The sequence below is a fragment of the Aegilops tauschii genome, chromosome 2 (genome assembly GCF_002575655.3).
Source record: "Aegilops tauschii subsp. strangulata cultivar AL8/78 chromosome 2, Aet v6.0, whole genome shotgun sequence".
In the NCBI taxonomy this organism is placed as follows: Eukaryota; Viridiplantae; Streptophyta; class Magnoliopsida; order Poales; family Poaceae; genus Aegilops; species Aegilops tauschii.
In genome coordinates, this window is record NC_053036.3 from 509919590 (window position 1) to 509991678 (window position 72089).

Consider the following 72089-nt stretch of genomic DNA (forward strand, 5'->3'; position numbering starts at 1 on the left):
GTGGGGATTCGAACCTCGCAATATCTCAAATAAATGGAGACTTCAACGCCAAGGATCCAAAAATGGCGGCTTATCGCAACGCCGTCCTCAAAATGTCAGCTCGGTTCGAGGGGCTTGAATTCCACCATGTGGCCCGGGAAAACAATCAGGCGGCGGATATCCTCGCCCGCATTAGCGCTAAGCGCGACCCGGTCCCACCTAATATCTTCTTGGAAAGGCTATTTAAGCCATCCGTGGTATGGGAAGGGGAGACCGATACCAATAGTCCGGACCCGGCCACAACAACAGATACCGAACACTCTGACATAATCGGAGGCTCTGCCACCGAAATAACACCTTCCGCCCACGTAATAATGTCTGTCATCGCCCCGTGGACAAAACCATTGCTGGCCTACCTAACTAGGCAGGAACTACCAGAGGACCCAAACGAGGTGCGCTGCATTGTGCGGCGGTGTAAAGCCTACAAGGTCCACGAGGGAGAGCTTTATAAGAAAAGCGCTACCGGTGTCCTTCAAAGGTGCATCTCCGAAGAGGAAGGGCGGCAACTTTTGGTAGAAATTCATGTGGACTTGGCGGCCACCACGCTGCAGCTCGGGCCCTTGTAAGCAAGGCCTTTCGTACAGGTTTCTACTGGCCGGCGGCCCGAGCAGACGCACATGACCTCGTTCAACGTTGCGTCGGTTGCCAGCTTTTTGCAAACCAAAGCCATATGCGCCTACCGCTCTCCAAACAATCCCCATTACTTGGCCCTTTGTGGTCTGGGGGCTTGATATGGTTGGACCCCTCAAAGGGGGAAGCCATAAGAAAAAATACTTATTGGTCATGGTGGATAAATTCACCAAATGGATAGAAGCCAAACCAGTTAAAACGGCCGAATCCGGACCAGTGATAGACTTCATATCCGGGATTGTACACCGTTATGGCGTCCCCCACAGCATCATCACTGATAACGGCTCGAACTTTACAACCAGCGAGGTAAAACTTTGGTGCAGCAACATGGGCATCAAGCTCGATTATGCTTCTGTCTATCACCCACAAACTAACGGTCAAGTCGAACGAGCAAACGGTCTTATCATGAGCGGCATTAAACCTAGATTAGTGCGATCCTTGAAGGAATCCGATACGCACTGGGTAGAGGAGCTCGACTCCGTACTATGGGGGATGTGGACCACGCCGAATCGCACTACCGGATACACACTGTTTTTTATGGTGTACGGCGCAGAGGCGGTACTGCCCTGCGACATAATTCATGACTCACCTCGAGTGCGCATGTATGAAGAGAAAGAAGCCGAGCTTGATCGGCAGGACAGTTTGGACGCCCTGGAGGAGGAGCGTGACGTGGCAAAAGCCCGTTCCGCATTCTATCAGCAACAGGCTCGAAGGTATCAAAGCAGAGAAGTACGGGCCAAAACTTATAACGTTGGCGAACTCGTTCTATGCCTATCGGAGAAGAAAAAGAACAAGCTCAAGCCCAAATGGGAAGGTCCCTTCGTTATCGACCAAGTTCTGACCGGTGGAGCGTACCATCTGCGGGATGCATCGGACAATCGACTCGAGCCAAACCCATGGACTGCAGCCAGACTCCGAAGGTTCTACGCCTAGTGCTGGACTCGGTGTTCGTCTCCTTACCTCTGTCAATTTTTTTTATATGCGTTATCTATCTTTTATTTCTTTCTTTCTTCCCCTTTTTTCTTCAAGGCCTTAAAAGGCTAAAATGTGTCTTGACTACACAATCTTGACGCGCTGGCTGCGCTCATGATACCTGGGGGCTTCTTATACAGAAGCTTAATATTGCTACGCTCCGGGCTCTAGGCCCCAAACATGTGTTACTTTTCACATATACCTTTTTTCGCCACTATATGCATCGATATGACTTAAGTTTTGGCCAAGCTGGGTTGCCTGGCTCTTGTGTTTATGCCCTACGTTCCCGTTAATTCGGCTAGGGCATAAGGGGAGCACCTCTGCGATTGTTACTGTCGGGTCAGCCGGATGTGTACCTCAGACTGGGTGAAGCCGAAAGCTAGCATTCTTAAGGGAATATTCGGTCGGTGAACAAAAGACGATTTCTATTTATTGTACTACATGCCCCCAGAAGTTTATATCCTGCGTCTCTTTTCGCAGTCCGGACATGCACATTAATGCATGCGTACCCAGGGAAAGGAACCCTTAACAGAACTATTCTCCCTGGAAGATGTACTATCCATGTAATATAACATAGCTAGTTGGGTACTTGTCTGTTCACGCACTTATGACCCCTACGCCTGGTTTCCACGCATATCCCGGTTTTTACATAACTGAGCGGGTATTCGGATACACTCCGGACTGTCGGGTCCGGAGGTTGAAGCGAAAGGGTCCGCCATGACAAATGATTTACAATCCGGCTAGGGACAATATATGTCACTTGAAGTACACAGCCACTTAGACTGACTAAATTCTTCTTCTATACCATCCAATAGGCTGCCTAGCCTACAGTCCTGTTGAGAATATTTTGCGGCTAATTCTACCTGGTCATAAACCAAACTGACGGGGATCTCTTTCCCGTCAGGCCCCACAGGTCTGACCACGGCCATGTGGTTCGGGTCAGCCTTGGTATATCGTGTCTTCACCATGGCCCAGGCCTCTCTTGCACCTTGTCGGCAGGCCGATATCTTCCATAATCGGAAGCGCCGCCGCGCTCCCTTGAGCTTTTCTACAAGCTCTCTCATGCCTCCTGGCAGGGAGGCGGACGGCCACAAGGCTTGCGCAACGCCCTGCATCACCTGTCGCACTTGTTCATGCAGTTGTGAGAGCTCTGGCAGAAGATCGCCCGTAGACCCAGGCATCTCCTCCGCGGGACGACCCGTCAGCATACCTACAGATATAACTCTGTCAGCCGGTTTCTTCGTCGAACTCTACAAAAGTTCGTTCAAGCACTTACTGAAAATGCCACGTCGAAGCTTCTTATTCTCCTTTACGGAGTCAGCAAGCTAGGCCCGAACATCTTTCAGTTCAACGCTCAGCCGGGTATTGGCGTCTTGGAGATCTTTTTCTCCCGCCTAACTTGCGTAAGCACGCGCTTGCCAGCCTTTAGCTGTCGTTGAGCATGTTGCTCATCCAGATTCACTCCGGGACCATCTGCATAATCTATTGTTAGATTTGCACGCATGCCGCATACTACCTGGTACATGACATTCTTTGCCATGTAAACAAGTGTTACCAGATGGGGCCTTCTCGGACTCCTTCACCACGGCAACGGCAGCCTGAAGCTGGGCTTTGCACTCCTCCAGCTCTAGAGACAACTCGGTATTCTTCTCCGTAAGAACCTATGCAAACAATGATCCTTAAATCAGCTGTGCCAACTATTTCAAGTCTCAGGGGCTACTGATATACATAATTATTAGATTTCCTTACCCGTCTATCTTTTACATACTGGTCCGTGGCTCTGGCAAGACCATTTTGAGCAGCTCAGATGTACGCGTCTCCTGAGTTGAAGGCATCGAACGCCTCTTGGGAGAAACAAGCGTCACGGAGTACAGCCCGGCGACGCCTGTGATTCATGGCGCTCTCCACTTCGGAATTTGTAGCGGATAGCCTATCCGCATCCTCTGTAGGAGGAACATCCGGCGTTGGCCCCATGTTAGTGTCCGCCTCTATGTCCGGCTCTGGAGCCCAACTGGTGGAGGCGTGACCGACAACCTCTCCGGATACAGTCCGGCGAGCGTTTTTCCTACTAGGAAACATGGGCGTTATTATATTTTAAAAGACGACCACCACGGAGCGGGGTTCTCTTTCGTACCTCTGCGACGGCGTCTCAGTCCTGACCACCTTCCTTTTAAGCCTACCCGGGTTCGGTGCCCCTTGTTGGCGAGTCACTGCGGGTTCGGCATGGCGTCCCGAGGGCCTTCCCTATAAAACACCATATGTGTGCGGTAGGTGAAGTGTAGAAAAAGGGATCCTTCTTGGAAGTTAGGGCTCCGATTTTACTTACATGCGATGCATGGAGCAGTCCAGGATAATCGTCTATGATGGCCACCAAGGTACCGTCACAGCTCAACTGATAGAACGCTTTGTCGATGAGCTCCACAAATGTGTCCGGATCTTCTTCGAGTCCGGGGTCGAGGGCCCGGTCAGGGTCCTCTGGTTGTGGAGACGGGCTGTGGACCTCCCTCACAGCTTTTCGTAGTTCGTGCTATGAAATAGCAAGGTAAATACTTATGACAAAGAATGCGGAAAGGACTGGAGTGGAAAGTGGCAGCTCACCCAGCTTGGGGGGTTGTACATGGAGAACCCATCCCGTGGCTTAATACGGACGAACTCCTCTTCTTCTCCTTTATACAAATCGGATAGTATCTTCGCTAGGGCAGTGACGGAGTCCGGACCTTTACGACCGCAGCGGGTGGCATCGTCTTCTCCGTTGAAGTGCCACATGGGTTGTCCCCGATATTGAAGTGGTTGCACCCCCCGCATTATACATATGGACATAACCTCGGTTATTGTCAATCCTGATTTGGCCAGCATCTCTATCCGGCCCATCAGGTAAAGGACTTCTCCGTTATCTTCCTCCTGGGGGCTCCGAGGGCGCCAGCTGCAGCGTTTCTTCAAAGGGGCGTTGTCGAACTCAGGAAGGCCCATCCGAATAGGATCTGGAAGGGGGACGTCCTCCATATAAAACCACTCCGAAGGCCAGTCTTCGGACGTCTTCTTCGGGGTACCGGACAGGTATCCGGTCCCGGCGATGCGCCATATTTCGGCTCCGCCCACTTGATATATTGACCCCTTCTGTGTACGGGGCACGAGGCAGAATAGCCTCTGCCATAGCTCGAAATGAGCTTCGCAGCCCAGAAACAGCTCGCAAAGGGCGACGTAGCCAGCGATGTGTAATATGGAAGCGGGGGTAAAGTTATGCAACTGGAGGCCGTAGAACTCCAGGAGCCCGCGGAGGTACGGATGGATTGGAAATCCAAGTCCCCTTAATAAGTAAGGGACAAGGCATACCCGCTCCCCTGGATGGGTTGGGGAAGCTCTCCGCTTGCTCCCCGCCATTGTAGGTAGCGAGCCCGGCTCGAACGGGGACCATATAGGCTGGAGGGAGAAATCCCTGGGTCTGTAACTCTACTAATTGGCTGTGAGGGATGGAACACTTCTTCCAATCATCGGGCTTAGGGCTACGGGAGCAAGAGGAGGAGCTGCGATGGTCGGCCATGTTGGAATGGATTTTTCTAGGCGCGCTCCGATGGATACTCGCTGTGGGAGGATGGTGTGATCTGGATCTAAGAATCCTCGTCTCTTTAATAGACGGTTTACTCACATGGCTAGGGTGGCAAATGTAAAAATGCCCTGACTTATCGCATTCGCTCGACACGTGGAAGATAGCCATTATTAGGTGCGGAAGCCAAGGAGTGCAACATTTATGGGCAGCCGGACACTACTCAACCGGTACTCAAAATTTGGAGAAGAACCCGCCTTGCAATGCCAAAGACAATCTGCGTGTCGGACTCATCGTCATTGAAGCCTAGTTTGGGGGCTACTGAGGGAGTCCTGGATTAGGGGGTCCTCGGACAGCCGGACTGTTGGACTATGAAGATACAAGATTGAAGACTTCGTCCCGTGTCCGGATGGGACTCTCCTTGGCATGGAAGGCAAGCTTGGCAATACGGATATGTAGATCTCCTCCCTTGTAACCGACTCTGTAACCCTAGCCCCCTCCGGTGTCTATATAAACCAGAGGGTTTAGTCCGTAGGACAACAACAATCATACCATAGGCTAGCTTCTAGGGTTTAGCCTCTACGATCCCGTGGTAGATCGACTCTTGTAATACTCATATCATCAAGATCAATCAAGCAGGAAGTAGGGTATTACCTCCATCGAGAGGGCCCGAACCTGGGTAAACATCGTGTCCCCCGCCTCCTGTTACCATCCGCCTTAGACGCAGAGTTCGGGACCCCCTACCCGAGATCCGCCGGTTTTGACACCGACACCAGGGCCTATATAAGTAGAGCTAGCCACCACAGTAGGGAGGAGAAGTCGCGCTCTCACCGCACAAGTTCACCAAGCACAAGAACACCTCAACCTCAGGAGTTTCTTCTTCCCCTTGTACTGTTCATCATCAGCCCAAGAGGCAATCCACCACCACACACTGGAGTAGGGTATTACACCACAACGGTGGCCCGAACCAGTATAAACCTCGTGTCTCTCTGTGTTGTGAGTTCGTCGAGTTCGTCTGTGAGATCTTAGCGAGCTAGGGCGTGGATCGGTAGGAGGGAAAGAACTTCGCGCGCACCCAAGAGTTCGAACCTTAAGGGTTTTGCCGGAACCCGAGATCCAACATTTGGCGCGCCAGGTAGGGGTGCGCTGGAGCTTCTTCCTCAGCAATCGACTTACCGACGCTCCACGGCCAAGATGTCCGGCGACCCAAGAGCTGACTCCGACCACTGGGCAGCCTGGCGGGCCCGAGCGACGACGCCTGCCCATGAAGACCTCGACCCCATGCTCCAGGCGGCGCGAGCGCCGTCCAACACTAGGGGCGCGGGCGGTGCGGCCAGGCGTCGTCCACCCTCACTCCACGACAAGTACGAGCCGCTGCAAGGGCAGCAAGCCACGCCGCGGTGACGGCACCGCACTCGCGGCGGGAGCAGGCAAACATGCGGGCAGCACTCACAATGGCAAGAGAGCTGTTGTGGTGCCGGCTGATGGAGAGCGGCCGGGATGCGCTGCTGGAGCACGTCGCCGAGCTGCTGGACGCGGCGGTGTCGGGAGCACCGCCCTTCTGCTATCGGCTCCCTTCTCAGGCCATTGCGGGGCCACATGGCGGGCCTCGCCGCAACCACGTGCCATCAGGAGTGCCTGGGGGCTTCGTCAACACCAGCGCGGCCGGCAGCGCCGGGGGCACCTCCGCCCCCATGTCGCCCGCAATAAGCACGGGCACAAGCATCACCCCCCATGGTCCCAGCGCGATGCCGCGCTACTGTCCTCGGGACGCCACGCTGGGCCGAGCAACATGGAGTGTGGGGCACTACGGCGAAGTGTTCGGGGTAACGGCCCCGGAAGCCTACATGCCCCGCATGATGGACCAAGAGGACGCACCGGAGGATGACCCCGGCTCGTTTGTTGGAGAAGATTGGGAAGAAGGGGCGCTAGGATTCGAAGCCTTCCAGGAACCAACGGAGAACCATGACGATCGCGCCATCAACGGCAACTACAAGGTACCACTAATCTCTCAGGAGCAGGCTTACGCTAACCATGGGCTGCAAGTGAATCAGGTTGCAGCGTCGATCGACGACCCTGGCACAGCAGTATCCCTTCCAACAAGGGAAGCACGCTGGGGGCCACCAGGAGGGAGCCAAGAGCAAGGCCCCTCCCCACGTCGCGCGAAGCCGGGCGACACCCGGAGGTAGGCCCTCTGCCGGGGAGGCCTCGATGACCCTTCCCCCGGCAGAAGACCCGTGGTCGCCGAGGGCACCGCTGGCATCCTCTTTCCCCCCCTTTGTGTCGTCCAGGTTGCCGGTCAACTCAAAGGTGGTCGAGGGTGGCGCAAGGCGGGGCCCTCGTCTGGCGATATGAAGCAAGGCCGGTACCTGTGAAGAAGGCCCAGTGCCTGTGAAGCTCGCCGCCCGTGACACTCTCACGTAATAATGAGTTGGGGTTGTGCACGCCCCGGAGTCTCAGGGGTGCCGGCCCCAGGCCCTGGGGCTCCCTCCCACACCTAGTGGCAGCACTTAGCTCCATGTTGGTGAGAAGACTTGAAGACCAGAAGACTAGAATAGGCGCCGCACGCGGCCTTTCGTTTTGGATCTCTTTTTCTATAGCCTTGCTTTCCGGATCTGGATTTAAGTTGAAGTCGAGTTTTTATCGGTGCGCGCGGGGGTGCCTTTTCTCGTTCAAGCAATTTCTTGCTTTCTGGATTTCGTTCTGCCTGGGACTCATGTCCGTCGCCTTCCCCTCACGAGCCCCTCGCGAGTGGGACTGCACGAAGCACACGCGTGCCGAGCGCGCGCTAACGCTGCAACTGGTGCTTGCCTCTTGCGGGGCCCCTCCCGACGGGTCGACAAGCTCTGCAGGATTCTCAGAAACTCGTCGCCTCATGACCCAGCTCGAGGCTTGCACTAACTAAGGTAACCCATGACGGGAAACTCACCCCTGGACTTACGAGTTCGCGAGGGCACATACTCAATACCACGTAGAAAAGTAAAGGGTGCAACTTGCTTACATGAGGGGCTCCCCCTCTCAAAATGCTCTTACAAGTTTTCCAAGGGTCGCGCCCGAGTTTTTGTGTGCAGGATGCAACGACAGGAGGACATGGGATCAGCCAGATATGTCACTTGTTGCGTCGCCCTCGGACGCGTCACTCGCATCATCTTCGTCTTCGCCGGCACCATCGCCGCCTTCGGCGATGCCTTCATCACCATTGTCAACCACATCGCCTTCGTCTGCGACGACCACCACTGCGTCGTCGTCAGAAGCGAAGGTTCTGACTAGCGCATCCACGTTGTCCTCCACCCACCGCGCCAGGTCACCCCGGACGGCCTGCGGCATGGGGGCAATGGCGGCGTCGAAGTCGAAGTCAGGAAAGGTGTTCCTGAGGTGGCTAAAGACGCGAGAGAACGCGGGCCCGAGCAGGCCCCGGCTTCTCTCCTCCACGAGCCGGTGAGCCCTGTCAGACCGGGCTTCCAGGCGCGTCACCACATCGGTGAAGAAGTTCAGGTGGCTGGCGTAGTCATTTGAGTGAGGAGGCGGTGCATTCTCATCGCAGCTGTAGCCCAAGGCGGTATTAGCCCTGTTCCGGAGATCCTGAAGCATGGGGGTGTGCTCGCGCTCCAACGTCCGCCGTTGGAGCACTTCCTCCCTGTTTTGCCGCGCAGCGGCCTCGGCGTCATCAACCCGTTTCCGAAGAGAAAGCAGCTCGGTGCGGGCGGAGGCCAAGTCCGCCTGCGCGGTGACTAGGGCGGCAGCCGTGGCCTCCCCACGCCTCTCCGCCTCGTCCAACCTGGGCCTGAGGGCAGCGGCCCTGCCCGCATCCTTCGTTCCTGCGAGCTTCAACTTCAAGTCATACCTACCCTCCAGGTCTGCGCGAACCTCGGCCACCCGGCGGTCGACTTCCTCTTGGACCCTGGCCTCGCGAGCCCCGACGGCATCTTCCGCCTGAGCAACTTGACGCTCCCTCATCTCCAGTTGCTCGAGCTCAAGACTGTGCTCCACGGCTTCCAGAGCCAGCGCTTCCTCACGCCTCCGGACCTCCTCTTCATCAGTGGGCGTCCCCCTCAGTGACGCAAGGGCGGCTCTGCGCGCGTTCACCTGCTGCTCGAGGGACGCACTCCAGGCCTGGAGCTCCCACGCGCATTTCTCCGCAGCCCCGCGACGGCGGTCAGCCTCGCAAGCCTCCTCCAAGGCTCAAAAGCAAGCTTCGCGGGAGACCTTGAGGGACGCCTCGGCCTTCGCATTGTCAAGATCACGCTGATAGCGGCCAAGGTTGATGGCCACCCGCAGCTTACACCGTTCCTCCACCAGCCGCAGACCTTCAGCCTCAAGGCACGAGTCGACGCCCGCAAGTTCTTCACCGGGTCAGCTCATCGCGCCCATCGCCTCTTGGAAGAGCTCATGGCGAATGACGCTTCGCCCGCGCTCGGACTCGAAAGCATGGCCCACCTCGTCCTCCACCTCGGGGGCTGCAGGCGGGACATCAAGTGGCGCACCGCCTCTCGGCAGGGGGCTGGGGGCTGGTGTTGCACCAGGCGCCGGCCCGACCTCGCGAGAAGCTCCGGCCGGATGCAGCCCGCTGCTTGAGGAGGAGCCGAAGGACGAAGTCAACCAGTTGATGTCCATCACCAGAGGAGAAGATCGGGGAACACCTGCCAGGTTCCAAGCCAGACCGTGCAGGAAGGGCAGCGAGGCCACAGATTCAAGGCTCCCTGAAGGCGAGCGCACCCCCTTTGCCGACCCAGTTCCGGGCGCGGCGTACAGGCTCGGGGTGCACAAGGCCAGCAGGGGTGCCGCGGAAGGCGAGGATTGCCTCATGAGGGACCCAATGGCCCTGGCAGAAGGGGTCCTGAAGAACTAACGTCAGGAAGGAAATCGGCAATCAAGAAATCAAAAGGTGCAGTACTTACTCGTCGATAACCCAGTACTTTCGCCGCTTCAACGCCCGAAGATGTTGTTGCTGCTCGGGGATCCTTTCCTCTTGCGGAGCTCCTCGAAGTCCATGCAAAGCCGACCGAAGTGCTAGACGTGACAGCCGGTGCGAGGCGGGGCCGAAGAAGAGCTTGGAGACACAACTCCAGGGGTGCCTGGCTGCGGCGAACAGTCAGGCGCCGTCTCGCTACGACCTCCCGAGGCTTCAGGGGCTTTCACCTCGGGAACTGCATGCTGCGTTGCCTCAGTGACCGATGCCCCAGGGGAGGGATCGCGAGCCCCCGAGGACGACGCTCCCGGATCTCCGCGCGACATGTGCTCTTCAGCGCTGGGGCCGCCGGCCTCCGTCGACAAGATTCTCGCGGGGCCCCACCAGGCCGATCGGGCGCAGGCCCCACTCATCAAAGGAGGGCATGCTCGCAGAAAACTCATCTTGTTTCTCGCAACGGTACAGCAAACAACTTTTCCTGGGCATGTCGTCTGGCAGAGGGGTTCCCGTCAGGACCATAAGCACTGTCTCCCGCGTCTTAAGAGGAAGCCCTTCCTCTTGAAACCTCATGTGGTCCTGACTGCTGAGCAAGGCCCACATCGGGCGGGAATGGCGCTGAAGCGGAGCGACTCGGCGCTTGATGAACTCCTTCACCACCATAGGCGCAGTCACACCGCGGTCCTTCAACCTCCTCAGCCTGGCCCAGACGGGAGCGAGGCGGGGGCTCGTGAGCTTCTGATGGCCCCCAACCGGAGTTCGGAACAGCAGGCCCCGCCGGGTAATGGAGCAGAGGGCTGAGCACACCGGCGTCGACGAACACCCATCGTCTCCGGTACTCGCTCGTGGATGGAGGAAGATCAAATTCAATCCCCGCACCTGCCGTCGCGGCCACGGCCTGGAAGCTCACGCACCCCGAGCACTGCTGAGGGTCAGCCAGGTGCAGTGAGAAGAAATGGCGGAGGAGGGCCACCGAAGGAGCGATACCCAACATGGCTTCGCACACAAAGGCGAAGACAGCAAGAAGAGTCACCGATTGAGGGTCAAGATGCAGCATGTGGATCTGATAATGCTCGAGAACTGCGTTAAAGAAGGTGGAGAAGGGAGGAATCAGGCCAGCCCAGAGAGCATCTATGAAGATTGGGACTTCAGTGGCTACCCGAGCCATGCGAGTGCGAGACGTGGGCCAAGCCACCGTCTCTCCCCACTCGTTGAAGCTGGAAGCAAGCATTGGACGCACCTTGTCCATGGCCTCGTCGTTGAGCACCCGGGATCGGCCCAGCGCCGGCTCAACGGCCGGAGGCGCGCTTGGCGGAGACAGGGGCTTCTTCCCCTTGTCTGCTTGCTCCGGCGCCATGGCAGCGAAGCGGGCAGAGGGCAGGTCAGATTGGAGAAGAGAAACAGAGTCTCGAGGAAGCAGAGAGATTGGGGAAGCAAGGCGCAGATGACGGAGGAATAACTGTGTAGGTCGGGGGGCCACACAGCCAGGGGGATTCTAAGGCAGCATGGGGAAGCGGAGACGCCCACGTCCAATCAACCGCCACGCGTCAACCGAGGCCGCAGGCTTTTGGGGCCCGCAGCGCTCCGTACTTGGCCCTTGGCTTCGCCTCGCAGCCAATCCTGAGCGCGCCTTGGGCCCGGGGGCTACTGTCGGCATTCTGGGAACGGGGGTCCCCAGACTTGCCTGCCTGCGGCCCACGGCGTGGCTAAGCTAGCGGGCCATACGTCCCATCTTCATCAACAAAGCATTCAAGACCCTCACGAGGGGCCAAGCCTCACGAGGCGGACGACGCAATACCTCCTCAGGAGCGGCCTCTCCGGGCTACCTCGCGAGGAGCGGAGATATCAAGGCGGGGCAAACCTCATGAGGCTCTCGTGACGTGAGCCATGACGATCGACACCAGGCGGGCGCCAGCGCGTGCAGCGTCCTTGTTTCCTCTTTGGTGCTAAGGAGGCAGGCGCAGGCGCGGAGTACCGAGGCGTCAAGCAAAGGTTTCCATACTGGTGCAACGAGACCAAGACTAGCAGGACGGCAAGACGGTGGTCACCATGGAGCCCAAGACGGCGTCATCACCAGAGCCTTTTGCAGGCGAAGAGCGCTTTTGTCAGGATAGCTTGTACTAGTTGTCCCCTTTCAAATTTGCCCGCCATTGTTGGCTCCCTTCCGGCTCAATATTTGGGGAGAGGACCATGGCCTATATAAGTAGAGCTAGCCACCACAGTAGGGAGGAGAAGTCGCGCTCTCACCGCACAAGTTCACCAAGCACAAGAACACCTCAACCTCAGGAGGTTCTTCTTCCCCTTGTACTGTTCATCATCAGCCCAAGAGGCAATCCACCACCACACACTGGAGTAGGGTATTACACCACAACGGTGGCCCGAACCAGTATAAACCTCGTGTCTCTCTGTGTTGTGAGTTCGTCGAGTTCGTCCGTGAGATCTTAGCGAGCTAGGGCGTGGATCGGTAGGGGGAAAGAACTTCGCGCGCACCCCAGAGTTCGAACCTTAAGGGTTTTTCTGGAACCCGAGATCCGACAGGTATGAACTCGACTTGTTCTGTTTTTGTAAATATGTTTAACCTAGTATCCATGATTCAGCCTATTATGATCAAACATGTTTGCAATGACAATTAGAGATTGTAGTTTCTCATGCCATGCTTAAGTAGCTAGGAGTGGATAATGATTTATCTTGGATGTCAACATTGCATTAAAATGATTGTAATGTAGTATGATGATATGGTATCCTCCTCTGAATGTTTGGGTGGCTTGACTTGGCACATGTTCATGCATGTTGTTGAATCAAAACCAACATAGCCTCTATGATATTTATGTTCATGGTCTTCATATCCTACTCATGCTAGTATCCAATGTTACTTATGCATAATGCATGTTCATGACCATTTTTGCTCTCTAGCTATCCCCTTCTCAATCTACTTGCTAGCATGCGCCTGTACTAAGTGGGAATCCTGCTTGTGCATCAAAAACCTGAAACCCAAGTTATTCCAGATGAGTCCACCATACATACCTATATACGGTATTACCCTGCCATCCTAAGTAAATTTGCACGTGCCACCTCTAAAAACTTCAAATAAATATCCTTTTTGTGTGCCTGGATTGTTCATAGAGCGTCAGGAGGTAGTCAGTACCTTCCATGCTAAGCGGGTTATTCTCATGATGAGTGTTTATTCACTCGTCCTTGCATGAGAGGGGCGGTAATAAGGATTCCCAGTCCCAAACTCAAAGTGCAAATAATTAAACAAAAATCCCCCGGGATTGTTGTTGGTATGGACGGCACCCGTTGTTTCGGACAAGCCGTGGAGTGTGATTGTTGGTGGAGGGGGGCTAAACCTTTACTTTTATTGCTTGGGAACCACCGCTGATGTGTTTAGCATGGAAGATACCGATAACTAATGGTCGCGGAGTAAACAAGAAGGGTGCATTTCTCAAAATTTCATTTACCTCTGTTTTAAAAACTTGAGCTCTGGCACCGCTGCAAATCACTGCTTCCCTCTGCGAAGGGACTATCTATTTACTTTTATGTTGTGGCATCACCTTCTAAAATAAGCGCCAGAACCTAAGAGCACTGTTGTCATTGATACGTCTCCAACGTATCTATAATTTGTGATTGTTCCATGCTGTTATATTATCATTCTTGATGTTTTACAATCATTTTATATCATTTTTTGGTACCAACCTATTGACATAGTGCCAAGTGCCAGTTGTTGTTTTCTGCATATTTTTTACATCGCAGGAAATCAATACCAAACGGAGTCCAAACGCAGCGAAACTTTTTGTGGATTTTTTTGGACCAGAAGACATCCAGTGGGCCGAGAAGCACCTGGGGGTGCTCCGAGGGGAGCACAACCCACCAGGGCGCGCCTGGAGGCCCAGGCGCGCCCTGGTGGGTTGTGCCCACCTCGGGAGCCTCCCGCACCACCTCTTTGCTCTATAAATACCCCAATATTCCAGAAACCCTTGGGGAGTCGACGAAAATCAATTCCAGCCGCCGCAAGTTCTAGAACCACCAGATCCAATCTAGACACCATCACGGAGGGGTTCACCATGTCCATTGGTGCATCTCTAATGATGCGTGAGTAGTTCTTTGTAGACCTACGGGTCCGTAGTTAGTAGCTAGATGGCTTCCTCTCTCTCTTTTGATTCTCAATACAATGGTCTCTTGGAGGTCCATATGATGTAACTCTTTTTGCGGTGTGTTTGTTGGGATCCGATGAACTTTGAGTTTATGATCAGATCTATCTTTTTATCCATGAAAGTTATTTGAGTCTTTTGATCTCTTATATGCATGATTGCTTATAGCCTCGTATTTACTAGTCTTGGCCAGAACATGCTGCTCAAACTAAAGGCGGTTTACTCATTGTCTGAGCAGTTGTACACTGGAACACTGCAAAGCCTTGTAGCCTTGTCAGGTGGCAAGAAACCTCCAACTCAAATCAAAACTGTGCCGGATCACCTTTCAACGGTGCCAACTCAAATTGAAGAGGTTAAACTATCAGCTGCCCGAGCCGGAGCTATTGTCTCACTAGGTCGGGCACGGGCGTGGCAACCAGAACTGCACCCGGACGAAATTGCTACTGGATGCCCAGAGTTTAAAGATGATGAGTCAATCTTTGAAGAGAAAGACTTCAACCAATGCGTCAGAGAGATGCGGCCCGTGGTGTGTAAGCTAATTGAAGAGCTGAATTTAAACAAGTACACGCCGGCTTATGATAACAATAACAATGTGATTAAGCCGCCATCTCATGAAGTTTTAAACCTCATCCCTCCATGGCATAAGCATATCTTTGCTCCTGACCTTGACCCGTCCATTATTCCTAATGATGAAGCCACCTTCGAGGCCTTAACTGGCATCGATTGGACATTGGGTGACCTCCAGATGGTCGACAAAGAAGAGCCGGCGCAGGATGACTTGGAACCTTCAAGGCGTCAGGGAGAAGATTAACTCGGCTGATCATAAGCCGTACTGCTCTGAGACCGGGTTACAAGAGTGCAGCCCCAAAAAGCACCTGATCTGAGATCTTTTGAGCTTTATTTTGAAGCCTTGTAATAGGTAGCTTAAAACAGTGATCCGCCATGTCATGCCTTCGTGCATGCTTATCTCAACTTAGCATATGAATCTTGTTGCATGCTTGATTTGACTGTCCATATGAGCCGTACCATGACTCTATTTTCAATTGAAGCCTTGTATGTTCTGTACGCGCACATGCGACTTATATCCAAAAGCATGTGGCGGGGTTATAAACCCCAGAGATGCATAATCTCCCCTTATAAAGAAATCAGACCAGTGGTTGTATGGTCAAAAATAGACTGGCGATTTAAAGTCAAAAATCAAGGCAGGTGACAACCCAAGTACTCAAAAATGAGTAACCTAACCCGGAGCCTCACGACCCAGGTAGTTAAAATTTGCAAAAAAAAGCAAGAGCTTAAGATAAAAACATCCAAAAAGCCCAAAAGAGAGATATACAAAAAATCTCAAATATTTGTTAGACCGGCTTTCAAGACACGACCAAAAAAGTTGGCTCATAGGCCTTGTGCTTTCAAGGCCACATAGCCGTTGAGTTTATCCTAGCTCACTGTAAGCTGGCTCTCACATGACACAAGCCACCATTTTTAACCTTAACAAGTTCGGGGTCTTAAAAAAGATTGACTGTTAAGAGTTCGGCGGGTCACCTGGCGGAGTAGCAAGTTGCAAACAGGCAGGTGTAACTCATAATGTGGCAACTTAGGCCGGTCAAGAGCGTATGAAAGCTAAACTCGGTGGGTTGGAAGCCCCCAAGTGACCTTATGATCAAATAACAAAGACTCGGATGCATAGAAATGAAATGACAGAGGCCCTGAATATTTCAGGGATGCTGGCTTTATTATATTGATCATAAAACATATATATATACATCGACAAAAGTATGTACAATAGGGAGAGCCAGTGGCTCGAGTATAGTAAGGCCAAAGATGAGCAATGTTCCACAGCCTGTTGGTCTCCTGCTCAGAGGTGTGTGATTTCTTGTGCTCACGTACATCAATGAGATACTACGAGCCATTGTTGAGATTCTTACTAACCACAAAAGGTCCTTCCCAAGGTTGGGACAACTTATCCATATCTGTTTGATCTTGAATCAGTCGGAGTACTAAGTCGCCTTCTTAAAACGCCCGAGTCTTGACTCTGCGGCTATGATAGTGATGCAGGTCTTACTGGTATATTGCTGAACGAGCTGCCGCAAGGTCACGTTCTTAATCCAAAATATCAAGCGCGTTCTGTCATGCCATCTCATTATCAGCTTCAACACAAGCCGCCACTCGGGGCGAGTCATGACGGATATCACTTGGGAGAATCGCCTTTGCACCATAGACCATGAAGAAGGGCGTATAGCCTGTTGACCTGTTGGGGGTGGTATTGATACTCCAAAGCACTGAAGGTAACTCCTCCACCCAACAACTCGGCGTTCGTTCCAAGGGAACCGTAAGCCAGGGCTCAACCTCTCAAAATTTCTTGGTTAGCCCTTTCTGCTTGACCATTAGACTGTGGATGAACCATGGAATATACATCAAGACGGATATGCTCTCTTTGACAGAACTCCTTCATAGCACCCATTAGATAAATTAGTGCCATTATCAGTGATGATACTATGAGGATAACCAAAGCAGAAGATCAGCTTTTTAACAAACTAAACTGCAGTCGCTGCATCACACTTGCTAACTGGCTCTGCCTCAACCCACTTGGTAAACTTGTCAACCGCCACCAAAAGGTGGGTCTTCTTGTCCTTAGACCTCTTAAATGGTCCAACCATATCAAGCCCCCAGACTACAAACGACCAAGTTATTGGAATCATGCGCAACTATTGGAATCATAGCAAATTCCTTAGTCATAAGATTCTCAAACTCAACGTTAATAGCATGGTTAGGGGACCCAAAGATAATATCAACAACATATATTTGGCACACAAACAATTCCCCTTTTACCCTTTTTGTGAAGAGAGTGGAATCTATTACCCCAATCTGGAACCCCTGCTCGCTTAGGAACGTCGTAAGGTGATCATACCAAGCACGAGGTGCTTGTTTAAGTCCATAGAGCGCCTTATGGAGTTCATAAAAGTGAGAGGGGTGATCAGGGTCTACAAAACCAGGAGGTTGCTTGACATACACCAACTCCTTAAGAGGACCATTAAGAAATGCACTCTTCACATCCATTTGATATAATTTAAAATCATGATGAGAGGCATATGCAAGCAAGAGGCGAATGGATTCAAGACGGGCAACGAGGGCAAAAGTTTCACCAAAGTCCAAACCTTCAACTTGGGTGAAACCTTGTGCCACTAACCTTGCCTTGTTCCTTATTACTTGTCCATGTTCATCTTGTTTGTTCTTGAAGATCCACTTTGTTCCAATGGCATTATGATGCTCTTTGGGTCTCTCCACAAGGGTCCATACTTTGTTGCGGGTCAAGTTGTTGAGTTCTTCATGCATGGCATCTACCCAATCCGGATCATCAAGTGCATCTTCAACCTTAAGGGGCTCAACACAAGAGACAAACGAGTGATGCTCACAAAAGTTTGCCAAACGTCTACGAGTACTTACCCCATTTTTTATGCTTCCATAGATGTTTTCGGTGAGATGTTGAAGATGCTTTAACTTGGCGGCCACTTTTTGCTCTTTGATTGCAAGCTCATCTTCACTTGGTTTTGAACTTGATGAAGAAGCTTATCCTTGAGATTGTTTCAGCCTTGGAGACACCCTTCTCTTTGCAACCACAAGTTCTTGTTCGTTGGGAAGTGGCGATGATGAAGAAACTTGTGGTTGGGGTTGATCTTGGTCTTAATCACTAACTCGAGCTTGGTCTTGAGCCTCTAAAATTGGTTCTTCACCATTCTAATGAGCTTGCCCTTGATCTTGCTCGGGAACATGAGGGACTTGATCTTGTTCTTGGATAGGTTCATGATCTCCTGTAGCATCTTGTATAAGAGGTGCCCGTGATGACTTCCCTTGTGGAGACTCTGTTGGGGAACGTAGTAATTTCAAAAAAATTCCTACGCACATGCAAGATCATGGTGATGCATAGCAACGAGAGGGGAGAGTGTTGTCCACGTACCCTCGTAGACCGACAGCGGAAGCGTTATCACAACGCGGTTGATGTAGTCGTACGTCTTCACGATCCGACTGATCAAGTACCGAACGCACGGCACCTCCGAGTTCTACACACGTTCAGCTCGATGAAGTCCCTCGAACTCCGATCCAGCCGAGTGTTGAGGGAGAGTTTCGTCAGCACGACGGCGTGGTGACGATGATGATGTTCCACCGACGCAGGGCTTCGCCTAAGCTCCGCAACGGTATTATCGAGGTGTAATATGGTGGAGGGGGGCACCGCACACGGCTAAGAGATCTCAAGGATCAATTGTTGTGTCTCTGGGGTGCCCCCCTGCCCCCGTATATAAAGGAGCAAGGGAGGAGGAGGCCGGCCCTAGGAGGGGGCGCACCAAGTGTGGAGTCCTACTAGGACTCCCTAGTCCTAGTAGGATTCCACCTCCCATATGGAATAGGAAAAGAGGAAGGGAAAAAGAGAAGGAAGGAAGGGGGCGCCCCCCCTTCCCTAGTCCAATTCGGACCAGACCAAGGGGAGGGGTGCGGCCACCCTTGAGGCCCTTTTTCTTCTTTCCCGTATGGCCCAATAAGGCCCAATACGTATTCCCGTAACTCTCCGGTACTCCGAAAAATACCCGAATCACTCGGAACCTTTCCGAAGTCCGAATATAGTCGTCCAATATATCGATATTTACGTCTCGACCATTTCGAGACTCCTCGTCATGTCCCCGATCTCATCCGGGACTCCGAACTCCTTCGGTACATCAACATACATAAACTCATAATAAAACTGTCATCGTAACTTTAAGCGTGCGGACCCTACGGGTTCGAGAACTATGTAGACATGACCGAGACACGTCTCCGGTCAATAACCAATAGCGGGACCTGGATGCCCATATTGGCTCCCACATATTCTACTAAGATCTTTATCGGTCAGACCGCATAACAACATACGTTGTTCCCTTTGTCATCAGTATGTTACTTGCCCGAGATTCGATCGTTGGTATCTCGATACCTAGTTCAATCTCGTTACCGGCAAGTCTCTTTACTCGTTCCGTAACACGTCATCCCGCAACTAACTTATTAGTCACAATGCTTGCAAGGCTTATAGTGATGTGCATTACCGAGTGGGCCCAGAGATACCTCTCCGACAATCGGAGTGACAAATCCTAATCTCGAAATACGCCAACCCAACAAGTACCTTTGGAGACACCTGTAGAGCACCTTTATAATCACCCATTTACGTTGTGACGTTTGGTAGCACACAAAGTGTTCCTCCGGTAAACGGGAGTTGCATAATCTCATAGTCAGAGGAACATGTATAAGTCATGAAGAAAGCAATAGCAACATACTAAACGATCGAGTGCTAAGCTAACGGAATGGGTCAAGTCAATCACGTCATTCTCCTAATGAGGTGATCTCGTTAATCAAATGACAACTTATGTCTATGGCTAGGAAACATAACCATCTTTGATTAACGAGCTAGTCAAGTAGAGGCATACTAGTGACACTCTGTTTGTCTATGTATTCACACATGTATTATGTTTCCGGTTAATACAATTCTAGCATGAATAATAAACATTTATCATAATATAAGGAAATAAATAATAACTTTATTATTGCCTCTAGGGCATATTTCCTTCAGTCTCCCACTTGCACTAGAGTCAATAATCTAGTTCACATCGCCATGTGATTTAACATGAATAGTTCACATCACCATGTGATTAACACCCATGGTTCACATCGTCATGTGACCATCACCCAAAGGGTTTACTAGAGTCAGTAATCTAGTTCACATCGCTATGTGATTAACACCCAAAGAGTACTAAGGTGTGATCATGTTTTGCTTGTGAGATAATTTTAGTCAACGGGTCTGTCACATTCAGATCCGTAAGTATTTTGCAAATTTCTATGTCTACAATGCTCTGCATGGAGCTACTCTAGCTAATTGCTCCCACTTTCAATATGTATCTAGACCGAGACTTAGAGTCATCTAGATTAGTGTCAAAACTTGCATCGACGTAACCTTTTACGACGAGCCTTTTGTCACTTCCATAATCGAGAAACATACCCTTATTCCACTAAGGATAATTTTGACCGTTGTCCAGTGATCTACTCCTAGATCACTATTGTACTCCCTTCCCAAAATCAGTGTAGGGTATACAATAGATCTGGTACACAGCATGGCATACTTTATAGAACCTATGGCCAAGGCATAGGGAATGACTTTCATTCTTTTTCTATCTTCTGCCGTGGTCGGGCTTTGAGTCGTACTCAATTTCACACCTTGTAACACAGGTAAGAAACTCTTTCTTTGACTGTTCCATTTTGAACCACTTCAAAATCTTGTTAAGGTATGTACTCATTGAATAAACTTATCAAGCGTCTTGATCTATCTCTATAGATCTTGATGCTCAATATGTAAGCAGCTTCACGGAGGTCTTTCTTTGAAAAACTCCTTTCAAACACTCCTTTATGCTTTGCAGAATAATTCTACATTATTTCCGATCAACAATATTTCATTCACATATACTTATCAGAAATGTTGTAGTGCTCCCACTCACTTTCTTGTAAATACAGGCTTCACTGCAAGTCTGTATACAACTATATGCTTTGATCAACTTATCAAAGCGTATATTCCAACTCCGAGATGCTTGCACCAGTCCATTGATGGATCGCTGGAGCTTGCATATTTTGTTAGCACCTTTAGGATTGACAAAACCTTCTGGTTGCATCATATACAACTCTTCTTTAATAAATCCATTAAGGAATGCAGTTTTGTTTATCCATTTGCCAGATTTCATAAAATGCGGCAATTTCTAACATGATTCGGACAGACTTAAGCATCGCTGCGAGTGAGAAAATCTCATCGTAGTCAACACCTTGAACTTTGTCAAAAACCTTTTTCCGACAAGTCTAGCTTTGTAGATAGTAACACTACTATCAGCGTCCGTCTTCCTCTTGAAGATCCATTTATTTTCTATGGCTTGCCGATCATTGGGCAAGTCAATCAAAGTCCATACTTTGTTCTCATACATGGATCTCATCTCAGATTTCATGGCTTCAAGCCATTTTGCGGAATCTGGGCTCACCATCGCTTCTTCATAGTTCGTAGGTTCGTCATGGTCTAGTAACATAACATCCAGAACAGGATTACCGTACCACTCTGGTGCGGATCTTACTCTGGTTTACCTACGAGGTTTGGTAGTAACTTGATCTGAAGTTACATGATCATCATCATTAACTTCCTCACTAATTGGTGTAGGAGTCACAGGAATAGATTTCTGTGATGAACTACTTTCCAATAAGGGAGCAGGTACAGTTACCTCATCAAGTTCTACTTTCCTCCCACTCACATCTTTCGAGAGAAACTCCTTCTCTAGAAAGGATCCATACTTAGCTACGAATGTCTTGCCTTCGGATCTGTGATAGAAGGTGTACCCAACTGCCTCCTTTGGGTATCCTATGAAGACACATTTCTCCGATTTGGGTTTGAGCTTATCAGGATGAAACTTTTTCACATAAGCATCGCAACCCCAAAATTTTAAGAAACGATAACTTTGGTTTCTTGCCAAACCACAGTTCATAAGGCGTCGTCTCAACGGATTTTGATGGTGACCTATTTAACGTGAATGTAGCTGTCTCTAATGCATAACCCCAAAACGATAGTGGTAAATTGGTAAGAGACATCATAGATTGCACTATATCCAATAAAGTACGGTTATGACGTTCGGACACACCATTATGCTGTGGTGTTCCAGGTGGCGTGAGTAGTGAAACTATTTCACATTGTTTTAACTGAAGGCCAAACTCGTAACTCAAATATTCTTCTCTACGATCAGATCATAGAAACTTTATTTTCTTGTCACGATGATTTTCCACTTCACTCTGAAATTCTTTGAACTTTTCAAATGTTTCAGACTTATGTTTCATCAAGTAGATATACCCATATCTGCTCAAATCATCTGTGAAGCTCAGAAAATAATGATACCTGCTACGAGCCTCAATATTCATCGGACCACATACATCTGTATGTATGATTTCCAACAAATCTGTTGCTCTCTCCATAGTTCCGGAGAACGACGTTTCAGTCATCTTGCCCATGAGGCACGGTTCGCAAGCATCAAGTGATTCATAATCAAGTGATTCCAAAATCCCATTAGTATGGAGTTTCTTCATGCGCTTTACACCAATATGACCTAAACGGCAGTGCCACAAATAAGTTGCACTATCATTATTAACTTTGCATCTTTTGGCTTCAATATTATGAATATGTGTATCACTACGATCGAGATCCAACAAACCATTTTCGTCGGTGTGTATGACCATAGAAGGTTTTATTCATGTAAACAGAACAACAATTGTTCTCTAATTTAAATGAATAACCGTATTGCAATAAACATGATCAAATCATATTCATGCTCAACGCAAACACCAAATAACACTTATTTAGTTTCAACACTAATCCCGAAAGTACAGGGAGTGTGCGATGATGATCATATCAATCTTGGAACTACTTCCAACACACATCGTCACCTCGCCTTTTACTAGTCTCTGTTTATTCTGCAACTCCCGTTTCGAGTTACTACTCTTTAGCAACTAAACCAATATCAATTACCGAGGGATTGCTATAAACACTAGTAAAGTACACATCAATAATCTGTATATCAAATATACCTTTGTTCACTTTGCCATCCTTCTTATCCACCAAATAGTTGGGGTAGTTACGCTTCCAGTGACCAGTCCCTTTGCAGTAGAAGCACTTAGTCTCAGGCTTAGGACCAGACTTAGGCTTCTTCACTTGAGCAGCAACTTGCTTGCCGTTCTTCTTGAAGTTCCCCTTCTTCCCTTTGCCCTTTTCTTGAAACTAGTGGTCTCGTCAACCATCAACACTTGATGTTTTTCTTGATTTCTACCTTCGTCGATTTCAGCATCACGAAGAGCTCGGGAATTACTTTCGTCATCCCTTGCATACTATAGTTCATCACGAAGTTCTACTAACTTGGTGATAGTGACTAGAGAATTCTGTCAATCACTATTTTATCTGGAAGATTAACTCCCACTTGATTCAAGCGATTGTAGTACCCAGACAATCTGAGCACATGCACACTAGTTGAGCGATTCTCCTCCATCTTTTAGCTATAGAACTTGTTGGAGACTTCATATCTCTCAACTCGGGTATTTGCTTGAAATATTAACTTCAACTCCTGGAACATCTCATATGGTCCATGACGTTCAAAACGTCTTTTGAAGTCCCGATTCTAAGCCGTTAAGCATGGTGCACTAAACTATCAAGTAGTCATCATATTGAGCTAGCCAAACGTTCATAACGTCTGCATCTGCTCCTGCAATAGGTCTGTCACCTAGCGGTGCATCAAGGACATAATTTTTTTTTTGTGAAGCAATGAGGATAATCCTCAGATCACGGATCCAATCCGCATCTTTGCTACTAACATCTTTCAACATAATTTTCTCTAGGAACATATCAAAAATAAAACAGGGAAGCAACAACGCGAGCTATTGATCTACAACATAATTTGCAAAATACTATCAGGACTAAGTTCATGATAAATTTAAGTTCAATTAATCATATTACTTAAGAACTCCCACTTAGATAGACATCCCTCTAATCCTCTAAGTGATCACGTGATCCATATCAACTAAACCATGTCCGATCATCACGTGAGATGAGGAAGTTTCAACGGTGAACATCAATATGTTGATCATATCTACTATATGATTCACGCTCGACCTTTCGGTCTCTGTGTTCCGAGGCCATATCTGTTATATGCTAGGCTCGTCAAGTTTAACCTGAGTATTCCGCGTGTGCAACTGTTTTGCACCCGTTGTATTTGAACGTAGAGCCTATCACACCCGATCATCACGTGGTGTCTCAGCACGAAGAACCTTCGCAACGGTGCATACTCAGGGAGAACACTTATACTTTGATAATTTCGTGAAGGATCATCTTATAATGCTACCGTCAAACAAAGCAAGATAAGATGCATAAAGGATTAACATCACATGCAATCAATATAAGTGATATGATATGGCCATCATCATCTTGTGCTTGTGATCTCCATCTCCGAAGCACCGTCATGATCACCATCGTCACCGGCGCGACACCTTGATCTCCATCGTAGTATCGTTGTCGTCTCGCCAACTAATTGCTTTTACAACTATCGCTACTGCTTAGTGATAAAGTAAAACTATTACATGGCGATTGCATTTCATACAATAAAGCGACAACCATATGGCTCCTGCCAGTTGCCGATAACTCGGTTACAAAACATGATCATCTCATACAACAAATTATATCACATCATGTCTTGACCATATCACATCACAACATGCCCTGCAAAAACAAGTTAGACGTCCTCTACTTTGTTGTTGCAAGTTTTACGTGGCTGCTACGGGCTTAGCAAGAACCGTTCTTACCTACGCATCAAAACCACAACGATAGTTTGTCAAGTTGGTGCTGTTTTAACCTTCGCAAGGACCGGGCATAGCCACACTCGGTTCAACTAAAGTGAGAGTGACAGACACCCGCCGGTCACCTTTAAGCAACGAGTGCTCGCAACGGTGAAACCAGTCTTGCGTAAGCGTACGCGTAATGTCGGTCCGGGCCGTTTCATCTCACAATACCGCTGAAACAAAATATAACATGCTGGTAAGCAGTATGACTTATATCGCCCACAACTCACTTGTGTTCTACTCGTGCATAGCATCAACGCATAAAACCAGGCTCTGATACCACTGTTGGGGAACGTAGTAATTTCAAAAAAATTCCTACGCACACGCAAGATCATGGTGATGCATAGCAACGAGAGGGGAGAGTGTTTTCCACGTACCCTCGTAGACCGACAGCGGAAGCGTTATCACAACGCGGTTGATGTAGTCGTACGTCTTCACGATCCGACCGATCAAGTACCGAACGCACGGCACCTCCGAGTTCTACACACGTTCAGCTCGATGACGTCCCTCGAACTCCGATCCAGCCGAGTGTTAAGGGAGAGTTTCGTCAGCACGACGGCGTGGTGACGATGATGATGTTCCACCGACGCAGGGCTTCGCCTAAGCTCCGCAACGGTATTATCAAGGTGTAATATGGTGGAGGGGGCACCGCACACGGCTAAGAGATCTGAAGGATCAATTGTTGTGTCTCTGGGGTGCCCCCCTGCCCCCGTATATAAAGGAGCAAGGGAGGAGGAGGACGGCCCTAGGAGGGGGCGCACCAAGTGTGGAGTCCTACTAGGACTCCCTAGTCCTAGTAGGATTCCACCTCCCATATGGAATAGGAAAAGAGGAAGGGAAAAAGAGAAGGAAGGAAGGGGGCGCCCCCCTTCCCTAGTTCAATTCGGACCAGACCAAGGGGAGGGGTGCGGCCACCCTTGAGGCCCTTTTTCTTCTTTCCCGTATGGCCCAATAAGGCCCAATACGTATTCCCGTAACTCTCCCGTACTCCGAAAAATACCCGAATCACTCGGAACCTTTCCGAAGTCCGAATATAGTCGTCCAATATATCGATCTTTACGTCTCGACCATTTCGAGACTCCTCGTCATGTCCCCGATCTCATCCGGGACTCCGAACTCCTTTGGTACATCAACATACATAAACTCATAATAAAACTATCATCGTAACTTTAAGCGTGCGGACCCTACGGGTTCGAGAACTATGTAGACATGACCGAGACACGTCTCCGGTCAATAACCAATAGCGGGACCTGGATGCCCATATTGGCTCCCACATATTCTACGAAGATCTTTATCGGTCAGACCGCATAACAACATACGTTGTTCCCTTTGTCATCAGTATGTTACTTGCCCGAGATTCGATCGTCGGTATCTCGATACCTAGTTCAATCTCGTTACCGGCAAGTCTCTTTACTCGTTCTGTAACACATCATCCCGCAACTAACTTATTAGTCACAATGCTTGCAAGGCTTATAGTGATGTGCATTACCGAGTGGGCCCAGAGATACCTCTCCGACAATCGGAGTGACAAATCCTAATCTCGAAATACGCCAACCCAACAAGTACCTTTGGAGACACCTGTAGAGCACCTTTATAATCACCCATTTACGTTGTGACATTTGGTAGCACACAAAGTGTTCCTCCGGTAAACGGGAGTTGCATAATCTCATAGTCAGAGGAACATGTATAAGTCATGAAGAAAGCAATAGCAACATACTAAACGATCGAGTGCTAAGTTAACGGAATGGTTCAAGTCAATCACGTCATTCTCCTAATGAGGTGATCTCGTTAATCAAATGACAACTTATGTCTATGGCTAGGAAACATAACCATCTTTGATTAACGAGCTAGTCAAGTAGAGGCATACTAGTGACACTCTGTTTGTCTATGTATTCACACATGTATTATGTTTCCGGTTAATACAATTCTAGCATGAATAATAAACATTTATCATGATATAAGGAAATAAATAATAACTTTATTATTGCCTCTAGGGCATATTTCCTTCAGACTCCACAAGAGGGGCTCTTACTCCTTCTTCTACTCGGACTTGGTGTGTTTCTTGTGGAAGAATGTGGCCTATCCCCATAGTCCTTATAGCTTGTGAAGGAGCCTCATCACCTACAACACTAGGAACAATTTGCTCCACACGAGAGCCGTTATCTTCATCAAACTCCACATTCATCGTTTCCTCAATGCATCTGGTGGATTTATTGAGAACTCGGTAAGCATGAGAGTTTGATGCATGTCCAACAAATATGCCCTCATAAGTTTTAGGCTCAAACTTAGCTAAACGGGATTTCTTGTTTAGAATGAGACACAACCGAATACCCGAAAGTATTTGACATTAGGCTTTCTCCCGATTAGGAGTTCATATGGGGTCTTGTTCTTGAGCTTGTGAAGATAAAGCCAGTTTGAAGCATGACACGCGGTGTTGATGGCTTCGGCACAAAGCTTGTATGGAGACTTATACTCGTCAAGCATGGTCCTAGCCATCTCAAGAAAAGTCCAATTCTTTCTCTCCGCAACACCACTTTGTTGGGGAGTATATGGCGCGACATATTGATGCTTTATCCCCTCATCACTCAAGAATTCATCCATCATGTAATTCGTGAACTCGGTGTCATTGTCACTTTGAATTGCCTTGATCTCACAATTATGTTGACGTTGAACTTCTTTAGCAAAGTTGATGAAGGTTTCTTGAGTTTCATCTTTGGTCTTGAGGAAGAACACCCAAGTATATCTTGTATAGTCATCAACAATGACCAGGCAATACGTCCTCCCTCCCAAACTATCATAAGTTAGAGGCCCGAAAAGATCCAAGTGGATAAGCTTGAGAGGCCTCAAGGTGGTGATGATAGTCTTCACTTTATGAGCTTTTTCATGTAGTTTTCCAGCAATGCAAGCACTACAAGGATGATCTTTGGCAAAAGACACAATGGTTAGTCCAAGGATGTGCTCCCCCTTTAAGAGAGATTGTAAAGTTCTCATGCCAACGTGGGCTAGCCGTTGGTGCCATAGCCACCCCACGTCGGCCTTGGCCATTAGGCATGTTGCAAGATGAGTTTCTCTTTTGAGAAATCAACCACGTAAAGGTTGTCTTCAACATGCCCAACAAAGACCACTTTGAGATTGCTTCTCTTAAAGATGGTCACATGGAATTCACTGAAATGAGAATCATAGTCGGCACGAGCCAATTGAATCTTTGAAAGTAAATTGTAGTGAAGGGATTGGACAAGCATGGCATTTGAAAGAGAGGAATCATTAGAGATTACCACCTTGCCCAAACCTAATACCTTGCCCTTACTATTGTCACTAAAGGATATGTTCGACGAGGCCTTGAGTGAATCAACGAACTCCACAAGCATCTCCCTTTCTCCGGTCATATGATTGGTGCATCCACTATCGATCACCCATTGTTTTCCACCGGAGATATAGTCCTACAAGAATCAAGCTTTGGTTTTAGGTACCCATTTTGCAATGGGTCTTAGAGAGTTAGCAACAGGGGTATTAGGAACCCAAATAGTCCAAGCATAATCATCATAGTTAGTGCCAACAAATTTTGCAAATGTATAGCCATCATCTCCTCTCATGAGGACATAAGATGGATTGTTCTTGCCGGCAAAATCCTTGGGAATGGCCTTGTCCCTCATGACCTTGCCATTTACAACAACCCCTTTTTCCTTATCCTTCTCCTTGTGCCCTTCTTGAACAAACACTACCTTTTGAGGAGGAGGAGGAGGAGGAGGACCGATCTTCTTCTTGTTGTTCTTACCGTTCTTGGATGCGGGATCAAACCCAATTCCCTCCTTGGCAACACACTCCTTTTGGTCACTCAAGAGGTCATTGAGGTTTTTCTCCCCTTGAATGCATGACACATTCCCTTTCTCAAATTGGGCTTTTAACTTCTTATTCTCCTCTTGGAGCGAGATGCAATCATGAATAAAGTTAGCCGTACAAGAATCATCATTTAACTCCATATGAGGTACGAAAGTGAGTGCCTTAATGGTTGTAGCTTTAAGTTGAGCATAAGACTCGGTGAGGGCAATGATGTCGCCTTTGACAACCTTGGAACTAGGCAAAAGGAACTCATGTTCCTCAACAAGTCTCGTGTGATCAACTAGAGGCTTTTCAAATTTAACATTAAGAGCATCTTTGTTCTCAAGAGAAAGTTGCAAAGCATCATTGGTTTTAACAAAGTCAATTTGATGAGCCGACAAGGCTTCCTCAAGTGATGCTCTCATGACACTCTCTTCACGTAGTTCATGCTCGAGGAGTTCGACTCTCTCTTTTTCCTATATGAGGAGGTTTTCAACGTTCTCAATAAAGTCATCGTGTTCGGCGAGTGACTTAAGGAGATCGCCAAAGCGAGCACGATCTTCACCATGAAGAGTTTTCATGAAAGCCATCAAGGATTCCTCATCATTATCCACGCCCTCGTCACACTCATCCTTCACTATCTCACATGAGACATTGGGAGTGTAGATGGCGGGTTTTTTAGATTTGGACTTAGTTTTTACCTCTTTGGCCATAAGGCACCGATGATTGAAAGGCTTGCCCTTGTTTGGAGAGTCGAAGAAGCCAGTGGTGGTAGAGGAGGTAGTGGCATGCATGGCAATGGCGGTCGTGCCCCCTTGATCATCATCACCGTCATCTTCATCTCCGGACATATATTCTTCATGAACAAGAGCCTTGTCATCTTTCCTCTTTGCAAACTTGGTGAACTTCTTCTTCTTGAGCACAAGCTTCTCGGATTTGTCTTCACTTCTCTCATACGGACAATCATGCACAAAGTGTCTTGGGCTATCACAATTGTAGCATTTCCTTCGTCCAAACGATCTTCCTTGAAGATTCTTCCCTTTGTTTGCCATGGTCCCAGAGTACTTTTTGACTAAGAGAGCCAAGTCTTCCGCAAAGTCATTTGCCGGGCATGAGGTGTCAACATCTTCCTCACATATATCTTCACTCACTTCTTCATCCCTTGAGGGTTGACTCATCACTTTCTTGGCCTTTAAGGCAAGATTGGAGTTCTTGGTTGCTTGAGCAATTGAAAAGGTCTTCTTGGACTTGGTCTCCAAAAGAACATGAGTGGAGAAAGTGGAAACAACTTGAGCCGCGGTCAACGTGTGATAATCCAGACGTTGATGTATCATCATGACCATGATATGTTCCGTGAGAACCATAGCATCTATGAACTTGTCCTTGATGAAGTCATCATTTGCCCAAGTGCACCCAAAGGTTCTCAAGTTGAGCACAAGGGACTTTAACCTTCGGTAAACCTCTTCCATGGACTCACCCTCATTCCTCACAAAGAGATTGACTTCTTGCATGAGCAAAGCCAATCGAGATCTTCGAATTGCTTCATCTCCTTCGAGAGCCTCCTCAAGGCAATCCCGGATTTCCTTGGCGATCTTAAGGAGAGCAATGGAGTCACTATAGTATTTGGTCACCGCGGTGCGCAACATGTTGTGGGCGGTTGCATTGAGTTGATCATCAACCGCTTCTCTTGGGGTTGAATCCATTGACCACAATCCACCAAAGTTGTGTTGAAGCACTGTGAATATGAGACTCCATATCTGGATTTCATTTAGCAAACGCATTATCTTTCAAAGGGGGAAGGCCCAACATGATTAATGCGAGGATGTTGCAAGGGTTGCGGAGCATTGTACTTGGGAATTTTAGTACGAGCCGGAGATGCAAGAGGTTCTCTCGAGTCATCCGCATCATGAATAGCATTTGGATCAAATGAGTGTGATGCGGATGTCGATGGCTTTAAGCGAGCATCAATTTCCTCCTTGACCGAGGAACGAACTTCTTTCAACATAGCCGTTTTGAGGTCCACAAACATTGAAAGAACATCGGCCGCGGTCAAGGGGGCACCCGGGTTGACGGGAGCAACGACCGGGGCACCAAGTGCATCGGGCGCGGCGGGGGGTAGGTTTTCACCATCCTTCGCAACGGGTGTGCCACCTCCCACATTCCCTAGGTCGACCATATCCTCTAAGGTTGTAAAACCTTATATTAGAGCACGAGGCTCTGATACCAATTGAAAGGATCGATACGATCTACTAGAGGGGAGGTGAATACGAGACTACAAATTTTAATCTTTCTTGTCAATTTTAAGGTTTAGAGAATAAATAGGGTTCACTAGATATGCAACTAGGTGAACACAACCTATATGACAAGCAAGCTTAGAGCCAAGAATGATAGGCAACAATTTAATTAGCAAGCCAACAAGCATACAAGACAAAGTAAAGTGCGGGAAAGGATTAACCACAAGTGAGGCGAGGACGCGGATTTTATCCCGAAGTTAACTCTTCCTTGGGGAAGAGCTACTCTCCGTTTAGAGCGGTGCCAGAGCCAAGGCTTGCGGAACTCCACGAAGGCTCACCGTATTCTCTTTCGAGTCACCCCCAACGGATGAGCCTTGAATCACTCGAGGTTGGTCTTGAAGGCGACTACCACACCTTTACAAACTTCTCCGGAGCACACCATAAGCAAGGAAGCTTCCGGAGGAACCTCTAACCGCCTAGGAGCCCAAGCTCCAAGAAACAAGTCAATGGGGAAGAAATGTTGCGGGGAACGCGATTTGTTTTTGCCAAGATGTAGATCGGGTCTTGCTCTCCCAATCCCCAAAGTTTCAATAGGTTTGGGTGGAGGGATTGAGGTATTGAGCAAAATGAACTGTAGCAATGGTGGAGCTCAACAAGACATTAGGGTTGGGGATGGAGGTGAAAGAAGGGGGGCTTTTATAGTGTTCTTGCTCGGGTGGCCGTTTCTGCCGGTTGGACCCCGTGCACACGGGCTAAGTCAGCCCTGTGCGCACGGGGTACTCAAAGACTTTCACACCACCTTGTGCGCACGGGGGTTAAAAGACCCCGTGCGCATGGGGGTCAAAAGACCCGTGCGCACGGGGTACCCAGAGAGTTACGCAGTACCCCGTGCGCACGGGGGTCAAAAGACCCCATGCGCACGGGGTACCCAGAGAGTTATGTAGTACCCCGTGCACACGGGGGTCAAAAGACCCCGTGCGCATGGGGTACTCAGAAAATTTCTGTTGCTAGCTTTCTGAGTACCACATGCACACACACACTATGGATTTAAGTGGTAGGAATGGGTAGGCTGGTGTTTACGTTTTGGCAATGGCATTCCGACACAACACATATCCACACCGACCCCTCTTAATAGTGCGGTCTTTCCTATGACTCGAAACGAACCAAAACTAAAACTTTCGAATCGCCAGTCTACCACGCCTTTGATCTTTTTGAATTGGGGGATCGCGCATCTCCATGAAGAACCACTTGGAACCAATATCCTAAGATAAACTTTAGCAACCGATATTCCACTAACCACATTGTCATCACGCCAAAATATAGTTTAAGTGCCAAATGCACTTTCACTCTTGTGCTTCAAATGATAGTCTCCCCAACACTCAACTCTCTCTCACAGATTTGGCTATGGTGGAAGAAGGATTTGAGTGGAAAGCAACTTGGGGAAGGCTAGAAATCAAGGTTCAAATGGTAGGAATGGAATCTCTTGATCTCAACACATGAGTAGGTGTTCTCTCTCAGAAAATGAATGGTGGAAGTGTAGGCATGTTCTGATGGCTCTCTCTATGGAGAAGAAGGGGGTAGAGGGGTATATATAGCCTCCACACAAAATCCAACCGTTACACACTTTTGACCCAACTCGGTGGCACCGACATGTGTAAAAGATATGAACGTTAGGAATCTCGGTGGGACCGACTAGAACAACTCGGAGGGACCGATGTGCAATGACTAGGGCAAACCTCATCTCGGTGGTACCGATTGCATCAACTCGATGGGACTGAAGTGAAGCAATAAGCAACAGAGAGTCAGCAAGCCATGTCGGTTGTACCGATTGCATCAAATCGGTGGGACCGAAGTGAAGCAATAAGCAACAGGGAGTTGGCAAGGCCATCTCGGTGATACCGAGATCCATATCGGTGGATCCGATTTGTTAGGGTTTGGCAGTGGCTAAGTCCAGATGAACTCGGTGGCTCCGGATAGGAAATATCGGTGGGGCCGAGTTGGAATGTGGGGTTTGGACATATTGGATAGAGAAAGTGGCTGAGGGTTTTGGAGCAATATCACTAAGCACTTTGAACAAGTAGATCATTAAGCAATACCTCATCCCCTTTTAATAGTATTGGCTTTCCTATGGACTCAATGTGATATTGGATCACTTAACCAAAAATGAACAGTCTTGAGCTTTTTGCCAATCCATTTCCTTAGCATTTGAAGGGGGGTCCACATACTCTTGTCCTTTCCACACCACCGTTGAACTTGTCTGGAATATACTAGATAGACCTATTAGTCCAACAAAAGATATGTTGACATTAATTACCAAAATCATCAGGGGAGCACTTGCACTTTCAATCTCCCCCTTTTTGGTAATTGATGACAACATACATCAAAGCTTCAAGTAATGATATGATAAGTAGTATGTTTAAAGCTTTGGAGAAACACGTAACTAACAAAAGCCCCCCCCCCCCTACATGTGTGCAGTCATGTAATGATAAAATTGAAAGACATGTGAATGCACAACATGACAGAGTAAGCAATGAGCTACATGTATATTGGCTATATGCATAAGAGCGAAAAGTAATGAGAAATGTACCTTCATGTTTATGGCTCCCTCTTGCAAACAATATGTGCAAAAGCAAGAGATCATCATGCACATGAGTGAGATGCATATACTTGTGGTCCTTGAACTGACTCGTGAAGAAGAAAGCTTGAGAAAACAGGGTTAGGTAACACAAGAGAACATCAAACAAGAAAGAGACTTTCCACAAGAGTACCAAGACTGGGATGACATGTAATGAGTGAGTATCACAGAGTGAGTACTCCTTTTGAATATTGACATGTCCCAACAGAGTTAAGGATTTGCAATGAATTTCCAAGGATTTTTATCCCCTAAACTTAAACTTCCTCTCCCCTTGAATCTAGCATTGGATAATGGGAGTAGGTAGGGTGAGATAAAATCAGAGCAGAAATGAATTAGAGCATAATGGAAATAAGGCAAAGTAGACAAAGGCTCAAGTAAACTTAACTGACATGTCCTTTCCCTCTTAAAGACATGTCAATTGTCTCCTCTTATAATGGTGCATCTTTGTAAGGGTAAGCTTTGATGTGCATCTCTCTCCCCCTTTGACATCAATTTCCAAGAAGGGTAGACTTCATCGATATGAGTCAAGCGAGTGTGGTCCTTGAGAGACACAACTAAGCATGGTGCTGGTTTAGATGCATGTAGAGGGAAAGAATCATCGAGTGGAGCTGGAAATAATAAAAAAAAATAGCAAATCCGGGAAAAGTTCACTCAGCAGTGAAATCAGTAGCGCCGATTTGTGTCAATCCGTGACTCCGAGATAGTGAAATCACAGATAGAGCCGATCGGTGAATCCGAATTAGTCCGTTTCGGTGGAACCGCTGATCTGTGTACAAGTTGCACTTATACTTTGGTCTAACCGAGTAGCTTTGGATTGGTGGGACCGAGTTCAACGCAGGAAGAAATTTTTTGTCAACTCAACTCACTTGCAATAGGATTTTCACAAGGATTTTCAAGGAATTTGCAGAAGATTTGCAATGAATTAAAACTTAGAGAAAATGCAGAAAATAGAAAGAGATCTAGATGAAGTTTTTTTTTTGAAAAAGGAGAAACACTCTTGCAAAAGGAAATGCAAAGAAAATGCATCTAGGGAAGGGGAACACTAGAGAACTTCATCTAGAGAGGGTTGGCGAAAAAATCACCTATGTTAGAGTATATTGACTTAGGAGTCAAGTGAGTTCACTTGATCATAGGTCATAGTCATCATTAAGCTCAAAATGGGGTTGCCATTTTTCATTTAAGCATTTTAATGTTTTCACATATTGTTGAGTTGCTTTGGCTCATGACTTGGAGCAAAGCTTCTCTAAGATGGAAAGACATATCTTGCGTTTGTTGTTGTCCTTGATCATGTAGTTGAACTTGTGGTGGATGCTCAATGTTGATGTTGTCCATCAAGAGTTGGGAGCATCCCATTTAATTTGTTGTTCTTCTTCCTACATGGGTTAGTCTTGCAAGGAATAGCACTCATGTATCCAAATTGACAAGAGTGAAATTCATCATATAGATATCGTTAAAGGATATGTTGAATTTGCTCATGCTTCCTTGATTTCAACAACCAAAGCATAGATACTTGGTCATGACAAGATTGCTCAAGATATGAGTGTTTTGCAATCTTGTGAAATGAGGTTCATCCAAGTACCTACAAGGGTTATATACCATACAAGGATGCAAATATATCCAAGATAAATGATCATCATCATAAGAGAAACATCAAGGATTAGTCACATAGGCTCATGCCTCGCATGTTTCCAAAAGAGTTTCTACTCCAAATTTGAGGCATCAATGATGTTCAATTCACTTCTCAATCGGCAAAAGATCTTCTCATCAAGAGGTTTGGTGAAGATATCCGCCAATTGCTTGTCGGTACGAACATGCTTAAGATTAATGTCTCCTTTAGCAACATGATCATGAATGAAATGAGGACGAACTTCAATATGCTTAGTCCGAGAATGTTGCACGGGATTGTGTGCAATCTTAATAGCACTCTCATTGTCACATAGTAATGGAACATGTCACACATGTATCACATAATCTTTGAGAGTTTGGGCCATCCAAAGTAATTGGGCACAACATGATCCCGCGGCAATGTATTTTGCTTCATCGGTGGATAATGATACCGAGTTTTGTTTCTTGGAGGACCAAGAGACAAGGGATCTACCAATAAATTGGCATGTACCCGAAGTGGATTTTCTATCAACCTAGTCACCGGCATAGTCCGAGTCGGAATAGCCAACAACATCAAAAGATGACCTCTTAGGGTACCAAATGCCAAAATTTGGTGTATGAATCAAATATCTCACTATCCTTTTCACGGCCTTAAGATGACATTCTTTTGGAGCAGCTTGATACCGTGCACACATGCACACACTTAGCATAATGTCGGGATGAGAGGCACAAAGATATAGTAATGAACCAATCATAGATCGGTAAACCTTTTGGTTAACCGGGTTGCCATCCTTAGTAAGGTCAAGATGTCCACTAGTAGGCATGGGTCTTTTCATACCTTTGCTTTCTTGCATGTTGAACTTCTTGAAATGTCAATGGTATACTTTGTTTATGAGACAAAGGTACCTTCCTTAGTTTGTTTGATTTGCAAACCAAGGAAAAATTTGAGTTCACTCATCATAGACATCTCAAACTTCTCCGACATTAACCTTCCAAACTTTTCACTAAAATGGGGATTAGTAGAACCAAATATGATATCATTGACATAAATTTGGCACACAAATAATTCTCCATTAACCCTTCTAGTGAAGAGAGTTGAATCAATTTTCCCAATTTCAAAGCCTTTCTCAATAAGAAACTTAGTCAAGCATTTATACCAAGCTCTAGCGGCTTGTTTAAGATCATAAAGAGCTTTGTGAAGTTTGTAAACATGATTAGGTTTCTTGGGATTAACAAAGTCGGGAGGTTATTTAACATACACTTCCTTCTCAATTTCACCATTTAGAAAATCACTTTTAATATCCGTTTGGTATAGTGTGATATCATGGTGATTGGCATAAGCAAGTAAGATACGAATGGACTCAAGTCTAGCAACGGGGGCATATGTCTCACCATAGTCCATACCTTCGACTTGAGTGTAGCCTTGAGCAACGAAACGAGCCTTGTTGTGTACCACTTGTCCATCCTCATCTTGCTTATTCCGGAACACCCATTTTGTACCAATGATGTTTTGATCATCTTTGGGCTTTTCAACCAATGTCCATACTTGATTCCTCTCGAAGTTGTGTAGCTCTTCGTGCATAGCATTTATCCAATCTGGATCCTCTAGGGCTTCTTCTAGCTTCATAGGTTCATTGCTGGAGATGAATGAGTAATGTTCACAAAAGTTAGCCAGACTAGTTTTAGAGCGAGTGATTCTCCCAGTGTTGATGTCGTGGAGGATTTGGTGAACGGGATGATTCTTTGAGACTCTTAATCTAACTCGTGAGAGCTTTTGCTTGGGTTGTGATGGAACATCCTCATCATCATCATCTTCTTCTTCTTCACTGTTGGTGGCGTCGTTGTTCGCTCGTGGAGGTGGAGAAGGAGGTTGAGGTGGATCATCTTGTTGTACTCTCTCATTCCCTTCGTCTTGATGTGTTCCACTTGTGGATGCCTCCATGTCGAAATCTTAGAACTAGATCCCATGTTATTAGGTTTCGACGGATTTTTTCCCTAGGATAAAAAGCAATAACCGACCCCCCCCCTGAAACTAGATCCCATGTTATTAGGTTTCCACGGATTTTTTCCCTAGGATAAAAACCAATAACCGACCCCCCCCCCAACGGAGACAAAAAATGGCAACAAAAAAATGATGAAAAAAGGAAGAGAGAAATGGAGGCCGAAGCATGGTTGCGGCTTTTCGGTTTCCCCTTTTGAGAATTTGTACTTCCACGAAAAGCAAATTGTACTTCTTGTGGAAGCACAGTTTGTTTTTCCGAGAAGCACAAAATATGTGCTTGTCGTGGAAACACAGTTTTTCCCCATTCTGGAAGCACAGCTGTGCGTTTCTCGCGGAAGCAAATCTGTACTTCTCATGGAAGCACAACTTTTTTCCACTATGCTTGTCGTGAAGCAAATTTGTGCCTCCATAAGAAGCAAATATGTGTTTCTTGTGGAGGCACATAGTTTTTCTATTTTCGAGAAGCACAAATGTGCTTCTTGTGGAATTAAATATGTGCCTTCAGGAGAAGCAAATATGTGATATTTTTTCTTTTTCGAAAAGCACAACTGTGCTTCTCACAGAAGGAAGTATGTTTCTCCACGAGAAGCAAATTTGCGCTTCTCGTGGAAGCATAATTTTCAAAAAGCCAAAAAAGATCCGCTCGCAGAAAAGTTCTCCAAAACCTAGGGAAAATCGGGCGAAACCCAAAAAGCCAAAAACCTCGTAGAAAACCCCATCTAAAATCCGAAAATGCATACAGAAAAAAAATGAGAAAACGAAATTCAGAAAGAACGCTCAGCACGTGACATGTGGCGACCGCTAGACACCACTTGGCGTACTCCTAGAGCATCAAAACTGACCCCTGAAGGTCCTTGCAAGGGGTAACCTCTAGTTAGTGCTCCTGTTAAAAAGGGCCCCGGCGGTGTGTGGCGAGTGGCAAGGGGACTCGCGGGCGGTAGATATGAGCTACTGGCATTTAAAAAAAAGATACGGGCTACTTTTTTTTTGACAACTAAAAAGATACGAGCTACTTGTTCTGCTCAAGTACTCGGCATTAGTTGGTACATATGCTATTACGTTTCACTTGCAGTTGCAGCGCCACTTGATCTTCAGTTTGGGTTTCTTGCCGTGAGTTGCAACCTAACAAGACGTTTTGGATCATGCAGAAAGCACTTGTGTGCACTCCAACCTGAATCGAAGGGCCTGGTTATACTATTTTTTTCTACATAAAGAGAACTCCCTCATCGATTTCATTTAACTGAAATCATATTGTCTTTTACAATCATCTACACTGGTTATACTAATTTGATGTACCTGTCTAACTAGCATGTACTAGTATAAAGTTGAGTCATCTATTTTAAAACGGATGGAGTATACATACAGTTTTCTAAAAATAAACTATGTAGGTAGGTCTCCTGTTGAGCCATCTTTGTTACAACTTTTTTTTTGACATCACATCTTTGTTACAACTTAATATGCACGGGAAGTATCCTAGGAAATGAAAAGAAAAGCCACGTCTTTCCAAGAAGTCAGAACACACCGAAAGAAAAAAACTGTAATAAACAAGGTTTTTTAGGAGAGATTGTAATAAACAAGTAAATAAAGGATGTAAAACAAACTAGAGCCGGGCCATTCAACTTAATTTGTACTCATAAAGACCTCTCATCATCCTCTTAATATATACAAGTTGCCATTTTCTCCCCTCATAGAAAACTCCATCAAGATGAAGATGGGCAGTTTGACAAGGAAAGGATCAAAGCAAGCAACCAACGAATAGAAGCAGCGCAGGGAGCACAGCAGAACTCTTCGAGTTATCGCTCATCCCGGCGCGCACACGGAGTAGCAGCATCCATGTCAAACGGCTGAAGCTTAGGTGTTCTTGGTCGGCCGGAGCGCGAGGACGAGCCCCGGGAAGACGTCGTCGGGGTCGTGCACGTGCGGGTTCCTCTCCACGATGAACGGGTCCCCGCACTTGTCGCTGATGGTGTGCAGCGTCTCGCCTTCCCCGACCACGTACACCCCGTCGCACGGCCGGGCCGCCGCGCCGCCGAGCCGCGGGCCGCGGAAGTACGCCGCCGCGGCGCCTTCCCCATCTTCGTCCGCGGTCTCCGCGCTGAGCGCGCCCAGCAGCACGAGCGCGACGAGCGCCACGGCGCACCACCACGACGCCGCGTCCGCGGCCGACACGGCGGCGGCGCACAGCTCCGCGCGCCGGAGGTTGGTTGCGGGCGCGGCCATGCGATCGAGAGAGCGCACGGACCTCGTGAGCGTGTCTGGGGCAGAGGGAGGTTGCCTTGCCTGGCTTCGGGTGTTTCTGTGGGGCGCGGGGGGCGGTTTATAACGTGGAACGGCGCACGGACGTGGTGGTTCCGGCATGGCGGACTTTTGTCACGGTTTGGTAAACGTGGGGAGTCCACGCGGGAGAGGGGCCGGGCGCCCGGGGCAGTGCTGATTAATGGTGGTTATCTTCTTCCCCGAAATAATTTGGTTGTTTGCTTCTGAGTAGAAGTAGTACGACATGCCAATTGTGGCACCAATTCAATGCTCCAGTGATGTTGCTGCTAAATTTTAGTACTAGTTTTTTTAGAAAATTAATCATGCATGTAAAATGCTGCGTTATATTCGTTTAGTCATTAGTAATTATTCAAGAACCATTCTCTCTTTTTTTTTGCGGGGATATTCAAGAACCATTCTCTTCTTCCTTTAGGCAAGGAGAGTCGTTTTTTCTCAAAAAAAAAAGAGTAGGAGAGGCGGTGCAAATGGAAGAAGTTGTTGCAAAGTATCACTGTAGAGAAGTACACCACAGCTCCGTTTTTAGGTATTGGCATCGGAATGACAATGATTAGCGGAGCCATATTTCCTTTGCTTCATACCAAAGCAGTGTAGGCAGACACGAGCGAGCCACATGTGTCTTCCGTAAGCAGCGCCACTTAGATTTGGAGCAGGGGACCAAACAACCACCGTGTGTCCGTGTCCACCGCTTGGTACGTTCCTCCCGTCTCGTACGGCCCGGCGGCCACACCAAAAGCGTCACCTGGGCGTGCCGCCTCGCCGCTACAGCAACTCTTCACCTACATGGCGCCGTCCGTTGTGTTCATTTTTGCGCCGCTCGCGTCCAAGGCATGCGTCCATTCAGCAACGGGAATCGAGTGCCGGCTGGCCCGGGTTTTCCCAGGAAGGTATGGCCGGCAGCGTGCGTGGACGCCGACGTTCGGGTGGCGACCGGCGTGTCTGCTTCGCCGGTCCGCAGCCGAGGGTTTGTCGAGAGGGATGTGTGAGGTGAAGTGATGCCCCGGGCCAAGCCGGATGGATCAGAGCATATCCATACCTTGCAAACCCACACGTTCCACGCACAGATGGCGTGGCCAGGTATCCTCTTAGATCATCCTAGTCCACCCCTGCCTCGTTCCTAACCTAAACCCCAACAACAACAACAACAACAACAACAACAATAACAACCAGCATGTTCAGTCCTGATACTTACCAAGAAAAGCTTCTTGTTGCTGCTCATTATTTCGCGTTGAAATGGAACACCCCGACCTGTATAGGCAGGTGGAGAGGACCGCACAGCAAAAATGATGATCAGTTGAACCAAACCTTGAAATTGCCGCAAGGTCACGTTCACGTACGTGCGTCTTCTTGATTGCTGTTGGTTCAACTGCTTCTTTTCTATACGAACCAAGCGTACATACATTCTCACCCAACAAAGCTACCATGCCTGGTCCATGCATGTGGTCATGCCAGGAACGCCGGTTTCCTTAAGTCGGCCAAGCCGAGGTGCGTTTTGTTCCCAGAATTTCCAGTCCACCAGATAACGATGCACCACCAACTTGACTCGGCTCAAAACAAAACAAAAGTACGACTGCGGTTTTGTTCTCGCTAATTTGGAATGACGAGGAATAGTACAAAACTGTCTTTGGGAATCTAATCGCTGGAAGAAATCTTCTGCAGGCCCATGCATGAAAGAGAACGGTGGTCACTAGCTGCAGTACTTCGAAACTTTCTCTGTAGCATATCAATGGCAGGATAATCACACACCAGAATCCTAGCAGAGTAGAGAAAACTACTGGCTGAGCTGTTTCTGCAATTCCGCAATAGCAAAAAATCGTATTTTCCAAAAATGATAACCAAAATAAGGTTCCTAGAAAAATAAACCAAAGTATCTCGGTTTGGTTATTTTCGTACTCCTATTTCGATGCAAGTAAGCAATCAGATGATAGTGGTCTGTATGAGGAAATAGACCAATACTTTTTCATTAGGACAATGCACATGCTCTATGAGCAATAGTTGCACGTTGCAAACAAATACTCCCTCCATTTTTATTTACTCTGGAGTTGACTGAAGTCAAACTCCGTAAAGTTTAACCAAGTTTATAGAAAAAAAATACAAACATTTACCACAACAAAATCTATATGATATGAAAGTATATTCAAGAATAAATCTAATGGTATTGATTTGTTATTGTATATTTTAACAAAAAAATTCAAAGTTCATAAAGCTTGACTTTGAGAGTACAAAAACTTGCCGCCAGTGCTATATCTCGCTTATCGCAAGTTATAACTTGCGCTCGCTTAGAGTCGACGCATGCAAGAGCAGGCTCATTAGCGGGCCTTTTTTTCATCGATTCGGTGTTTTCATTTTGCTTCTTTGTCTCCTTTTTTTTATCTTTTCTATTTCTTTCTTCTTCTTTTTTTCTTCTCTAAAATTGTTTCTTTCTTCTTTTTACACTTTTTCTGTTCTCCTTTTCTGTTATCTCTTTAAGTTTGTCATTCCTTTTATAACATTTAAACTTTTTAAAAAGACATTTTTTTCTAAAAAGTGTGTGAACGTTATTAAAGAATATACAAAGCATTTTATAAGCATGTGTTTTTAAAAGTGTACAAACATTTTAAAAAGATGTGAGCATTTTTTAAATATATGAACAATCCAAATTATGTGAATTTTTAATTTACAAGATATTTATCAAATATGCGCGAAAACTCTTTAAAAGTACATGACCAGTTTATTAAATATATGAATATATTTAAAAAATATTTTAATAGTTTTAAACATAAGATATTTTTTAAAATATAAGATAATTTTTAGTGCATGACGAACATTTATTAAATACAACAGCATAATTTTTTAATACCTGATGAACATTTTTTAATTACCCAATAAGCATTTTTCAATACATGATGAACATTATTTAAATAAGCGATTCATATTCTTAAGTATGCAATGAATATATTTACTACATGATTACTATTTTAAAAATACCCAACATAACATATTCTTCATTCATGATGAACATTTTGTAAATACATGATTAACGGAGAAATACATTATACAACCAGTAATTATACACACATATCATATGCTACCATGTGTAGGGGCGGAGTATCGGCGGGACAATTCCGGGTCCTGATCTGCCCTTCAAAAGAATTTGATGCAATGAACAGCTAATACTACTGCTAAACACACTTCTAATTATCCGGCCACTCTAATCTTACTAGCCGTTTTTGGCGTGTGTTCCGCCACTGACCATGTGGGAGTACATACTACTTTATCAATTTTAGTATATTCATATATTATATCTAAGATACTTCAAATACAGTTATACTATATTTATAGGATGAAAGAAGAAGAGCTATGTGTCACCTATTACGAGCCCTTGGTGCGCCGCTTTGTGTCTCGCCTATTGCCTAACTGCTATTTCGTCTTAGTGGACCAGCCCAGTCAAGCGGTATTCGGAAGGGCGTGGGCACGATTTCGTGGAACCTTCCAACAAAGGTTCCGACCATCTTCTTTCTTTTTCATTTTTGCTTTTATATAGTTTTCATTTATTTTATTTTTATTTTTCTTTTGGTTTTGTTTTTTTGTTCATTTAATAATTTTTTTATCCTTTTTCACTTTTTAGAATACATGTCAACATTTAAACACACGATCTTCATTTTTCTTAGACACGCTGAACTCTTTTTGGTACACGTTGAACATTTCTCAAATACTTGTTTGAATTTTTAATGCAAGTTAAACTTTTTTAAGTGCAGATCAAATATATTTTAAAAACATGTTAATTATATTTTTTTTCAATACATGTGAAACAGTTTTCAGATACACCATGAATTCCTTTTTCAAAAATAGATGATTTTCAAGTAAACATTTAATATTTTTTAATACACGTTGTAAGTTTTTAATACACACGCTGAACATTTTTTTATACATGCTGAGCATTTTTTGAAAAACAAGATGAACATTTTTCTACAAATACATGTTTGAACATATTTCTGAATACATATTAAACATTTTTCAAACATATGTTGAACATTTAATGCACGTTGCACATTTGCAAAATACATTTAAATCATTTTTTGGATAGAACTTGAATATTTTTTCAAAATACATGATGAACATTTTTTTTCAAATAGACACTGAACATTTTTTTGATTACCAGATGTACATTTTCGTAAAAGCGCTGAACTTTTTATACACATTGAGCATTTGATGAGCATTTTTGTAAAATACATGTTCAATTTTTTTGAGTACTTGTTGAACAATTTCCAAATAATTGTTGAACATTTTTTTAATACATGTGAACTATTTTTTCCGATTGATACGGACATTTTCTAAATATTACACAAACAACTTTTTCTACACAACATGAACATTTTTCTAATGTGCGATGGACGCTTTTGAAAAATTAAGTACATTATTTTTTTGAATATATTTAGAAAATTTTAAAATATAAACAAAAGTACAAAAAGACAAAGGAGAAACAAATATGGGTATACTCTACCTCATTGTGCGTATAGTATCATTGTACTCTACCTTGTTGTGTTGTACACAGAATCTTGGACCCAGCCCATTTGAGTTGCTTTGTAGGCGATCGTCCCATACATCTTGCAAGAAGTGAGGTATAGGCACTCCCCATATCACAAAAGATATATACCGCCGAATACTTGATCATCGCCGCGATCACCTACAGGGTGTATTGAGCACGCATTACTGTACTCTCTTTTGGGAAGGTTCCAACCTTTTTTTTTGGAAGCTTTGGAGTTGTTTTTTTTTTTGCATTTTCCCTTTATCTTTACCTTTTAGTTTATATATTTTTTTGTTGCCCCCCCCCTTTTCTTTCTTCATTTTTTCTTTTCAAATTCATGACCATTTTTAAATTCTGGAACAATTTTTAAAAGTGGGCTCCACCATCATCAGGTCTAGTTTGTGTGAACAATTGATGTTGCAGTCTTCTCCTCTTCTTCGAGCTTGGCGAGTGGCGTGGTGATTCGATACCATAGAGGCACATGTCTGATGGCTTGTCGTCAGTCTTTTGTTGGCATCATTGCCCCAATATTGCTGAAGCACTAGCTTTGTGAAATGTTGTTGCTCTTGCTCGGGAGGAAGGCTTCCACAACTTGGTATTTCGATATGATTGTCTTACTCTGGTCATAAAGTTGAATGCTAGTGCTAGAGATAGGTCCACTACGAGCTCAGTTATCGTAGAGATCAAATCATTGGCTAGTAGTTTTTCTTTTGTTTCTTTTGTTCGTGTAAACCATAGGGCTAATGAGGCGGCTCATGTGTAGGCTAGACCGAGTGAACTCGTTCCTCATTCGATGTATTTTCATTGTATCCTGGTTGTATCCAGGATCTTGTAAACTCTGAATGTTTGTGTGAATACTGAGCCATATTTGATAAAAAAAACCCGAGGACCAAAAAACATAAGAATAAAGTTTCTCGATTCAATTCGATTTTGGTGTCCGATTTTCGGTTAAAAAAGTGTCAACAACCCCTAATGAGAGGCTTTGGGGCGTGCTGAACATGGGTGGAGTTGAGACGAATTAGAGGAGAGGGAGTTTGTACTCAAGTATTAAGATCGTGGCCCATGTGCCCCGTCAGGAAAAAAGGAGGGTTCATTGTGTGAGTGAGACCCGGGTCAAACCCAAACGGTTCTGTGGTTTAAACTTCTTTGTGTGTGTTCTACATAGGAAACTAAACACGAGTACTTAGATGTATGTCCTCTTTCCTTGGTGATGATAATTTGCATTATGTGACTTGACTTGCGGAAGAAAGCGATTTTCCTGATGCACGTGGTTTCCTAGGATCTTACAAGAAAACATGTTTTATTACAAATTTCTCGCAATGCATGTGGTTTTCTAGGATCGTATAAGAACACATGTTTTATTACAAATTTCTAGGTCAGAAACACAATGTTGCCAAACTTTTCATGCCCTATCCCAAGCAAAAGATTCATATCCAATAGATTGTGGACCATTCACAAATGTACAAGCACTCACACATCACCAGTATTGTAGCATCATTGTATCAACATACTACGTTGTGATACCCCGCAAGGTTGCAACAGTTCACATGTGCTTCTGTTTCGATGATACACACACCAAATGAAAGTTGCGGGACAAAGTTGCCTGGTCCAATTATCTCGATATTTCGAAGCAGTTTTCAGCAGTCATCGTCTCATTGCGAGTAGTCAATATAACTCGTCAACCAATTCTCCGATCAACGACGAGATGATATCACTCTCCATATCAGCGGCTAGTAGAGTCTTTTCGTCTTCTCTGAGGCATCTCCACTGCTCGATGGACGCAATCTCCGTCTTCACCACTGTCCAAATTGGTCTTAATGAACAATTTTGCCCATCCAGCCATGCTTGAGCGGTCTCCAGCAACACCTTTCCTCGGCCTAGATTTCTTGGGGTTTTATCGTCCCGAAAGAAATCTACCAGAAGCTTCTGAAAGCAGTGGCTGGATCCTGAGGAGCTTGCTTCTAGCAGGTCTAGTATGCCCTGTGCAGACGCATCGTCACTGTCTTCTATGGAATCTGTTTCCAACATGTTGTAGCTTAGATCCTCCGTGGCCGTGGTAGCATCGTCCACGTCGGATACGTCTAGCTCACCTAGCTGCTCAAACTGCCGGATTTTTTGAAGCAACTCTTGACTTGCTCCTACACATCATAAGTATCTAATCAGCTATTGATTTTGAATGATTTAAAAGATGGTGATTGATATTATGAGCTCTGAAATAGCTTGCATTAGAAAAAGGGGGCACTTATAAACTAACATCTGCTCCATCAGTAATGATCAACAATACATAGATAGATGGTCCATTGTCGCCAGTTCATCTTACAACAAAAACTTGGTGAGCACAGAATAGTAGTTTGTCAATGGTGAAAACCCCATTGGGTGGCAACATGGCTTCATTGGCATGGCAAATCACAACAAAACACAAGATATTGGGTGTACATGGCCCATAACTATTTGGCATTACTAGGCTGCTAGCTTAATTTTCACGTTCTTCGGCTATCCAAAACTCCATAGAATCCGAGTCTACGTACCCTTCGACCATATTACAGCATAACTTAACACGTAATAAAGTCTTCAGCTATCCAAAACTCCAGAGAATCCGAGTCTACGTACCCTTCGACCATATTACGACATAACTTAACACGTAATAAAGTCTTCGGCTTTCCAAAACTTCATAGAATCCGAGTCTACGTACCCCGGCTATCCAAAACTCCAGAGAATCCGAGTCTACGTACCCTTCGACCATATTACGGCATAACTTAACATGTAATAAAGTCAATCAGTGAATAAGGGCATCTCCAACGCTACTCACCAAATGGAAACGTCATCCAGAGCCCCCCCCCCCCCCCCCCTTCCCTCCCTCGATCTGAGGATGTTTTGGAGGATTTTGGTTGGCCAGACCAGTTCGTGTAATTTGAGGACTAGCGTTAGAGGCCTAAAAGTGTTCTCAAACATCTGAGGAAATATTTGGTGATCCGTGTTGAAGATGCCCTTACTCACTGCATATGACACTTAACGAGCTGGTGCATGCTAAATTGTTAACTGCAAGTATGCACAACTAAAGAACACAATCATAGTCGACAGCCGGTATATGCCCCTTTTGAGCTACGAAACGCTACTAACATATATACGTATGCAAAGCTAAAGCAAGATTACTCTGAACGAGCACCAGATGGATGGTACGCCCTGCATGATTACATCCACTGGCCAGCCGCTAAACGGTTGATAAGGCGATTATTCTGTCTATCATTTCCCCTCCTTTTCGCTTTTCATATTGCGTCGGAAACTTTAGAATACGACATGCTCTGTACTTTCCGATGGTGTAGGCCGGGATCGAGAATCAAGTTGGCCCCCGGAGTTAACACTTGTTTAATGTGCCCATATTCAATTCTCCACGCAACCATTATGCGCTTGCCGGTTGGCCATCAACGTCACGCTTCCCCCGCTCCTTTTTCTTCTTTGTACTGCTACACTGTTCCTTACTTGCACGTATTTGCATCCAACGGTGTGCTCGAGTTGATAAGATGGGAGACAGGAATGGGCCACCGGATATATATTCGTGGCATTTGGTTATCATAGCCATAGCCTAATACGCCAACGGTTCGTGCGCATATATACATCGATCAGGGCATCGAACTGTACTTGACCTACATTGATTAGTGCCCATATCATTTCCACACGATTATTTTCTAACTAATCTAGGTTTAAGTAGTACGTACGAACCAAAAGGCAACTTTAATTGCTGATGACTGCAGCACGTACGGTTAGAAGCCGTGGTAGAAAACGTTGCGCCTGTCGGTCGGGGACTACAGTCAACTATCACTACGGGATCGAGTCGCCCAAGCAGCTAGCCTGGTCTTACTGTCCTAAAAAAAACCTAGCCTGGTCTTACGGGCGTTAAGTAAATCAGCATGTGCGAGACTGCGAGTGCAATTTTGCAGGGAGTTAACGTAGCAGTGACTGGATCAACGAAAATAATTCACTTCAGAATGAAGCGAGATGAAGTGCCGAAAGCCTTACTTCGAATGTTGGCTATGCTTTGCTGGAACGTCGGCGACGCGGTCTCGTCGTCTCCATCCACGCCGTCGCCGTTCTCGTCCTCGTTTCCGTCGTCGTCTTCATCCTGGCTGAGGAAATCCATCACAGAGACCGGGCTCAGACGCTGCTTCCGCTCTCGCTCCTGCTCCAAGTGGGGCGTCGCCTCGAGCCCCGCAACCTGTTATTGTCGCCCGATCGAATGCAAATCAAAAACTACGTTAGACTAAGAAGAACATGATCGGAGAAGGCAATACAGAATTAGAGACCTGAGGTGAAATCTCGGGAAAAGAGTGCACTCTTACCTTGGTTTCGTTGCTACGGCGGCCGGCGGCACCTGCACCGACGCTTTGGCCACGCTCCGGGTTCCGTCGTCGCGGCAGCATCGCCGGCGACGAACCATCCCTCCTCCCGCCGGCGGTAGTCGACGGTGAACAGCTGGGCGCCCTCCTGTCCACCGCCTCCTCACCCCTCCGCTTCTTCCAGAAGCCCATACGCAGCCTCCTCGGAGAATTCCCGGCGAGCGCGACCTCCCCCTCCCTTCCCGACGGCTGGAACAGCGCGGCCCTCACCGCGGCGGATACCCTCGCGATGACGTCGCCGTTCCGCCGAGTGGTACGGAGCTCGGCGACCAGGTGGCGCGGGTAGCACCCGAAGCCGTCGCGGGAGAGCTCCGCGGTGAACTCCAGCTCAAGCCACTCCTTGAGCATCAGCGCCGGCCTCCCCTCCAACTCCATGGCTGGCACCCTGCGCTTTCTTGCACGGCTGCGCAACTGAACTGCACTCCCAGAGAATATAACGATCGGCTAGCTTGTGCCCTGATGGCTGATGGAGCAGAGGAGACGAGACCTGTGTGGCCTTTGGAGGGTGGTGAACAGAGCGGCAGACGAAGACACTACGAGTAGTAATCTTGTATATAATCTGCCGACTGTGACACGCACGAGTTAGTCGGAGATTCGGAGTGGGATGTTTTGGGTGGTAGTGTAGTAAAATTTTGTTTGGAAGCCACAGGTGCAGAGGATGTTTGCACTTGGCAGGCCGGGATTAAGAAGGCGTGTCGCATGGGTTTCGGGGCGGTTGCAGCCAAAGCAGTGGATGCATCGGATGCTTAGGCCGTTTTCACGCACTGTTTGTCGTGTTTCACTGGGTTTAATAACAGCTTATGCGAGCATTGGATTAGAATGACCATCCAAAATAAAACATGTGGTGTGTCCGTAGGTCACCGTCGTCGTGGATACTGGCTAAATAACTGTTAATTAGCTAGAACTATTTTTGTGGGGGATTAATTAGCTAGAACCGCAGAAACTATATAAGCTTATCAGTGCAAAACTAGAAGGCAGATTTATCTTGGTGTAATTAAATGTGTAAAAGGAGCTACTAGTAGTACTGAACTATAGAAATTTTCTTTGTGAGGAAATCACATACATGCTGTCATGCACTCCTCGGCCGCTGAGAGACACTTTTTTAGGGCGAACATGCATCGAAGCAACAAAAATTGATCAAAAGACTTCCATAGCCCGAGTCAGATCTTTTACTTGAAGACAGGACCACCACCCTCTGTCCATGGAAGATGGAACCTCCAACTTTCGAACTCAAATCTGAACTCGCCGTGGCAAAGCTCGCGTCTCAGCTTCCAGATGCAGAAGCCGGGGTATTCTTCCTTTTCTTAAAAAAAAGCTCACGTCTCGCTTCGCACGCAAAGCGCAGAGCGCGCTGAGTGGAGCTGGCTTCATGTGACGGCCGAATAGTTTTAGGGCTCGTCGCGTCCACCGGGACAAGTGCCGGCCGGCGGGTTCAAAAATCGCTGGCATCGTCCGGTCCGGCCGCTCCACCGCTCTACGTGGCCGGCGGTGCTTGGTTGGGCGATTTGGCGCTCGCGTGCGGCCGAAGCTGCTCCCGCGCTGGGGCATGGAGATCTGCGAGGGTATGTGCGCCGTGCGCGGCCGAGGTGGGCGGGCGCGCGCCGCGCGTGGCGGTGGAGTCCGGGACCGGCACCTACGGCCTCGCCTGCCCGTATTGAGCTCCCGAGGATCGCTTCTTGGCTCGATGCGGGCACGGCAATGTCCCTACTACTAATATATCGGAGTGCTCACCCGTGCTTTCTTGGATTCCATCGGTAGCAGCTATGTAGCGGCCTAGGTCTGTCTTTGCTCGGTGCAGTTCGATCGTGTGCTTGGCTTTTGTACAGCTCGTGTTACTCCACAGGGCTGTTTGGGTTAGGGCATGTACATTAGCTTAGACAGCCATCGTCTGTAGCATGTGTCCATGTCACCTAAAGACTGTAATGTAGACACTTCGTACAACAAGCTGTCTTTTTAGGTGTCTGTACAAGAAACCGTAAAAATGCATGAAGTACGGCATATATGATCTACCACCGTTCTGCTTGTTTGATGCAGCGAGCACAATGAACTCGACCCTGTCATCCTCGTAGTTATCGTCACCGGCCGCCGCCCCATGTCGCTGCACCTGCAGCGGGAGAAGAAGAAGAAGCGCGAGCTCCATCTCCGGCCGCCGCCGCCCCCACCGACTCCACCCTCGGGCCGGTCATCACCTCTCTCTCTCCCCCCAATAACCACTGCCCCTGCCGGAAAAAGTCCAAAACAAACCTTCAATTTACAGGCGAAAGCTAAATCAAACCCCGAACTCTCAATCCCTGAAATCAGCACGCCAAACTCTCTAATCCCGATCTATTTTAAACCTTGACAGGACATAGCCGGGATTTGCTGAATTGGGCCGACCTAGTAGCGCAGTTGCTCGCGCGCGCGCACTAATCTGGTTTTTCTTAGTTTCTTCTTTTTTTCGTTTTCTTTTCTTTTTTCATTTTTACACATGTCTAATTTTTCTCAGTACCCAATGTACATTTTTAACGCACACATTAAATATTTTTGGATAAAATTTTGATATTATCAAATACATTATGTACATTTATAAATTAAATGTTTTCAAATTTTTTTGAATACATGGTAATATTTTTCCAAATACATGTTTTACATTTTCTTAATGACAATAATTTTTTTCTAAAACTACACAAACACTCTTTTACATGGTTCAACATTTTTATATTTGCATACGCTTTTTGCAAGGACATGCCACATATAGGGGCTGTATGGTTCCTAGCCACACCTCGCCACACTTTGCCACAACTAACCTTAGGCAAGTTTGACCAAGTTAGGTAGGTGTTTGGTTCTAGCCACACCTAAGGCAAGAATTTTTTTTTATGAGCAGTGAACCCCACATGTTATAGACACAAGAAATGTGGCAAGATTCTCTTAGGCAAGCCAAAGTGTGGCTAACAATTTGAGCAACTCAACTAAGGCAAGTGTGGCAAAAATCATGTGGCAATATATGGCAATGATAGTCACAATCCAAACAGCCCCATATTCTGTTCAGGTTATGACACATTTTTTTTACATCACGCAAACATTTTTTTACATTCTAGACACATTCTTTTGAAAATGTCAAAAACACATTTTTTGAAACTCGTGAACATTCTTGAAATGTTACATTTTTTTGAATGTATAAAACATTTTTTTGAATCACACAAATATTATTACACATTGTATAAACATTTGGATTGGCCCGTACATTTTTTAAAACTTGTGATATTTTTTAGATGTCACAAAATATTTTCAGGTTTCAGAAAATGTATATGTATCAAAAAGTGTCCGCACTTTAAAATTTTGTTCAAGTTGCAGAAAACATTTATGTTTCAAAATGTGTTTGCACTTTAAAATTTTGTTCAGGTTTCAAAAAATGTTTATAAAGGTGTTCTCTTTTTCAAGAATTATTACGTCGCCCGTTAAGAAAAAGAAAGAAATAATTTTTACGTCGAGAGTTAAGGGAAAAAACTCGCTTCATGTATGGTGGGCTGGCACAGTCGAGTCCACTGCCAACAATCCGAAATATTTTTTAAATACATTATTTATGAAATTCCAAAAACAATATTTAAAAAATGTGATACAGTTTTGAAAATATGAAACATTTTTTTTGAAATGCTAATAGAGTTTCAAAATTTCAAACAGTTTTTAAAAACAGCAAACGAATTGAATTTGTGCGAAAAATAAAAAACAGAAAAATTTTAACTTCTGAATAATTTTAGAAATGTGCGAACATTTTTTAAACCTCACAAATTCTTGTTGTGTTATAGTGGGCCGGCCCAAATTCTTGTCCGTGACAGTAGCTGGAATCCCGGCTGGGATTGTAGTATTCCCAGTGTGCCAAACAGGTCTAGGGTCCAAAATAGACCGGGATTCTAAGTTCAGAGTGCCAATTTCCGGGATTTGAAGTTCAGGGTTTGATTTAGTTTTCGTCTACAACTTCAAGGTTTATTTTGGACTTTTTCCGCCCCTGCCCTCTTCCCGGCACCACACGTCCTGCCTTTCTTCCGTGAGCATGACGATGCAGGGGATGGTCTCGTCCAGATCCGCCAGCGATCGAGAAGAAAAAAATTCACCGGATTGGGTTCCTGGAGAACAGGATCTATGGCGCTTTGGGGGAGAAACTGAAAACTACAGATACCTGAGCGTACAACAGGAAAAAAAGCCGTCGATTGCTAGCCATTTTTGAGGATATCGACTGTCTGCCGAATTGCAGATGCCCTTCCTCTCTCTCCTCCTTCTCTTTCCTCCACGTAGACGAAAATCCTAACTGGCATACCTTACAGACGGCTGACTCATCGCTGTTGTACATGCCCTAGGCATTGGATTGCCACACATTTTTTTGCTAAACTTGCCTAAGCTTAATTTAACAAATTGCGGGCCACAAGTTTTTCTTTCTTTTTTGAACAGAAGAAGGTTCCAAAAGGACCCCGATGCTTATATTAAACATAAAGCAACCATGCACATCTTACAACAGGACCCTTAACAACCAGGAAATAACAAACTCGTCCCTGTTTTTTACAAAGAGGACTCCCCAAAGCTAATGAAGATTGCAACTGAATCCCTAGCTGCTCCCGTACGAACTGGCACCACTTGGGACGGCGAAACCTCCATGACACCTCGCCATGGACTTCGTGTTAAAGCTACACTGCCTCCCTTTAGACATCATGGCCGGAAGGAAGAAGTAAAGCCGCCGTAAAGCCTCCATTCTGCTAGAAGATTCGATGGCAAGACGAAAACAACCGGCAATCGACCGCAACTGCAGGCGCCAAGACCTCTCGTGGGAGCCACCGATGATGAGCGCCAACCCAACCTCGATCTCCATCTCCCCATAGCTCCTTCTCCACCACCGTAGACCCTGGAAGCATGGAACATGGAGGCCCTCCTCAAATCCAGGGAACCAAACGAGCTTATTCTTGGAGTCACCTGTGACGTGAATCCTGCCAGTGGCTGGCAGCCAACCAGCGCAAGTGCTAGGGCATGTATCTCCTTCAGTGGTAATTTGATGTACTGTAAAAAGGACTCCTGTATTTGGTACGTTTATCTTGCCGGCACTGATTGTCAATAGTGATGGAGAAAGGGGGGACCAACCAGGGCCTGGCACCTCTAACAATAGAGATGCAGTGCTAATTTGCTGATGGACAGTGCAAACACTAGTGATTATTTTCTGTTATAAGCCTATTATTTAATCGTTTGGCCTTTCACAACCTATTTTAACACAATCCGGCCCAACTAATATAAATTTCTTGGCTCCGCCACTGATTGTCAATACCATTAGCTGTTAATCCCACAAAATAGAAGACATCTTTTTTTTCTCAACTAACAAAAGTACATCCACCACTAAAACAAGTACACCCTGGTAATGCTAGAAGTTCCAAATGTGTCTTATTCGGTCATTACCTTTTTTTTTAAGTTAGTCAGCAATTGTTGTTAGTTGTTGATATCTGTACTCGAGTATACAGCGGCTGAGGAGCCAGAGGACAGAGTTAGTGGAGTAACTGGTATATCATGCCCACGGGATTTGGCCGTTAACAAATTACTTTTTATCGTGAATACGCTGAGCAGCGTATCATTTCATTGATAGGTGGAAAGAGAAGAGTACAGGATGCATCCCCCGCGGACGTGCACGCAACGGCGTCCGAGAGAGTGCAAAGTAAGCAACGGAGGAGGGTGCTCAGCCTCAAGACCGTACAATCAGGTTAGAGGAATGATTCTATCTAGTCCTCTATCACCGACCTTGGCCCACCGGCACGCGTCGTCCTTGATCTGCTGCACAAGGTCGTCGGTGGAGGGTCGGGCACCGTCGAAAATGGCCGCGTTCCGGTGCTTCCAGATAGCCCATGCGGTGAGAGCGATGATGGAGTTGAGGCCTCTCCTGAGGCCGTTAACAAATTACTCCCTCTGCACCTTTATATAAGATGTTATTATGGCTGATATACACACATATTGGTTGGTTTGTGGATGCACAAGATATGACGTCTTGGTTGTAATAACATTTTACATTATGAGACGGAGTGAGTAACATTTAAGCTTGCTACTGAAAATATGAAAATGGAAGGTTCTGTAGTAAGTGCTTGCTACTGGGTAAAAGGTGAAGCAACACCTCCATATCCGACGGACACACCATGAGACTCATCAACAGACTCGGTAAAAATGCTTGCGTTTGACAAGCAACACCTCCAATTTTGTTCCTGAAGTTTCTTTCTCAAGTTAGAACAAGTCTTTTTTCCGCTGTTTTTTCTTTGCCCCTGTCTTTTTCCGCTGGTTAATCTGCATCATGGATTTTTTTTTGTCGATAAAGATCTGCATCAGGGAATGCGACCTGAAAAGCTCCTCTCGAAACTTCTGCGACAGCGCAAGAGCCTGTTAGTCTGACCAAGTTATCTCAAAGCAGGAAATATATGAATCGGTCGAGTAAAGGCTTGAATTTCAGCGTGCCAAGATCGCCCGTGCAAGTGCTATCTCTGGCACTAATTGTTTGTTGACCCACATTGTCATGGCATTTTCGTCAGAATAGCAGGGAAACATTACACACCACAAGTACAGGTCGTCCTGGATGGCGATATTAAGCTGTATGTACAGTGAGCCATGAAGGCCAGAGCCGGGCCGGCTCAGGTGCGCGCCATCAGTAGTTCCACAGGCTGACCTCGCAGTCGTACTCCTCCTCGATCCACGTCGACGGCCCGGCCATCGGTGGTGGCTCGATGAGCATGCCGTGCGCCATGTCAAGATAGCCCTGCATTTCGAATTCCAGTCCGTCCATGTAGTAGCAAGGAGAGTTTGCGGCGAGCTCCGCGTTCCCCGCGTCTACCGGCGGAGCAGCCGCCGCCTCGGCAGCTGCATTGCGCTGCCCAGGCGCCGGGCGGAACAGCTCGGCCGCCTCGACCGCGGCCCGGCGTATCTCGTCGTGGCCGGCCCCCTGCGGCGGCACCCGGAGCGCGCGCGGCGAGTCCGCGAAGTTGAGGCACGCGGCGCGGCCGCGGAGCGCGACGGCGGCGACGTCGTGCGCGCGAGCCGCCATCACGGCGGTGTCGAAGGTGCCGAGCCATAGCCTCTGCTTCCCGTGCGGCTCGCGCACCTCGCAGACCCACCGGCCGGGGTTCCTGCTGCGCACCCCCTTGTACACCGGGTGCCTCGTCTCCCTGACCTTGGTCCTCCCCGCCCGCCGCTTGGGCGGCGCCGACGACACCGTCATGTACGAGCCCTCCTCCCGGCCGCCGGCCGCCGGAGACTTCGTCCCCGACGACGAGTGGCCGCTGCCGCAGTGCGCCCGCTCCATCAGTGATCAGTTCGTCGTTCGAGATGGATTTGTGCGGTTTTGTTTTGGGAGGCAAAGGAAAGATCTGGCGGCGGTTTATATAGCTACCGCTACGCATTTGATGGGGTAGGAACGCGTGCGGTGCGGGTGCGCTGCTGCAAACGCGGGGTGACACCAGGAGCCAGCCGGAGTGAAGTGAAGGGCGATGTGCGAGCCGGGCCCGCGCGGGACTGCGCTCTCGCGGCCGCGGCGGTTGGTTAGGTGGGGTGTTTCAGATGGTTGTCAGACCAGCTGGAGGCTGCACGGAAGGGGAAAGCGATGGCGACGCGCAGGTGCCCGTTTGTATGCATTTTGGAAAGGGACGCACACGGACCTTCGCATTGGGCCGGCCCAACTCCCCGGAGAGAATCGAATCAGCGACCGCACGGCCACTTCGGCGGATATGATAGGTTACATGTTTTCCCTTATTCTCTTGTTTCTACTTTGCTTTTTCTTTTTCTTTTTTTCCTTATTTCATGATCTTTTTAAATTGATGAAATTTTATAAATGATGGAACTTTTTATTTTTCGATGAATTTTTCTAAAAATCGATGGTTCTTTTAAAAAAAATTGATGAACATTTTTCTTCAAAATCGATGAAAATATTCATTTTTTGATGTTTTTTTAAATCAATGAACCTTTTTTCTAATTCGAAGAAATTCTTTTCAAACTCGATGAAAATTTTCAATTTGGATGAATTTTTCCAAATTCGATGATTTTTTTTCAGTTTATGAACCTTTTTCATATTCAATGAACTTTTTAAAAAAATTGATGATTTCTTTCAAAGTCATGAACTTTATTCTATTTTCTGCTTTTTTCCAAATTCATAAACTCTTTTGGAGTTTGCGAGTTTTTCAAGATATATTCATTTTTTTTAAAAATGAACTTCTTTTGAATTTGTAAAAAAAATGAATCATGAATTTTTTTGATTTGGTGAACTTTTTTTTTTGAATACGTGAAGTTTTTCTACATGTTCGCGAACTTCATTTAAAATCTATGACCATGTTTTCAAATAATTGAAAAATCTAAACGTCACAGTGTAATGCGCAATCAATAGTGCATCTATGTGACTGTTCTCAAAAGGTCCGTGTTGTAAATAGTCACTAGCAGTTAGTTGGTTGAGTGGTTAGTCTCGTTGTATGAAAGCATGAAGACCGCGCAGCCATTTTTTGCGGTGTTTTTTGGCGCTGCCCGGTCGTGGCCGGCCAACCCAGACGCTGCTGCGAGCACCAGTGATGTTGCGCGGCAATGAAGGTGCCGCGATAGCGAAATCACTAATTAGGGAGCACTTTTTCTAAAGGTCAATTTCACCTCCCAGTATCTCTTAAACTGTGTGTCCAAATCTCAAACCATTTTTATTATTAGATTTCATGCGTTGTGATATTCAAAACTAGATTACATGTTGATAAATCTTAGCGAACAATTTTTTACACGAAAAAATCACGCCCCTCGCGGAAGCGAAAAAACATTTTTTATTTTTGTTTCTGGACGAAAAAAACCAAAAACTCGTGCGAAGAAAATCAAAGATAACGCCCAGAGCGCGATACGTGACGGCTGCTGAGAGTACGCCAAGTGGTGAGCTCTCAGCTCACCCCAAATGATCGTTCAGAAGGCTTTCAAACGAACGCTCCTTGGTTAGTTGCTCCCTCTCAATAAATAGGCCACGACGCGCTGCCATGGGTCTCTCGCTCTTGACGGCGCGTGATGGAGTCTTGTGGGTTACTGGGCTTTGCTTCTATTCGTTTCTAGCTTGTGGAGTTGCTACTGTTTTAGGGGTTGTGTGAAGGGGACGTGTCACATGGGCTGAAAGAAACCTCGCGGTGAGGGACTGCGATTATGTTTCACTAGTAGAATGTTTATGCGTTGCCACAGGCTTTTAAAGTTTTTGCCATAACGCATGTTAAATTGGACATGTTAATGTCAGTTGATATTTTTAAAACATCATCCAAATCCATCACTTCTTATCTCTGACAAACAAAAGTGGAATAAATTTTATACCACATTATACAAGTATATACTGTATAGTATATAAAAACAAATGTGAGACTAACACAACTAATTTTATTTGCAAAAAAACTAGGTACCCCTAATTACATACAAATATATTAACATATATAAATGATATTTTATATAATAAACTTGAGAAAAAAATATTTTCACCTACCCATGTTTTTAGTTTACCTACCCTGTCGTACTAGCTTAGCCACTCTCTCATCGCACGTACCTCTCACTCTCTCACCCTCCCACTCCTTTTCTCTGCCACGAGGTCGCCCCCGCCATCCCTCTCCGCCACGGCGTCCCGACCGCCACATCTCCCCACGTGGCATGTCCCTGGCCCCTCCCCTCCATGCTCACCGGCGCCTCCCAACCCCTCCATCGGGATCTCGCCCGCCTTCTTCACTCCCAGCCATGTGTCCGGCTGAGCAGCCGGATCCGACCGCCGTCAAGCCGTGTCGTCGATCTAGCCATCCCAGGCCGATTTCTAGTGCCAACGATGACTTTCAGGATGATTTGCACATCAGGCGAACCGCATCATCGATCTGCCATCCTATGCCGATTTCTGGTGTCAAGGGCGTCGCGTTCCCCCTCCAAGCTGCACGGCGATAGGGCTCTTCCGCCGTCCACTGACTGTCGCTCGCCGCTCCAAGCAGTAGGCACCGACACTGAGAGAGAGTCCGGTTGGGCCTCCACTCCATTAGACGGGTTCATACAAATTTCTTGCAATAGATTAAATGCTTACATTGTTTTTCAAATAGGCATTCGTTTGTTAGCTTATGCTCGTGCGTTGCCACGGGTTGTAAGTTCAAATTATGCAAACATTTCATTGTGTCATCGATAAGAAAAGTGAGATACATAGGTACACTATTTATCCTTGGTATATCTCTCGTTCTTCAAGACCAACGCAACAAGAATACGAACCTTGGTCTATTAGTGCTCCCCGCCTCTCCAACCATTAAAATACTGCTCCTTGTTATCTTGGTTTTCTACGTTCCTTACCAAATCTGGTGGTGTCCTGTCGGATCTTGCACATCCACCTCCCGTCCGCTCGTCTCCGACCGGTGAGAGGCATTGCCACATTGGTAGTTGGTCAGGTTCTGGCTGATTGTCTGGTCATCGGCCGCGATGGGTTTTGTCCCCGGTGGCTGATGCGTGTTTCCCATATGGCCCCTCCTCATTGGTCTGCGTGACGGCCGGCCTGGTGGTGTTGGGCCGGTGGCCTGTTCTCCATATGGCCCTTCCCCTTCGGCCTGGGTCACGGCCGGTCCGGTGGTGTTGGGCTGGTGGCCTCGGTGTTCGGTGACATTGCGCCCAGGCCCATGCAAGTGTTGTTGTCTCAAGGCTGGTGACTGTCTCTTCTCCGCGGTGTCGTGCTTTTAGTCTTTGTTGTCGTTCTGATGATAGTTGTTTCCTGGGTCGTGTTTTTTGGCTCTTGCAACAGATTGTTCTCGCTGCCATGCGTTGTGTGGTGCTCTTGTCATGTGTCTCTTGTATGGTTATGAAAGAAGATACAACTCCTTGTATGATTCGAAAAATAATCAAGCACTAAATTAAAGTCCATTGAATTGTTGCTTTCTTATGCTATTTTCACAAATATATTGATATCCCGTTATAGTTGCTACAGTCTACAGTCAAATATATGGTCTCCTATTGTGGTCATATAGTAAACAATCTACATGTCTCAATCTCTCTCTTTCTTTGTATAAGTAGGAATACCTCAGGAAAAAAACAGTAGAAATCTCCACAAATATACAAACACTGCTTAGTTTGGTGTGCTGTTGTATGTCCCAATACTTAAGGGCTGCAAGGTCATGTGCCCTCTCATCATTATCTTCAGTAACATATAGCTTCCTATAATGCCAAAATGAAGATTAAATTGAGCTGCTCTTATGTTCCATCCAAACTCTCTCTGTGATAGCAGTACACTAAAGAACCACAATGGTAGTTAAAGGTAGAAACGGATCCCATGCAAAACATCCAAAGAAAAGCAATCAATTAGGGGTAGTGAAGATAGGTGCACAATTAAATGTTTCATTTTATATAAAAAAGCAGTTGAATTTAAATGCACAAACCCTACAGAAAGAAGAGAAATGCTCAACGGGATAGTGTTGACAGTAAAATTACACACCACTAGTAGAACGCCCGTGCGTTGCTACGGGCTATAATACATATAAGAATCAGACAAATGATTAAACTCGTCTTCAAGGACTAAGCTTATTTTTACCTCATACGTCGGGCGTGTTCGCACATCAAACGGATGCGAGTGAGCTCCCTAAAATTCAATAGTCTCGCCGGCCTGGTCTTCCAAAATCCAGCCATTGACGAGAAATGTGGTTGTTCCAACTATCCGTCATGTTATGTCAACACGTGGTCCCAAGACAAAAAACCCACCCCACACGCATCCTTCTCTTTTTCCGTCGAGCCCTCCCCTTCATGCTCGGTTTCCCGTCATAGCAGGACATTTCCAATTGGAGCCCCCTCCTTTGAAACTGGACAGATGCCGACCTCACACTCACCACATCGTACTTCCCCACGTATCGACGAGGAGTCCCCCACCCAACCGCCCCGCTCCTCGCCCTGATAACACCTCTCCCCCCGTTCATGTTGATCTAATGAGAAGAAGCCATGCGCCACCCATGACGCACCCGAGCCAAGTAGGTAGATCCAATGTCTCGAGCCATTGTTACGCTGTAACATACAGTTATATGTCGTGCGTTAACACAAAACAAAAATATGATGTTCATTATTGGGCATGCAACTGATATGCCACTGTGTTTGTTATTAACTCTTGAAGCAACCAACCAAGGCATCTACCCTTTTATGCTAACCAAAAAATTAGATAACTTGATAAAAAAAACCAGATCATGCATTTTGTTGCAAAGCCATCTCTAATGAAATCCAATTTGCCTCATTTTCTAAAGTAGGAAAATTATTTCGCTCAGACAACCATAACTGAACAGACCAACCCAACCCTCGTCCCGCTCACTCTCAACCCTCTAAAGTAGGAAATCGTCGGTGCGTTGCAAATAACTTAGAATCACAAGGAATAGTAACCGAAACAACATCAGCCAACACCCAACCTTCTATAGTTCTTCAACACTTTTTTGAATGGATGCTTCTAAGGACACATTTTTTAATGGATGCTTCTGATGGTATTGTATATGCAATCAGTGACAGCACGAGTAAATAATGCTTAAGATGATGGTGCACTTGACATTAGTTGCATTCCAAATGGGCCCTGATCACATGTTGTGGTCAACTAAAAGAAATAGAATTATCCTGCTGTCAATGTTGTTGGAAGATCAAGACTTACATGTACACAAAATACATATATGAGAGAAGTTTTGGCATCTCAAAGACTCTTACTGCTTTTACGTTAGCCTTGCATCTCTCAAATCTTACAGTGATTTCCTTCATGGTAACCGATAATCACACACTCGATTAAACCAACATTTCTAATATATATTTACAGTGCACTGATATAGAAAAGATCTTTTTTAAAAGAGATGATGTTACAGAAGAGACTGAAAGGGAACTAAGACACATTTGCCAAACAACTTATGTTGTTGACTTTGGTCCACTGCCCTTGGGCATTTATGCATAATTCGGAACACAAAAACAGTGCTGTATTGGTAACATTCTTGAAAGAATGATTACTGTTTTAAATACTTCCATAGAGAAAAACTAAGATGCTGAGAAAAAACACAATTTTCTGATCCACCAGAAGTGCTTTTGGACATCCGAAAAGATTTGATTCCAGAAGGAACGGAACAATTCGCATGTACTTACGTCATAAGAACATAAAGTTAACTAATATCCATATGGGGTAGAACTAAAATGCTTAATGATACCAATGCTGGAATTCAGAAATGTTGGCTGCAAGATGCTATCCAAAAGACAGAAAAAAACCCTGCTCAAATAGTTCGAGTGCACAATTCCTGGAGTAGGCAAGGAGCTAACCCCAGGTTTCTGCTCAAACCCTCGTGCCATGTACAGTGGGACATGGTTTTCAGAAAAACAAAAATTTCCATTATGATCCTGAGTACATTCTACTTCCAAAATATTATTGGTTACATGGACAGGGAGATGCTTCTGGTTGGGGAACTTAAGTGCATATCCAGTGGCTGGGAAGAAAGGGCCAACAATAAAACAAGCCATATATTTCTTTGAAACGCCTATGTCCGCACAAAGAATTAGACTCAATTTATTTCACTTATTACTACATCACAATGAAAAGAACATGAGTCCAAAATAGTGAAATAGCATAGAGAAGTACTGCAATCAAAACATACGGGTGGTCATTGTAATCCACATTGATTCGATGAATGGCATACAAAATGTAAATCAAATATTATTGAAGGGGAGATTGTTGACCTGGTAGCAACGGTATCTTCCTATCAGAACCATGCGACTACAAAAAATCCTAATGTACTGAAAATACATCATGGGCAATTTCTCCAATAAACTAATATCAGATAAATGGCCTTCTCGACCAGCAATCTTCTCCTTCAGAATGTACCTGGGCACGTAAAGATACAAAATTACCGATCAAATATCTACAACACAAACTGAACCGAATCAAAAGCAGTTTTGGCTAAAAACTTTGCTGATATCAAACTGCTATCAAACAAATGGCCTTTTGGACCAACATAGGAAAGAAGCATAGGTTTCTCAATTTGGAATAGAAGAGCTCTTCATAAATCTAACAAACTAAACAAAAATGAAAAGACCTAGAGCTATGGGGGCTCACCAAAGACATGGAGGCGATCAGTACCCAATGGCCATATGCAAGGCCGATGCAGCGAGGATAAAGTAAACAATATGCAGAAGTAGAATCTGTGGCTCGAGCAAGAAAATAAAAAATACTATCAAAAGGGGAAAACACAAACCTTAGAGGGAAATGTGGGTTCACCAAGAAAATGGAGGCGAGCCGATGAAATCTCCGTCACTGCATGTGAACCTGAAGCAAAGTAAATACAAATGTGCATCAAGATATATTAACATGTGATTTGGGATTTGCTTCATCCTTCGAACCCAACACTTGAATTTGTAACCTTCAGGGGTGAGCAATTTATGAAAGCATATCTCTCTCTAATTTATCAAATTCTTCTTTCTTATAATTGTAGATTCTGTACAATAATTCGAATGAATAATTGGAAGAGGGTTGGCCTGCTCAAACCTGACATGATGTGTGTGGAGAGAGAGAGAGAGAGAAAACCATATCTCAGCACCAACACGATGTTGGGGGGAGCCTTCTTCAAGAATCACCAACCTATTTATTTTCGTAACATATGCTTTTATCGCAGCTCTATCCAGTGGCCTAACTGATCGAAGGTTGATCACCTGTTAAAACATATCAGTAGAAAATAAGTTAGTATTCATGGCATGTACCATGTAGAGTAAAATCATATCGATAGTTACACTGAGAATATATTTTAGAAAAGAAGTTACCTCAGCACTGATTCCTTCCTCCGACAGTATTCAATAGCCTGTAAACAAACTGAGCATTATAATATGTCAAAATAAAAATGCTGAGAGAGTAATTCAATCCAGCAACAGAACATTCCATATTAGGACCAAAATACAAAAGAAAACCACAATTTCCAAAAGGTCTCTATCTGAATGAAATCATTGCACACACCAGAGCAAAGCTGATATTGTTATAAAAATGTACTTCTTGCTACAAGGACAAAACCAGAAAAGACCATGTGCAAAATAAACTTTCTCGTCAATCTAGCTGGGGGCTGTTCATATGAAGAAGAGAAGGATCAGCAAAGGAAATAACATATCAAGAAAAGAAAATAAAAAATATTAGAATGTAAATATGTTTGCTCATCGATTACCTTCTGCCTTTTTGATAAACATATTATATTTTAATTTGCTCCGTTGTTTTCTTTTTCTTTTTACCAAACTGCCATATATGGTACACGAAGAAGCATTTACCTGAAGGCATTAATATCTTTTTCAGCTTTTTAGTCTTACTGAATACTCCTGAAGGAGTCAAGGACTTGTTTGCTACTGTATATTAATAGGAGTAGGTAAAAGGCCAGTGTGGGTGAAAATATTATAAGGACAAATACATTAAATTCAATGACAAAATCAAGCTTTCAAATGATGCTTATGTGGTATTGCAACGAACTCCGACATCCAAATGTACTGTAAAATAAAAAAAAATTAACATCTACTGTGAGCGAGCACAAGTATCGATCAATTTTACAATTGCTGATTTAGATCCTAAGAGGCTATATTTCTTTATTCAACTGATATAAATAAATTAAATAAGATGAGAGTGAGACTACATACATAAAGCTGAATGTGCAAGATCGACATCATCCCCTACGTGCTTCTCTTCTCAACTGCTTCCTTCTGGATGTTTTGAATGTTCAATGAAAAACAAAATTCAAAAATACATGGTCAGATAATTGCAACCTCAGTTTATTTATAGAAGAATGTTATTGAAAGAATTGCATCCAACCAAAAACAAACCTTAATTTGAGACATATAGTTTGATGCCTTACCTACAGTTGTAACCTTCTCAGCAAGTATGCCAATCTGCATGTTCGAACGGAATTTTCTATCGGAGAGCAAGCAGAGGTTTATACATCAGAATCTTCTATGAGAAGCAGCAGAGGTTATACATTATATAGAGGAGACTAATAGAGAGTACCAACTCGATATTTCTTGCTGGTCCATACTTCCATTGTCGGCAGGAAAATGAAGCACTGCCACCGTTGCCGGCTCCTCCAAATGCCCATCGGTGTAGGCATGCTGGAGAACATACAGTACTGCACGAGTCAAACCGAAGAAGCAAAGAGCATAGGAAAATAGACAATTGAATACTGAAAGAAAGGAGAAGATAACCACCATATATTTTATTTTGCACAGTTCATTACATGAGTCAAATTACAATGGTTATATTCCAAGGCCATCTGACCGTCCCTATTTTACAAAGCATGGCTTTGATGAACATACCAATCAGCTACTCTTAACGTTCCACATCACCTAAGCTAGCACTGATTGCAGAAAACTTACAATATTATTTAGAGGTGCTAGTTCAAACTATGACGAATTATTTGCATGGCTTATCATCAGCAGTTATGTTTTTACTGCCTTGAGTATTTTAATTAGGCTTCATTCAAAACTACTGTTGCACATTAAGTATGAGAAGGTAACAACAGGCAAAATATCACTCTAGGCACCGGTCAAGTTTCGGTTGAGAATTCACACATTATATAAGAAGTATATGCGATGATAGATTTGAATCTGAAACGAGATCATGCATACCTTGTAAAAACATCATCCGCCAAAGGGGCAAGTATCCCTTCTAACGTCAAAGTACCTACAATCAGTCGATGTGAAATATCACTAAATAGATCAAATAGATAGATTACAACCTACAACTCAAATAAATGGATCACACGTCTTTGCTTGAGAAGTTTGTACTGCCAAAAAAGAAAATCTTGAAAAGAAACACCAATATCACTAAACTTTACCCCAACACAATTGCAGATCCTATGCCACATATTTCATTATAATCAAACAAGAATTCATAATATACCATAATGCAAATTACAAAAATTAGGGAGTAGCTTGAGGCCTGACTGAGTTGTAGGGGGAAATTAGGGCAGCAGGGAAAGGTAGCAAGCTAAGAGGAACATCTGCGCGTGGTGCTCACATATTGGGTGCTCACCATCGACGTCGTAGGGGGCAGGTTGCTGACATCCACCTGTACCTCTGTGTAACCCCCGACCTCCTCCTTGTCCGCCGCCGTATCTCCTTCCATCATGAAGCCTACGCCGTTCTCCTCATCTCCTACGCCCCGACTCTCTGCTCCGACTGCGCCCATGGTTCACCACGACCACGAGCGCCTGCTCCGTCCACTCGCACGCGATCTCGCCCGGGCCTCTGCCGGTTGAACCCACCTCGTTCTGGCCACCGTCAGCGGAGGGGGGGGGGGGGGGGGGGGGTAGGGGACGTCTGCCGGAGCACGGACGAGGAGCAGCCACACTCACGGTCGTTGCTGCCAAAATTTGAAGGAGGAAGATGGGGAGGGGAGGTGGTTACCCGATGCGCTGCGCGGCGAGGCACGGTGGCGACCCCGGCCATGGGTCTCGATCGATCTGCCTCGCGGAGTGGAGGCAGGTCGCTGACGGGAGGGAGGAGAAGAGGATGGTGTGCGTCTGCGGCACGGGTAGGGGAGGCCGGCGGCGGCTAGGGTTTGCGGGACGCGATTGGACTTTCTCTCGGGGATTATTTTCGCTGTTTTTTTTCGTGTGTGCGAGGGGATGCGAGGCACGAGGGCCTGGCTAATTTTCGTAGGTTACCCGTTGTAGATTTTTTTAGGACAATTTTCTGTCGCTGAACCGTAGTATTTCACAACGGGCCTCGTGGTAGCCTGCCCTTTTTTTTGGTCGGTCTCGAGGAAGGAAGGGGGGATCGCTGGGTAGCGGGAGGTGGGATGGAGGACGAAAATTAACCGTCTTTGATGGGACGAAAATTGACCGGCGGAGACTACCAACTGCTCCATTAAAAGTAGAGATGCTTGTTTGCCATGTGCTTGGGCCTCTCAACCTGGCTTTGTGTTGTCCCAGAGGTGCGCTTCCTACTTGCCGTTCCACTTGAGCATTTGGGAGCGGCAAGGAAAACCAGAACTATCTATGAACACAAGCATCGAGTCAACAAGACAGAAGGAAAACCAGCCCTAGCTATGAACAGTAACAATGACTTTCTTAGCTTGCCCACCTCGTGACGCCATGGTACCACGACGAGCAGGGTGTCGCGTACTTGTGCATGGCCTCTGCCACCAGCGCCCCTCTTTCCCTCCTCAAGGACGCTGGCGCCAGCATCATAATTAACGGCACCCTTGAATGTAGAGAATTGCTTAATCTGAAGACCAAACGAAATTGTGCTGCTAGAATAATAAAACAACCACTTTAAGCAAAATTAACACCTGCCTAAAATTAGGTGCACAAAGAGAATCCAGGTACACATTGAGGAATGGCGATCCAGCACATCCACTGGAAGAAGTTTAAGATACAAATATATATCAGATTCCAGACCAATCTTGTTGTATCAACTTTTTATAAAAGGGAGAAAATTTGCTTGTTAGTCATACCAAGAAAACAACGCCGATGTACCAATGAAGAAAGACTGAAACAAACATGCACGATTCCTCTTAAAAGAAGCTAAGAAGGAGAAATAAGAACCTTAGGTTGGTGTTCAAAATTCGGTATCGGCCTTATGTGTACATTTGCAAGTAACAATATATGATGTTCCCTCGCAAAAAAAAAGAAAAATATATGATGTTCCCTTTGGTTGGATACATTTCCTTTCTACCAAGATTGAGTCAAAATTAGATGATGTAGATTCAGGGTAAACTACATGTAAACATGCAGTGCCACAGACAAACATAAATAACTATCTTTCCAAAACATAGCCTGATGCCAATAAAAAAGTATCTTCATCGGTCTTCTTCTCAGGCTACACGTACGTAAACCTTCCCTAGTAGTCCGAAGAGCGTAAATGAGCAATTCGGTAAAGATACACTCAACCACCTTTACAATGAAAGTTTATAATACTATAGTCAATCAAGCCAGATTATTGGAATTGGACGAGCAGGATTTGCTCAAGAAGTACCGAGATTGACAGTATAATTTTCTTTGAATGGTCGCAAGGTTGAAACAATTCTATCGAACAAAAAAGCATTTCAAAGAATATGACCACAATGTAATTGTGTATTAACCTATGCCAATATGGTAAAAATTGAGGCATACAAATTACAAAACAAAATATATTGGCAAAGTATAAGTTAGCAACTTAGCATAGCTCCCAATATTACCGCGTAAGGTCAAAGCTTTAACCGTTACCTGTGCATGGAGGCCCCCTACTATCATCGGAATAATTAATGCTTGGAAGGATTGCCGTAAACTCTCCTACAAAATAAAAAAAAAATTATGTTGCACAGAAAAATACATTTGGGAAATAACTTATACTCTGAGATATGAGTATTAGAAATAACCAGCACCTAGGATTATAGTGTTGCAGATTGTGATCCGGTGATGAATACACGTTGATAGATCAGCGTCCCAGGGAAGTTGTGTGATTTCTATGCCTTCATAAACCATTATATTAAGATACCTACGATTATAACTATATCTCAACAGAGAAAAGGAAATTAAACCATTGTTATGGTCCCAGACTCCTAGTATAGCCGGCATTACACACTGACAAACAACATATATGACACCACCTCCAGCGCCGCAAGCACTCAGGCCACTACTGTGTCGCAACCTTGGCAAACCGATGGCCATGAACGTGAGATTCATCTTACCCGACATGGCTCCGGTGACCGCAAGCGACGAGAGTGGGGGTGTGGCAGCACAATGCGGAGGACACAGAGCTTGGAGGGATTGAGGAAGGCCTCACCGTCGGTGGAAAAGTCGGGCGTCGCGGCTAGGGTCGACGCAGCAGCGGGGTAGGCGACAGGGGAGGCAGATCGTCCGGGGGATCGGATGGGGAGGAGGAGGGATGGGGGCATTAGTGAGTTGGTCTTTTTATTTTAATCAGAGACTACATTTTTCCTAGTTTGAACGAATCGAGAAGAGGCGGAGCCGCTCAGGATGGTTCTTTCCTGATTGACGGGATCTTCCCCCAATATCTATGGAGGAGAGGGGTATGTGCGTGTGGTTCTTTCCTGATTTTCTTCCATACAAGAGAGAGGTGGAGGCAAGTGCTTTATTTGGAAAAATATCGGTGGGATGTCTCTCCATCAATAGGGAGGGGATTGATCGATAAGGAAATGAACGAAACCAACAAACGACCTACGTACTGAGACTTTAGGAGTAGAGATAATACTTTTACAATAAAATTTGTTTGTCATGTTTTACTTGTTAATTTCCTTAAAATCCATTATTTGTTTCTTCAAAACCTATTATTTGTTTCCCAAAACAAATTGCATTAATGACAGAGATCGGTTGATTTGGATAAGTTAGGAAAGTTAGATCTGTGATCTTTTGTACGCTAGGAAAGTGTTTTTTTGAAAGAAAAGTGTGGGGATAAAATAAACCAATGAATTAGAAAACCAATGGGAAGGGGTGGCGGGAGATGGGACTAAGAAAAGCCGTACAAAAATAAACCGTACCAGGCTACCAAGTGCTCCATTTGGGGTAGAGATAACTTGAGCTGGCATTTGCGTAAGTTGAAGAGCGCGTGACCGTCTGTGGGACTTTCGGTTTTGAGTTGACGAAGATAACGATGACATGACGCCATTTTCGGCTGGTTACGAAAATATCCTAAATGTAATTGTCGTGGCTGGGTCGTACGCGCAGGCAAGACATCAAATCCGGTCTCTCAAACGCCCACGGACGCGCCGAACGCTTCCATAGACACTGGCAGGGCACTCTTATTTTGTTGTGTTTGTATCCGTGTATCTCAATTCATGCCTCATATCCGTGCAACACATGCATGTATAAAAAATGAATAGATCAACGAATTAGCACCAATTTTAGTTAAATTGGGCATAATTGTAGTATTAACGACCATACGACATCCAAAAGATGTAGTTTCAATCGAACAATACACTAAACATAGATAAAAAAACTTCATTAAATGGGAAGGACGGAGAACGTCACCATTTTCTCGCAGTACCCTTCCCTTGCGGTCGGCGATGCTGCTTTGGCCTTCGGTGTGGGCGTCGGCCGCCGGAGGGTCATCGTCGTCGTTATCGTCAGAGCTTGATCCGTCATCGGAGTCACCCAATAGCTCCATGTGACCCCCGGCAAGCCTTTGGAGCAAGCGTTCCTGCTCCTCGACGTGCCTCTTCGCCTTCTCCTTCGCCGACGACTCGATAGCGAGTCGGAGCGCTTTGGCGTTCTTCCGCCGCAGCCGCAACGCATCCATCTCCGTCCTTGTCAAGGAAGCGTCGGAGGACGGACGCAATGAGCGCGTCCTCGAGATCGACCGGCGCGCGCAGGTGCATGTCGCCTCGCCGACACGCCGCCCACCACCGTGCCGTCTCTCACGCGTTGCCCTCGCGTCGTGCGGGCCGCGCCTCGGGCGTCCTCAACCGGCCTGGTGCTGGCGAGGGCAGAAGCACCAAACGGTGCCCGTGGACGCTCTCCGGAGGTAGAATGGACGGGTTGGCGGCGGAGCGGCATACTTGGAGTGGGGTGGAACGGTTGGCGCTCCCACCGGCGAATGGGACGGCCCGACAACGTCGCCCACAGTGTGGCGGCGGGCGAAGGGGACGACGCGTCGCTACGGGAGCTGCCTCCGCTGCTGCTGCCTGATCTAGACAGGAGTGGCGCAAAGCATTGCGGAAGGCGACAACATCGATGTCACCCTCGTCGCCATTGGAGTCGGAGCCGCTGCGGTTGTCCGTCATGGATCGGATTGGGAAGAGGAGACGGCGGATTGGGAAGAGGAGAAGACGGAGAGAGTAGTGTGGACTGAGGTCTAGGGTTCATCGGAGGGGATATATATGGGGTCGAGATGGGCCGAGTTAACGTGGCAGACGCGCCCGGGCGCGCTCGGGCCGCCCTATATTTGGGTTGGATCTGAGGGGCGCCGGACAGCCCGAGCGTCTGTGGACGGTTTGAGACGCCCAGGTGAATTGATTTTTTGTGACCGGTCACCGACCGATCAGCCCGTCCGGGCGTTTGAGAAGGGTTTAAGGCCCCTGGCTATAGATACTCTTACTCGTAGTATTCGGCGGGACGGGACGCACGTCACATTCATAATATACTAGTACTACCTAGAAATGCAATTTGGCTTCTAGGAGCACGTGCTCCTGCACGCAAAAATGATTTTCAAAAATGTTGAAAGATCTCAACAAAAAATTTATGTATTCATAGTCACATGGAAATGCTACCTGCAAAATTTCAGGCAAAAAGGTTAAACATTTTGGCTTGTGCAAAAATAAAAACTATTATTAAACACTAAATGTTATCCCAAGATGTCATCCTAATTTTAATTTTTCACAGAGGAAACACTGCCTGCTTCGTTTCTAATGAAAATTATCAAGCATGCTTGCGACACTAACACGAACATCAATAAAAAATTCAATTTTTTAAAACATTTTACTACTTTTTTGGAGTTACTATTCATCCGAGAGCAAAGGCTCCGGGGAGCCAAAACGCTTCCCAGATACTACCATCATTTTGCATCCTCCTCTTTTTGCTTCAGACATGACAGCCTTTATTCCAGTATCCATGTTTTCGCAGGCCTGAACCAGTCGGCCTCGATTTGGCGTTGTGCTCACCCGTTTTCGTTTGGCTTCAGGACGGAAGTACGCATGTGAGCTTCGTACAGAGGACTAAGGCCAACTCTATCGTATGACCCTAAATGGACGTTTGTTTTGTTCGGATCTGTTTGTTTGGTTGAGTAGGGCAATGGGTCATGTCCGGACCTTTCCTGGAATGCGCCGGCTGTGTACTGCGCGGACGCATCCCGGCCACATCCCGTCTGCATACATTTTTCTTTCCAAGCACATATCTTTTTTTCATCATTGATTTTTGATACATGAAAATACATCACCAAATTTTGACTAGAAAAGTAAGACCAAAGAAAACAAAAACCACAAGAATATATTTTAGAAGATAACCAACTTCCATAACTGCTCCCGTAAGTTGGATTAGTGCTTTCTCGATGCATTCATTGTTGATCTGCAGATGCTCGATCTTGCGTGCTTCTTTCTTCTTCGAGTCTAAAGAAGTAGACGTTGCTTCCTCGCATCTAGTCTCATGTCTAGCCTCTATTCTAGCAACAAGTGCACTAGTCTCATCTCTAGCCTCTATGCTAGCTAAAAGTGCACGAACATCTACTAAATTGCGCTCTATCAATATATCGATGTATTCTTCTTTCTAATACCAAAATTTGCATCCATTCTACACAATAAAATTTTAATTTAGCACAACTAGTCAAATCCGAAAGCACAACCAAAACTAAATAGCACATACCCCATCGGTTGAGCACTTGATGAACACCCATCCGGAATATTTCGGCGTTGTAGACACGCTGCGCAAGACCTTCTTTGGGCAGTGGTCGCACTTATTGAGTGGCAACGGTGCGCCGATGAGCATTTGGGCCAGCACCGAGCCCGGCGGACCGCCGTGTATCTACCGGCGGACCGCCGTGTATCTGCCGGCGGACCGTCAACGGTGTAGATCCAAGCGGCTAGAGGCGGAGTCAGTACCTGCATGCGGCCTTGCCGGGGCCTTCCTACCCGGTGCCCGGCCAGTCCATGGCACGGCGCGGCCTCCCACAACCGGGCGAGCTTCAAGCCCGACCGGATCCGCTCCAAATCCGGCCGCCGGGTGCGCAAATCAGGTGGCCGTGGTTGGGTAGCTCAGGGGCATCAAGGGAAAGGGGGCTGGGCGAGCGCGTGTCCGAGCTGCACAGCGGCAATGGCAGCGGCGGCGACGAGGGGCAAGAGTGGAGAGGGTGCGGCTGGAGGGGGAGGGGGCAGATAGAAAAAGGGATGCATGTGCCATCGACGGCGGGGCCAGGGAAGGACAAGCGCACACGGCCCGCCTGTCCGCGTGCTGTCCGTTTCACCTCAAAAGCGGCCCAAACTTGGGCCAGGGATGGGACGAAAGTGGACAGAAAACAGACAAAAGTCCGTTTGCGTCCGCGCGCTTGGCCGTCTGGTATGTCCAT

The 72089-nt window shown here is 46.2% G+C and overlaps 3 protein-coding genes and 1 long non-coding RNA gene across 8 annotated transcripts; all 4 read right to left on the bottom strand.

Moving 5' to 3' along the window:
* Window positions 1-38541: 38541 nt before the first annotated feature.
* LOC109775335 (uncharacterized) lies at window positions 38542-39283 on the bottom strand. The gene has a single exon (XM_020334086.4). It carries the CDS (start codon window positions 39168-39170, stop codon window positions 38802-38804), a length of 369 nt encoding a protein of 122 aa, XP_020189675.1. The 5' UTR covers window positions 39171-39283; the 3' UTR covers window positions 38542-38801.
* Window positions 39284-45130: 5847 nt separating this feature from the next.
* LOC109775334 (uncharacterized) lies at window positions 45131-48754 on the bottom strand. The gene is made up of 3 exons (XM_020334085.4): window positions 48069-48754; window positions 47749-47944; window positions 45131-45869 (listed from the first exon to the last, which is right to left on the bottom strand). The coding sequence occupies exons 1-3, from the start codon at window positions 48498-48500 to the stop codon at window positions 45397-45399; spliced, it is 1101 nt and encodes a 366-aa protein (XP_020189674.1). The 5' UTR covers window positions 48501-48754; the 3' UTR covers window positions 45131-45396.
* Window positions 48755-52314: 3560 nt separating this feature from the next.
* On the bottom strand, window positions 52315-55480 carry LOC109775332 (dehydration-responsive element-binding protein 1E). Its single transcript, XM_020334083.4, has one exon. The coding sequence runs from the start codon at window positions 55417-55419 to the stop codon at window positions 54766-54768; it is 654 nt and encodes a 217-aa protein (XP_020189672.1). The 5' UTR covers window positions 55420-55480; the 3' UTR covers window positions 52315-54765.
* A 6197-nt stretch (window positions 55481-61677) lies between these two features.
* Window positions 61678-65780, bottom strand: LOC109775333 (uncharacterized). 5 transcript variants are annotated; one of them, XR_012203178.1, is made up of 11 exons: window positions 65499-65711; window positions 65125-65411; window positions 64719-64773; window positions 64102-64202; window positions 63953-64008; window positions 63738-63800; window positions 63278-63377; window positions 62886-62923; window positions 62614-62777; window positions 62324-62394; window positions 61678-61953 (listed from the first exon to the last, which is right to left on the bottom strand). It is a non-coding gene; the product is annotated as an uncharacterized lncRNA (long non-coding RNA). The 5 variants fall into 5 exon arrangements; XR_012203174.1 differs by lacking the exon at window positions 63278-63377; XR_012203177.1 differs by lacking the exon at window positions 63278-63377 and having other exon boundaries at window positions 64106-64202; window positions 65499-65661.
* Between the last annotated feature and the right edge of the window lie 6309 nt (window positions 65781-72089).

Bases quoted from the DNA above. Each gene is read 5' to 3' on its own strand.
- LOC109775335 (XM_020334086.4), bottom strand. From the start codon at position 39,170: ATGGCCGCGCCCGCAACCAACCTCCGGCGCGCGGAGCTGTGCGCCGCC.
- LOC109775334 (XM_020334085.4), bottom strand. From the start codon at position 48,500: ATGGAGTTGGAGGGGAGGCCGGCGCTGATGCTCAAGGAGTGGCTTGAG. The intron at 47,945-48,068 runs GTAAGAGTGCAC...CGACAATAACAG, and splicing joins GCCGTAGCAACGAAACCAAG to GTTGCGGGGCTCGAGGCGAC. The intron at 45,870-47,748 runs GTAAGGCTTTCG...TATGATGTGTAG, and splicing joins AAGCATAGCCAACATTCGAA to GAGCAAGTCAAGAGTTGCTT.
- LOC109775332 (XM_020334083.4), bottom strand. From the start codon at position 55,419: ATGGAGCGGGCGCACTGCGGCAGCGGCCACTCGTCGTCGGGGACGAAG.